Here is a 72,089-nt window from a genome sequence, read left to right on the forward strand (position 1 = left end):
TAAAATTCCTTCCTTTGTTTTTCTTTTTACAATAGAAGCATTCTTCTTTAGTCACGCAACCTCATCAAAAGTACTAGCTAATAATTTTTTTTGTTCAAAATTTGTATTATCTTATGAATATTTCATAAAAAGTAATTGGTTGCTTTTAACATAAACTGTATCTTGTTGTAATACGAAACTCATGTTGAAAAGATGACTTAAAAAATAGGGATTTATTTTTTCTCGATGTCGTATATTTATACAAGTATTCTTGTTCTTTTAATTAATATTTACCAATGCAAAAGTACAGGGGAATAGTAACAAAAAAATATACAAAATTTAAATTATCTAATTCTTATATTCGTTTAACTGTACCATTACGTAATTAATTACGTTTTATTCACTTCACTAACCGCGTTATAAAATTGAATATTAAGTTTTAAGAAATATTTTTTTATATTCAAATGACTTAACACTTAAAGATAAATATGAAAATAGAGAAAAATAAATGCGTTTAAAACTTTCAAATACATTACTGGAACATAATAGACATATAGAGGGTGCGCAGGATATTCATAGCGCAAATATAGTGTATTGTCTAATTAACCAAAACAGTACTCAAAATAGGACATATTTATTTAATAAAATCGCAATTTGCTTCCACAACTTCCTCTAAGCGGCTCCTGAACCGGCTGCAGACGTCGGTGATGTCCTCCCTGGGGATGTTCTTGAATACATCCATGATGGTCGTGATGAAAGACGCCTTGTTGTCATGAGGGGATGTCATGGAGGATTGATATCTAAGCTGCTAGGAAGTCAAACCTCCTTCTCGCAAAAGTTTGGAAAATTGACCTGGCACTAATCCTGGGTCTTGTTGGCAGTATGAGTATGGGCTCCATCTTATTACCATATGTATGGCCTACCAGCAGCTACACCCTCCATCCAGGGTTTCACCACGGGGTTCAGGACATCAATGTATGCAACTGATTTGATTTTGAGTCCTTGGGCAAACACATGGGGGCAAACGTCGCCCTCATTGCCGACCATCCCAAGAACCATCAACTAGGTGGGGAACTTCGTCTTTATGATGATGGGCACCTCCTTTGGTTCCTGGCAATACCAGCGGTTGTTTTTTCTGGCGACCTTTTGATATGGATTCAAATTCTTTTCATCTGAGTAAAAATCAAACTGGCAGAGAAGGGGTTTTTTTGAACCTGTTCAGGAGAGCCTTGGCCTTGTTCAACCTTCTCTCCTTGGTGTTCTGGTTCATGAACTGCCCTCGCGTAGTCTGTAGCTCCTGTGCCTCAGGTCCTCCTTCACAATGGGCCTAACGAGTCAGTTAGAGTAGCCCACCTCTCTAAACAACGCCATCATGCACAACCCTGGGTCGGAATCAACCATATTTTGTAACCTCTACCATGTCCTCCCTTTTGAAGTCGCTACAGCACTTGTGGGACTTCCTTTTTGACATCAAAGTCCTCATCCTTCCCCCCACTGACCAGAAAGTTGTGATAGAGCCTTTCCACCTTTTTTACAGTGGAGCTTGGAATATTGGGAAATTCTGCTTTTTCAACATTGGATCTTCCAGCGCTGATTCCGGAGACTATGTCTTCCCTTTGGGCCTCTGGGTTTTTACTTCAATAAGAAAACGAAGAGGATTTTTAAAGAGTCATATACAATTTTAAACCAATGAATAACTGTCTAACAAGTTATTAATATGAATGATATTTGTTCAAATTTTTACACAAACATAATATATACACAAATTCAATTCATTTGATCGTATAGTATTTCAACTTTAAATCGATGGCATCAATATAAAGAATATCAATTGGTGAGGCATCTTCTTAACCAACTAGTCCCTTTCTGCTTTTCATTATTCTTGCAACGTGAATACTTATAAACTCCTCTTTACTCACGTCATGATGTTTTAATATCTTGAATGATGAGTGTTATGAAATAAACAATTTTGATCAAGTATAGTTAACCTTAAAACCGTGGCACCTAAGGACTTTATCTCTTTTTTGATCTAATATAAATTATAGTACTCAAATCAACCTTTATGTTTATTATACTGTCGTAATATTAGGAACAAGTATCCAAACTTGCTTTTATGTTATCGTCACACATATTAAGTCATTTTACGTATATTATAATTGTTATTAGAATTTTATTTTTATTTTATTTCATAAAATTTGCATCAATCAAAAAATGTTCATAGAATGACACATCTTAAAATGCTTCATAATCATCCAAGGTTCTGCTCGTGCGTCTATTAATATTCAGGCGTTGTATCCGTGCTGTTTTTAACGTAATGTGTAAAGTTCAATTTTATTTTTGTTCCTAAGTGTATATACAATAAACTTTATTCATAGCGATCCAGTTTTGTCTAGATCGTGAAAATTGTCTCAATCCTTAGATACCCATAGTCAATTCTTCGAATAAGTTCTGTAAAGCAAAGCCATTCTTGGAGAAAAAGACTTCCAAATGGTAATTTGGAAGATATTTTAAATAATAATAATTGAAAAATCAAAAGATGAACTAATTTATATTTTAAAAAAATAGTTTATTATGTGGATGTTTTCAACTCTTTTAGTCCTAAATTTATATATATTATAAGACCTGTTTCGATGTTGGACTTATCACAACAGTATCATTACAAAATTTACTACTAATATGCATATTTGAACATATCGAGTATTATGAACTTGTCTTTCATCTTTATAAGTATCTATACTGATTATGATTTTTTTATTTCTACAAATCTTTCCTGCGAAAAAATAAAAAGAATGGTTCCACACCAATAATATAGCAGGGTGTTCATACTAAATAACAAGATTGTGAACAGAACGGAAAAATTGAGCGGTGTTCTATTTAATGTGCGTTCAATGAACGGAAATAATTATTTATTTTTTTGATGAATGTTGAACGCTAAAAATAAGATTTTAGCGTTACGCTCAAAAAATAGTCACCAAAAATTCAAGATATTAAAGTTAATACATTTTTTTAGTTTTTTAAAGACAAATAATTCAGAAACCTATTTTTGACAGTGCCTCGGAGGGATCTTTGGTTGTACTTTTTGAAGGCTCTTATCGACCTTAACTAAAACATATAAATTTGACAAGGTCAATAATTCTGAATTATGTGGGTGAGGCTCATCATATGGGCATGAATGTAAGCAAATGGGCACTAAAAATAATAAATTATTATTTTTATTTTATCTTGCGAGGACCACAGTATAGTCTTCCTAGAACATTTAGTCTCATTCTGTGTATTTGGACTTCACCCAGGGTAAGCCCACCTCTTTGACGACGTACTTCTACTTCTTAACCTGATTTACAGGCATTTCAGTAACCAATACAGGGGTATATCCTCTTTTCGTCTGATTTGCAGCCTAGTGGAGTCTAAGAACTAAAATTTCTCGACTGGTCCCCGTTCAGTTTTTCTTGTCTTGTTGTTCTGCTGGAGACAAATAAAATCGGCTATAATTTGCCTTTTGGCCTCTATATCAACTATGAATCAACAGATTTTTTGTCAGTAGAAGCTCATTTGAACGCAAACATTCAACAAATTATTATGTTAAAAAATATTGAAGCTTAGTCCTCAAATGCAGCTTCCCTGACACTATCAAAGAAGAAATCACGATTTCCTGTCGTACAGTGTATGTGATACTACTCTATGATTCGAACGTAGACCGGGACGGAAATAATAACCTACCGATGATCAAAGAAAAACAAAATTGAACGGAATACAAAAATAACGATACACTTAGCATCCTGTAATAAATACTACTTTAATGTAAATCCTTTAGGTTCAAAAAATCTAGGTCTGGACTGTACTTTGATAAAATTTAATCTAACTAAATCGATTTTCTATACGTTTAGTGATATATTTGGAAACTTTGGTTTAAACTGAACAAATAAAATGTCATTATAAAGTTTTTCTTTGCATTTAAATCAAGTAATTCCCTTATAATCATTTGATCTTTAACCCAACAATTGACATTATAAAAAGGTTACACATTGTTAAATGTCATCTACAACATATGCAAACTTATAAACGTTCTTTTCTAATATTTTTTTTTTTTTTTGAAGAATCATGATTTGAATTTAAACTCTTTTTCTAGCAATTTCTTTAACTGAATACAATACTCGTAAAAAATCACACTCGGACACATCAAAACTTAACACATCATACAAACATGAATTATTGACTATTTTGTTTGAATATATGTACTGATTTTAATAGTCAATGGCTTTTCAACAGTTATATTTGGATACAATCCGTAAACATTTTCAACTGTTCCCTTAGCCAAGGACGGTTTCAATACATTATATAAAACAATATCCTGCTTCGACTAAAAAGTATACTTGATGTCAAGTAAATTATTTGTAATAATTTGGAAAATAAAGAATACGTGTAAAATTGAGGCACATGGTCAGTGATTTATTATACAAGAAAGGATCAATGTAAAGAAAAACACTAATTATAGCCATTTGAAAAAGAAAAACGGAAGATGTGTAACTCTTTTTTTTCTTTCTGTTTTGTGTTCGTTATTTAATCATTTGGGTATGTGTTCACATCTCGCTTTAAAAGAAGAATTCTCTTTAATCTTTAGTATCAATTTATTTAAAAAATTCCTAATAAAATAAATATATATTAAGTTTAATATAATTTTTATATTTTCCATGTACTAAGGCTATTGTAAATGTGAGAGGTTCTCCTCTTTAGAGCAGTATCTCTAGTATCATATAACAAGCAGATGATGTATGCAAGGGTTCTAATTTAGTAATTTAGTTTGCTCCTTCCGTCTCTTTCCCTCGTAAAAAATGTCATATATATACAAAAAAATACGTTCTGCCAGTATTTGAAAATAAAAAGAACAAAAAATGAATCTGGTCGCCATGACAAGTTGAATAATGTTTGGGAGAAGAGCAGATTAGCTGTGACGACTTATTATTAAGTCAGCTGTAAGCACCCATGATACGAAGGAAATAAACACCCAGCCAACTCTGTATATAGGAAGGCCATATTGACTGGAATACTACGCTGTATCTAGTTCCGCAATTCTACTCCAATTTTTACGAATTCAAAAGACTTTTAATTCCGTAGGAACAAACCCTGATTGTTCCTAGTGTGTTGACAGTCTTAATTAGTGGGTCCAATTTAGTCTGAAGACCGGTCTTATTGTCCTTGTAAAACATTTTTTTGATTTTTAGAGCACAATTGGATGAAATTAATGAATAGTTGAAATATCAAAAATAACCCCAATGAAGTCACGAGGAATGGAAATTACCTTCTTTAAAGACAGATATATAGAAAAGATTTAACCGCAGTCCTCGGTCCTAATTAAGCACCTACACACTAATGTTTCTTACTTTTCATTTTCCATGGGTAATCCAACTTGCTATAACTTGATACTTGAATGTTCTCTCTTCAAAACATAAATGATAATAACTATAGCGTTATAAGATTAAAATATATGTTTTAATTAACAAATAAAAAAAGTTACGCCCGCTTTTTATAGAAATTTTGATACATCTCTAATCTCTAAACTTAGTGCAATTTGTATTGAGCATAAAAATATCTAAAATTTCTACGCATTGAGTGAGTATTGAATTTTGATAAAATTGTATGAACTGATTGCCAAAAAAAGTAGAATAATTCAAACGATACATGAAAAATAAAGAAACAATAAAAGACAAACTTCCATAGCGGATAGTCCATACAAATCTGAGCACTTGCTCATTCAATAATGAATGGAGGTGAGGTGATTAAAATTAATTAATATACTGATGTATTAAAGCATAAACAATTAGTTATAAAATTTAAAAAAAACTGGGTTCTCCAGCTTAGTTAGTTAAATATTTATGACTGCTTGCCATACATACATTAAAAAAATGTGCAGAAATATAAAGCAAAGAACATGACCACACAACGGGGCAGCAGATTTTAAACTCTAGTTTACATTGAAAGCTTCTCCAGAACCATTGTCTACGCCATAGGAAAGTCCAAAACGTTAAAAAGGAAGAAGGGCTTTCTCCAGAAGGTCAAACTGGACATAGAGGACCAAACCAAATAGCCCAGGTTGATTTCCTCCAGTCAATGAGTGTCTATCTATGAGATTTCAGGATTTTACACCAGTCTGTCAAGAGAGCTATGCCAAAAGAAGGTGGAAAGAACTTTGTGATGGTTGGAGACACCACTTTTGACACCAGCAATGGCAGAAATCCATCTCTTAGTTTGCATGAATTTTGTTAAGTTACTTTTGAATGAGTCTTTTGAGTACTTTTTCACACTTTTGGACACTCTACAGCCCTGATGTTAACCTCGACTAAAACTTTTGGGTACATGCCGAATGATAGTCCTGCAGTAAACAAACACTGAGGTCTTCAAATCTACTGGTAGCCACTGCTGGGATGCCATGACAGAGGACTACGTCTGCATCGGGTGCTAGTCCGCCTCTTAGAAATCATCAATGCCGCCAAGGATTAGAAAAGCTCCGACACACATCTAGTGATAATGAAATACTTTTATTGAAATACAATTGTTAATGAATAAATTATATCTTTTTGAAGTTTAAAAATTAAAGTTTTCAGATTTAAATAGATCACTCAATGAAACAAAAATTAGAGTTATTTTAAAAATATCTTGAAAATATTTTGTCAAAAGTGATTAAATTTTTTGACACTATTATCAGAATCATATTTTATAATACAATGCACATTTTGTAGTTATATCTTATATCATGTTTTATCCAAATGGAATGTTGCAACATTTCCCTGTCGTCTTTACAATGCAAAAAAGGTGTGTTTTTTTATATGTTTAATATATTCAAATGACAAAAATATACAAGTAGTTTTACCAGACTTAATAATGGATTTTTGAGTTAAAATTATCACCCATTAAAAAGAAAATAAGCACATAGGCAGGCATGAATAAGATACATTTATCACGTCAATTTAAAAGGAATATAAAAACTTTTTTTCCAAACAAATTATTCTTCATTAATAAAAAAGAAAAGAAAACGAAGTACTCATTTATTAATGGTGGTACTACGTCTAAAACCGAGTTTTTTTTTATTCATTTTGGGGTTAAATGATTATTTCTAGACAGATTAGGATCTGTATTTCCTTCTCAACCTCAAATTTAGAACTAGGATGTCTAAGCTTTTTTTAGTTATAGAACCTAAAATATTTAAATAGAGAACAGAGCCTAATTCATTAAATTTCATGAAAAGTAACATTTTTAAATAATATTATTGGATATATATTTGATTCCAATTTAGACCAAATATAAAGAAAGGCAAAAGCATAATTTTTCAAAGCCAAACTGTTAAAAAAAGGGCAATTTGGCAGCCCTTTTCAGGGACCTCCCCAAAATTATATATTATTATTATTTTGTTTAGGCTTGGTTATTCTAATTTTTTGACAAATTAAAATTTTTACTCAACTTCTTTTTTTACAAAATAAATCCTAAAATAAAATTTAATCTTTTTTTCGTAACTTTTTTTTTCCCCCCTTAAATAAATTTTTTCTAAAATTCTTTGATTTTGGGAGTACCTTATAGTATGTAAGTTGCGTGTTCTACTCCATTTGATGATTTTCTTTAACAATTTTACTAAAAACTAATACTTAAAATGAGGATGGTTAGTCGGCAAGAATGCAGGCCACGGGGTGGACATCCTTGTCTTAGACCCTTTACTAAAATTTAATTATTATTAAATTGTTGAACAATTTTGTTGTCTAAATAAATATACTGATTTCCTAAGATATCAGTTGTACAAATAAAATATAAATTAAGTGGGCTGTGAACTTGCAATAATTTCATCATGAGTCTGAGACCCAAGTCCGACATAAATTTCCAAATCCAGTCTCGAGTACAGCTTTAAATTCAAGACTCAAGTCTATCCATAATTTCTAGTGAGTGTCTGACTCTATCGAGTCACACACGATTATAAAAAACACAGCTGCTGAAAAAAACCAAAAAAACCTGAACTATTTAGCATTCAATTCAATGGGAATCGAAATAAACTTTCAGGAATAATACTAATATAATTTATGACTGTGTAATTGCACCAAATTGAGTCGAGTCTGAATCCAAGTCCTCAGAAAACATTACAAACCCATGGGTCCACGAGTCCGAGACGACAGCCCTTGTACAAATATGATATATGCAACATATTTAACTTCAAATGCGCACTCTCCTGTACAAGCTCAGATAAATAGAGAGCTGATTTTTCTTTTTTTTGATTAGATAGCTTGTTCAAACCTGCACCAGTTGTATAAAAATGGAATCATTTTACGAATTCATTGCCCTTAATATTTAAAAAAGGCACAGAGCCTTCCTTTGAAACACAGTGAGACGTTCGTTTGCCAGTAAAGTGGGAATTAGAGGCCTCTAAAGGTGATTTCCGTTTTAAAAATAATTCCACCATCTGCTGAACTGTTTAAGTATAATTAAAAATACTATTGATCCAAAACAGAGTAACAAAAAAACACATTAAAAAAAAAAGGCTAGGTTTTGAATTTAAGATAAAATTACAAGAGCAATACGTACATAGGTCATATGTATCAAGACAACATTGTGGAGTTCATCTCGTTACACTCTAGGAATCCAAACTCTCCGAATTTAAATGTAATGGATTGTTTGGTTTTGGGCGCGGTTGAACGGCATACCAACAGAAACTCCTGCAACTCAAAAAAACAAACTTATCTGTCGGATCAAGAAGGAATTTCTGGATTTTCCGATGGATCTAGTGGCGAAGGCCTGCTGGAGTTTTATATTTTTAATCTGACAACAGATTGGAATGAAAATTATGTTGGAAAAAAGAAAAAAAACCTGAATTTCAAAATAGACCAATCCAAATCAAATTTTTTTTAAGAGAAATCAAGATAAAAACTTTTTTCGGAATGATGTAGATATAATTTTTCTTTAAGATCGGTCCTGACCGAATACCTTTTAACAAACTTATTATCTTGCTCTACAAAAAATCATAACGGTATTAGACCAGCCTAGGATTCTCAGACCGAAACCCAACACTAATATTCACGTATTATAATATTGTAAGTAAAAATGATTATAAAGAAGAAATCTCAAGAAGCTCTTGAGGTAAAGGAGGAAAAATATAATACAAAAATGATTCAGTCGTGACCCTTTTTATTACCAACAGATGAAACCATGACAAAAAGTTTGAGAAATGTTAAATACACGATCCTTGTAGAAATTACAGAATATATGAAAAGTAAAATAAAAATGAATTAAAACCTGTCAGCAGTACTTTGAAATATTTTTTGATATGAAAACAAATATTTGTAAATTATAAACTTTTTTTATTATCTTATTTTTTTGTTAATATAATTATGCCTTCTCTAAGAATGACGTTTACGGTACATTATACCGTCTTGTGAAAAAGTTTCGAAACTTTAATGACCGAATTAAGCAACGATTTTTATATTTTTGAATATCTAAAATAATTTGAATATATAGTTTATTGTTAATGTCTTTCCTGCAAATTTTTTGGCTCGTACCAAAATTTGAACTTTTAAATTTCTCCTTGCAAAAAACATGAAAGTCTAAACGTGAGTCGAAGTGTTCTTTTTACCAAATAACGAAGGAAGGGTTTTCCGTCTGCAAGTATTTAAACTATACAAACTTTGTAAAAAAAAAAAAAAATTATATATTCTAAAAAAATAGAATCACAAGTATTCATCAAAGCGTACCATTTTTGAAATTCCCGTGATAATCCCTACTTATAGTAATGATTTTATGGATAATTGATCTTGAACATACCCGCTGGTGGCAGCATTAACGGCTTCCAAACAGCGGCTTAATTTGCTGCAAGAGTTTTTTGATAAAGGCCGCTGACACGGCAGGCCACATTTCGTTGACAGCATTCCTTAAGGGTTGTATTAAACAGCCGTCTTTCTCTACTTTCCGCTAGCTACTGTAATCTTTTTGGGCACAGAGGGATTCCCCAACAGCCTCTTTGATGTAACTTGATACAGTGGACCATTTCTTGGACAAAAATTCCTTTGGCTTCTCAGAGATTTTCGCCCTCATCCATGGGATCCGTTATACGGCAGATCAGATGTGGAAAAACAACGGCACATGGCTTGTAAGCTTTTAGCAAATATATATTTAAATAATTGAAACTAAATGAAATGACACATATATTGACATTATTTAGTACGGATGAATTGAAAATCTTGAAACACTATAGAAAATGTTTTATGATAATTGCTTCAACGTATTGAGCAGACTTTTCAATACTGATATAGGCGACTGATCAAAAACCTAAATCTTGACTCTATCCTAAGAATCAGCACAACTAACTTGGGCCCTAATTTTGTAAAGTTGTTTAATGATTGTAACTTAATCTACATGTCTCATGAATCCTAAAACTAATGGTACAGGTGAGTGTATTCGGTCCCGGTATTGGTTGTGCCTACAAATAGGGTATATATGATTGAAGGTTAATAAAAATATAAGATATTAACCTTTAATATTACACTGCGGACTGCTAGTATCAAAAATGACTCCACCTGTTTTAAAGCAATACAAAATAGTAAGTTTGCAATCCATATGATTTTTTGCATAAATAATATTAAAACCACACTAAAGCAATGGTTGTATAGCACCTCCTTTGTCGTACAATTTTATCTTATCTTCAACCACTACCCTTCCAATAAATGGGTATTTTATTAAGCATGTGATCATTACTTTAAAACACAATTTTAAAGCCATAGTCTTTTTAGTTATTCTATAACAATTTTTACAAGATAAATATTAATATCGGTCTTGAACTTGCAACTAAACTCTGCAGGTATGTGTCAAGCCAGGATGGGACCAACTATATATATTTATTTGACCCCCTTTACAAAAAAAAGTATTACCACATTTTATCTTGGGCTAGATACCCAACACTTAATTTATTGATTGGTAAGTCTTTTGGCCAACAGTAATCCCCTTCGGGTTATTTGGTATCCTAGCAAGGCTTAACAACTTCTTTTATTATCTTCAATATCAAAGACAGCACCGTTTGAGAAGTCTTTAGGGACAATCTTGTTGTTTATTCCGCTTCTTGTCTTCCTGGAGAGGCTTTGACCACTCTTAATGAACTTCTGACCTTATGAATAAGCTTAACATGGTAATTACCAATGCCCTCTACCTCCATTACAGATTGATGGGAGTGTAGAAGATCTTCAATAAGTTGTCTATTTGCTTCTGCTGTTATTATTTGTTGACGTATCGGAAACTGATAAATGAGAGGCTGATTATTTTCGAAACACCTTAATTTTTGACATCGATTGAAAGTAATAATGGATTTATAGAGCTTAAAAGGTACGGTATGATGTGCATTGATATAAAAGAATTACGCCAATGTCGATCCTCAATTTTACAGACTTTTTCAGACTGGTGATTACTTTATACTTATTTGGGATTCTTTAAATAATAAAACAAATAGAACAGTTTTTAAACTGCAACAACAAAAAAGTATAGTTACAGCCATGGTTGTTTAAAATATGAGAGGCTCCTACATATTTTGTAATCGCCTATAGGCATTTATTTTGAAAGATGGCGACTAGACGCCTTTCAATAGCACTAGATACCCTTGGGAAGTACTCATTTTTTTTATTTGAAGGGAATGAAAATAGAATTAAAAACCCAGAGCAGCAGTTCAAAATCTTATGGAGTATGAAAACAAACATGGAATTATAATCCCATGTGTGTTATGATTTTATTTTCTCCTTCTTTTTCTTAATATGGTGGTAGCCCTTTTTAAGAATGATGTTTATTGTATATTATGAAGTTGTGAAAACATAAACTCTTAATCCCTATGGTGAGGTTTTTTTCTCTTTTTGTATTAACATTTCAGTCAAGAAATGAGCAAAAAAAAAAAGAAGAAAAAATCATCATCATACACGTACATATAATCATATGTATTTTAAGGCTTAGTTTGATTCTAATTTAAATGAAGTTAATATGGGTTGGGGTTTTTAAAGCCATAATAGATTTAATATTGTTCACTGCATTAAAAAAAAAAACCGTTCTGACGCCTATTCGTACATATTAATGTAGCAAATTTTGTCTGTACGTAAATTTGAATATATGAAAACGAGTCAAAAAGAGCACTGTAATCGTAATCCATGATGTACTAGTTTGGGGCAGAAAAACGTGGATACTCGAGCCTTCTGGATTTCATTACCTCTGTTAGAATGTGGAATGAGATCTTGGTGTATTTTGACCATACTAAGTTGCCCTGCACGGCCTTTCTGATCGTCCTAGCAGCCACATAAAAGTGTTGGGGAGGCGATTCATCGATTTGATGTGTCCTCCTTGCTTTTCTTCTCCGCACTGGACAGGAGCTGTGGATCCTTTTTCAAATTGTGCTGCCTAGTTCTAGCTTTGCTGGAAAGGTCTTTTTCAATTCTTTATCTTGGCCATTTTGAAGACTAGGTTCCTGGAGAACTTCACAATGTCCATTATCCTGAGCTTTAGCATCTAGGAAATCTTATATGCACTGCCTTCTGGCATTTTGCACACGTATGATTACAAAATTACGAAATCTTTATACGAGTATGTTTATGGATACACCAGAATGTCAAAAAATAATCACTAAACTTTTTTATACTAATAAGAAAATTACCCTTAATTACCAGTCCACAAATTTCCTGCCGATGTGTGTATTTTTTAAACAAATTTTGATCCAAGAAATAACCATGTACAAAATATTGCAGGTGTGGTCTCATAGCATTGAATGTGTCCACAAAGTACTTGAATATAGTGCTCCCTGATGTAAATCATATGAATGTTTTGGAAAGTATACAAAAAAAACTGTTAGTTTGTGTTATTTTGTCTCTAATGTATATTATAATTCATGACCATTTTCAATTTATGTTAAGATTTGAATTGAATATAAAGTACTCATTAATCATCCCAACACTTTTTTTCCTCTCAAATATAATTAGAATTATTTTTGAATCTATTATCACCCATGAATATATAATTGAAAGAGTAAGGCCTCATTAATTTTATGCCGGTTTAACTCTGGACTCCATTACTACAGCTTTTTATAACTGTAGGTGAGCTACATTCAACTATACAAAATTAATACTTAGGAAAAGACAATCTATGATTGATCAATTAAAGTCAGAAAATGTATACTTACAGGATAAACTTAACTCTGAGGTAACAACAAGTGACCTATGTAAAATAAATTCTAATATCGGCCTACATATAAAGACGTACACAACATCAATTAGAATGTTGGTGTATCAGTGCATCATCAACAATGATCCAGCCATGAACTTTCCAATTTTGTTTAAATGGTTTTTGTCCTATGTTGATAACATCTATATACCAAGACGGAGTATTACAGAATTAATTCGTAGGGAGCTTGGCATTATTTCTAGTCTCCAAACTGCTGAATTCATATTAAATAATCCCAATGTTACGCTAGGATTTGATGTGACGACACAAGAAGACGTTCACATTAATTTAATTCATATTAACAGAGTCGAAAAATTACCTGGTGGAAGGGCTGAAGATTACGCTAGCATGCTTGGTCAACAGTAAATGAATTTTAAGAAATTTACTGTCTCTTTCATGAAACTACAACATATATAACACTTTAACGGATCGATGTCCTTCAAGCCATGCAGCCATTAGAGAAATAAATACAGATATGGGCATATCTTTGAATAGCTGCACTATAATTTACATCCACTGGAAACAATTACGTTTTCTATAAAGGCAACTTTGAAGAAATTGTAGAAGTTTGTAATAAAAGTATTAGGTACATCTTTTATGTCTACCAATCTAATATATATCATCAACAAATTGAGATACAAAAACGAAAAGGGTGACCCCATTAGATTCGTAATTTTATTGAATATAAATAAACTCCAAAAGTTATAGAGGGAATCGTCTTCATATTGTATTTGACATTGCTCGACAACTTTTAGACTATGAGGATAAATTTAGATTATTTTTTAGTAGAGAGACTTCTTGCGGAGGAGGAAGATATTCCATTTATGAATATTTTAATAACCCTACTTGTTAATCCCAACTTCATGTTCTAGATGTACTAGGCAAACCTCGGATGGGGAAATGGATGAAAAAATTTTACAACTCATATGACAATCAATTGAACTAAAATGATGCGATTCAAATATTTAAAGAAGTTGTCGAACGTTTGATAAAGAGTTTATTAGATCCCACATCGATTTCTAAATCATATAATGACTTCTTTGGAGAACCATTAGTTATGGAGAGCACCTTTCTTAAACTTCAAATAATTAAAGTTAATTCTACCTTCAATGATATGAAGAAAGCTTCCATTTCTTACACAATAGTTGTTTTAGGGAGGCAATATAAAAAGTATTTTGGATTAGACATTGATAACATATCTGAAAGATTAAAGGAAGAAATTATGTTGTAAGAGTGCCCAACATGGACGCCCAAAAACTTATTCGTATGTTTTCAGCAATAAAAACTAAATTTCTAAGTGCTACTATAGACTATATATAACATGTCGATTAAGAGCTTCAAAGAATGGTAATATACATTATTTAGAAAATCTGTAAACCCCACTTAGAGAAGAAATCTAAAAAAAAGTGTCAAATCGTCAAGACATTTTAGAAAAGAGGTTGGTAAGGAACTACTCAAGAGAAAGATTTTGAAGGAAACATCGAAGAAAGATAGTTTAAGGAAAGAAATATAATAAAAATTAAAAACAACATTTAATTATGTTAAAATATTTTAAAAGGAAAAATTATAGGAAAAATACATTTTTTGCATGCTATTTATGCATTGTAGATTCACAACTTGAAACCTTTAATTCCAAAGTGGAAGATTTCAATATAGAAAAATGTGTTATAATATTTCATATTAGTCTCAAATCGAAAATTACGAAACTGCAGAAGAAAGTGTAAAATGTTGATGAGCTGATGTTTTAGTTGGAGATTGAAATTTTTTTGGTTCAATTAATCTAACAATATTTTTATTATTATTATTTGCAAATAAATATTTAATAGTTATGAAATAAATTAGTATTTTCTTCTTTGTTAATAGAGATTATAACTGAATTAATAATGATTAAACAACATAAATGAGATATGAATATAGATTTCTTATTATTAATAAGTATGCCTCATGTTTATTATGATTTGTGACGTCATTTTCAAATTTGCAGTGCCAACTAGTCTTCAAATAGATACAACATACACAAATTGTTCATAAACAAAGAGAGATGATTACAATTACTCGGGACATATCCAAGCAATTAAGATAATTTTGATATCATTAAATTATACAGCTAAAATTACATAATTGATTTGTTATAAATAATACAAAATATGCTGTTTTGATTTTTTTTGAACATATCTATTTTAATGATTGAGAACGCCCACATTTTGTCCCGGTTTAACATTGTACGTTTAATTCTGGACTCTATTATTACAGCTCTTTATAGGTGTTAGGTATTTATTTAATATTTAAAAAAATAATTACTTTACGCGATTACACAAGTATCTATAGTTTGGGTTGTATACAATATGACAGGAAGGTGTAAGAATTTTATCATTCTATTTGGCAGTCTAACGAATGGTATTATTATTCTTGAATTCATGACAGGAAAACAATTAAATTATAAATATTAAAACACAAGTGCTTGTCCTTAAGGTTATGTTAAATCTAATTTACATACTTTGCCCAGTCCGGTCTTTGGACAAGCCAAATCAGTTTTTTTAAATTACTCCTTAAGAGTCACTGTAAACTGATTTGATTTGTTACTTTTTCTAATTTCGATTAAAGGTAGTGGGGATAAGTTTTTATATTCTATGAAAATTACAAATGCCGAAAGGAATTCTCCTACGTGGTCATCTTAAAATGACACATCTCGATCAAATTATGAAAGAAGGCAGAAACTCCTTACTTAGTCAATATATATACTAAGAATACATTTTTAGTCATTTTGCACAAGATAACTTTGATACACATTGTTTTACCGTATACAGAATATAACCAAGTTTTTTTTCTAAAATTGGTCTATGCATCAAAATAAGAGAAAAAAATTAGGAAAATCCGCGTATAACACGCATCCTTCTTTTGTACATTTTCAGAAAAGAAGGATCCATTTTTTTACGTTATTCGCTCTATTAGATCAATAAGTTAGCTATAAAAAAACTTTGCTAATATTTATTATTCGTTAGAATACTGTCTATCACAATTAAAAAGTGTAAAATAATGATTAATACTATATTTTAATCCTAATTGACAAAGTTAAGAACTTTTTTTCTTCTTTAAAACATTGAACGGAATGTGCTACCTAAAAATGACATCGTAGGGTAATTAAATTTTTCTATAGTTTATTTTCTGACTCTATGATAACTTTTTTGCACTATCCGTAATCAAATACGAAAAAAGTTGTATATCAAACTGATTCAAGTGCGGGTCCTTCGAACTATCAGTACTAGAACTGATTAAAAAAAGAAGAAGAAAGGTTGAGTGACGTGAAAAAGAGCAAAGTTGTATTCGTACTGATATGGAGGACTGAATATGACGGTATTGCAGTCTTCAGTCCTATATAAGAACTCTTAGCACACTACTTGAGCTCATAGAATGCAAATAATAATTCGGAGGAGCTCCTGGCGAGTTAAAAATGACAGTTCTTTTTGCACTAAGAGTAGACAGAAGATTATTTTTTGGAGTAAGACAACCAACCTTTCTCATAGTTGGACATAGGAAAAAACAACACCATTTTTTCCTTGAAAAAATGGTATTCCATTCCTTTTTAGGACCCATTTCAATCGTAACTCTCAAGGAAGAATTGAGGGTCGTCATTGGAGTAATTTCTGCCTTTGTATTTATAGAATACTGTGTATTTTCTTTTTGTTTCTTGCTACCAACATCTAAAAAGACCCAAAAGGTTTCTTAACCCACACCTACTATATTGTAAAGTCATGCCTAACCCTCGTTTCTTATACATTCTTCAAATTGTCTCAGGAGTTGTTACCACGTTGTTTTTCAATTTGTTATACAGGGAGCGGGTGTACAGGCCCTGGGTGTGGCAACAGGACTCAGCACCCTGCCATGTGTCCAAAATCTCCATGCAGTGGTTAACCGAGAACTGTTATGACGTCGTAACCAAGGATTTGTGGCCTCCTAACTCTCCCGACCTTAATCCTTTGGACTATTTTGTCTGGGGCTATGTCGAGAGACATACCAATAGACATCCCTATAGCACCAAGGCCAGCCTGATGGACTCCATCAAGGAGGTATTCGGCAACATGGACAATGAGATGGTCAGAAGAGCCTGCGGCCGGTTCAGAGGCCGTATTGAGACCGTTATTGATGCCAACGGTGATTATATCAAATGAATGGCTACTCTATACCTATATGCTCGTCATAGTTTTGATTTTCAATAAAAAAGTTAAAAAATGTATATTTTGTGTTGTTTTTTGTAGAAAAATATTTATGCGACAATTTGATCCCCGCTCCCTGTATTTTTACATATGAACAGTTCATATTTAGAACAACTCTATCTATTATAGTAACTACAAAATATGAATCAAATATTAAATTTCACTAAAAATAGCAAAGAGTGCATTGAAAAAGAAAAACACACATACAATAAAACAAATGTAATAATTCAGTTTAAACCATTACTTTTTGAAAAAAGAGTACACGACTAACTGATATATATTTTCTCTAATACTATAGACAGATATGATTAGATTTATTTACAAGAATACTTATCTAATGTTACCCATGAGACATGCTAATCTTTAATGTCCATTATAATATGCTCAATAATATATGTTACTAAAATTATGTTTCTTCACAAATACTACAAATAGAGGTTGCGCGATGATGGATTTCCTTTAGTTCCGTTATGATAAATAAACCCATTACAAAGAGAAAACTTGAAAATATGTTTATTTGTTTAATTATACCTATTAAAAGCTACACCGTAAAAATTCTTTATTACTTGGATTTTACTCAAATGTTGCCCTCAGAGAATAAAGTCATTTAAATTTTTCCTCATACTTGTATTCTTCATCATACATATATTATAATAACAATTAAGAAAATAAATGTTTATCTTATCATATAAAATAAAATAACCAAAATACAAAGTTCTATTTAAGTAATTAAAACATTTTTCACGATAATTTGCATCGTTGCCCCTTGATGTTTTTTTAACGTTTGATGGAAATTATATTTGCAGAATAATTTATAGAACAATGTGATTTGTTTATAACAACAATCAGAGTGAAAAAATATCTAGCATTTTTTGTACCAGCAATCTAAAAAGAAGTCTTCTTAATAACGTGTTGTATTTTAATTGATATTATTTGTCTATTTTAAATTCTTCTGTCATCGGTAATACGAAAATAAACGCGGAGGGAAAAGTACAAATGAAAGTCAATGATTTTTTCTATGATAGAGTGTAAAACATTACGAATGTTAGACCCACGAGGAAAATATACAAATAGGTATATTATTTATAATTTGATTTTGGAAATCAATTTACTAGACACGGTTGGTATTTTGTATCCCAGGGATTTTATATCTTGGAGAAGAGGAAAACGATTTGCCAGGATTTATTTGGTTATTTTATGAACTTGAGCTTAAGAGTGTTTCTTCTTCCTGTGTATTCAACATTCCGAAATGAATTTTAATAGAAAATAAATATAGAAAACTACGGCAGGATAATTTGAAAGGGAAATTCAATGTATTCTTTACTACACGGAGGAAGCTATTACTCTGAAGCATTGTATTCATGATTCTTCCAAAATATTTGTTAGAAATCATAAAAAAGTAGCTGATTACTTTGAAGAGAAGATGGAAATCTATTTTTGTGAAGTTTCACATCTGAAACAATTAATTGTTTTAGAATTTCGGATATAGTGGACGACAAAGCTTGCAATGACAAATACAACAGAAAATGGCCCAAGTCGAAGAATTAGAAGAATGAAATTAAACGAAACACAAAAAAAAGTTAAAAAGATAATTCATAATGATAAGGTTTTGAGGGCGCGATGGGTGGAGAAAGAATTCGTTGTCCTAAATATTATAAGAAGTCTACGACTCCTGTTTTTTCATCTAAAATAATATTGAACTGCATTACAAATAACTTTATGGCCAACAAAGCTCCTTGTCCTGATGGAATAGGAGAAAAAGTTTATTCTTTGTTTAAAGATGAGATTCTTCCGTATTTACGATGTATTGGTAAATTTATGGAAAGCTTTCTAGAGCAATCACATAGGAGTAGAATCGTAATATTTCAAAAATAAAAAATACTTTTTGGTCACTGTAGGCCGATAACAATGCTAAATAAGACATATCGAATTATATCTACTGTAATTGCCGATCAGATTCTGCTAACATAGAATAAGTAGATTTCTACACATCCGACTGCTTTACTAAGCCTTGAAAGGTGTCATATGTCCGTCAAAATATCCAAAGTGCGATCCATTCTGTAAAAAGTAGGAAAACATACGGTGGCCTAATCGCCGTTGTTTTTCGTCAGGCATTTCATACTGTAAACCATCACTACATTCACCATACTACGAAAAAATATATTCCCAAGCGTTTTTATAACCCTGTTTGATCTTTACTTTTTAACTATACCTCTAGCAATTAATATAGACTTAGAAAAAAGTAATCCAATAATGATTAATAGACGCTGTCGTCAAGGATGTCCAACTGTTCCTCTATTGTTTGTGATGGCCATAGAATAATTAGCCATAAAATGAAAGCTTAAGTCTACTGGCTGAGGTATTTTATTTGATGGAAATCCCCATATAATTGATCTTTACGCTGACATTGTCCAGTTGTGTATAGAATCCAGCTTATTATGAGGATTTAGGGTACTTTGTGTTTTTCCAAAAAAAATAAAAAGAAGTCTGGTTTGAAATTAATCAACGAAAATCAAGGGTTCTGAGATTAAGAGAATGGATCCAAGTCGTAAAATCAAAGCTTGTGGGTTACACTATCATAGGAAAAACTACTGTATTGGGCATTAAGTATAAAAGTCAAGGAGAATAAGATTGAAATTAGGTTACACTAAGCGCTTTAGTATACAAAATGATCTCTTTTCATCGAAGTTTGAACCTTTAGATGTGTATTGACTTTTATAACACATTTATAATTTATTTAGTCTTATACTAGGCATCAGCTCTACCATTATTGGTAGATTTGACAATCAAAGAGGATAGCAAATAGCTTCTGTGTCTCTTTCACAAGATTTATATTCCTGGCTCTTAAAAGACTTAAAAACATCCTGTTGATGAATTGATACTCCGTAGCCGAGTTTTACGAAAAATATATAGATTAAAATTTTAATTGAAATCTCCAATAAACTAGATCTTGAATAGAAATCGACTGTGTGTAATTATATTATGATGTAATGGGCTTCCATGGATGTCCATTGCTCATTGACGCTGACCTTCAATGAGTCCAAATTCGGGTGGCGGGTAGCACAGGCCTTCTTCTCAATTTGCCACCACACAGTGTAGTCAAGGGGACTCAAATCAGGTGATTGAGGTGGCTAAATGTTTTTTTTTGTGAAGGCCTCCTTCACCTCATCCACAGTGATTTTCCGTGGTCTGCCGGTCCGAACACACTCCTTCAGATCTTTTTCCTCCTTGAAACCTTGAACACAGTAGTCCTGGATAGTCCAGTGTCCTTGATTATCTCCTTGACATACCTACCAGCGCGGAGGAGAGTGGCAACCATATGACGTTTGGCCTCGTCATTCATCGTAAACGACTTTGTCTGATGCGAGTAAGAAAACAAAAACACAAAGTCATAGGATTTACCGAGTTACTTGCGCTGGAATTTTTATTTCCGGTCACGGACCCTCGAGATATAAGCGCTTAAAAATTAGTCCGCGTATTTATGCAACTACCGGTATATTCTTGGGTTATGCTCAGCTCTGATCAATTAAACTTTTTCTTTTTTTGGAGTCCATCTCTCAAACTTGGGCAGCTGTACAAAAAATTATGTGGCACGGGGATACTGCCTTTATTTCAACGTCAACAGTGGATATCGTGAGACAAAATGCACACAAAAGATATTTTTTCAAGGGTTTAGAAAATCTTAGGGACTTAGAAATAGAAGCAATACCTAATAATGTAATTACTGTTCATGACCTGAACCGTGCTACAAATTCTCTGTTAAATAAAGGAAAATATTGAGTGGTCCTTACAAAACCCTTAAGACATTACACGGGCATTTTACACATTACCCATTATATAAATATATATACTGTGTACATGTTGCGATTTTATGTAAGCAGATTGTAAATATTGCAGCCATTAAATAAGACGCAAAATTTTAAATATTAAATTTATGAAAAAAATGATAGAATAATTAGGATTGGATGGTTATATATTGAAGGAAAAATATTAGATATACATATATTGAATTTAGCTATTCTCATTTTGAATTTAATTGTTCCAATTTTGAGGCAAACTATTCCATTTTGAATTGGAAAGGGTTAGAGTTCTATGATTAAGAATTTATTTAGCAAGCGTCGGATTAAGAAACCTGACTATCTCATTTCCCATTCTTTGTTCCTGAATAATAACTAAGTTATCGTTATGAAGTGTTATATCAAAAACTAATGTTGGATCGGTCTAAAAAGAAGATTAAAAGACTGAATTCCTATCAATTCAGTCCTAATACAACTTTTCAGTCCCAGAACCAGCCCTTATTGATATTTTATGGAAAATAAAACAGCTGAAATCTCATAGTTACTACTAACTGAATACGTCATTTGAGTCGCTGAAGTTTCACCATAATTTATAAATACATCCAAAAACACAAGATACCTTAAGTTAAATTTAGGAGTTGTGTTACTAGAACGTATTACATTGCTATAATAGAAGAATTGGTATTTAGCATAAGGCCAAGGAGGGGAAAGTTCTCTAAGCATTTGATTTGATATTTGGGCTTAATTCTTTTGATTATGAATTATTATACAAATTTGCATATAAAAAGGTTGCTGAATGAATATTGGTTAAGTTCCGATTAGTTTAACATCTACTGGATTGAAATCACCGTCTTAAAAATCAAGCAAATACCGGATTAAGATTAAATTTTACTATTATTTTACAGGTATATCATTTGGCATAAATTATTTTATATAACTTATTATGAATAAAATTTTTTATTGTCCTGACCCTACATTAAAAATAATAATAATAATTTCTTCCATTTAACAGGTTTTATTTCTAAACAAGTTCCAGAAAATCACAATAAGTGGGGATCCCCAATAATATTTCATTTGTTTAATAATCATTTGTAACAACTAATTAGAGTAAATAAAGTCTTATATTACTAAAATTCCCAATTTAATCTTGTAGTGGAAGTACAGAGGTTATGTATTTTATAAATAATTGAGGGTTAACTTTTTTTTAATCATTAATACGCAATAAACAATCCCCTGAATATCCATGACTTTGCTTTATGTAATAGATTTCAACATTGGTCAAAATTTTATAAAGTTGATTTTGTATGAAATTAATATTAAGGTATTTTATATTTCATTTTTTCTTCCCAGTAAATTGCTTCTCAAACTGTTTAGAATTTTTACCAGATAGTTCAATATCAATATCTCAAGAAACCTCCATTAAGACGAAACAAAATATAAAATATCCAATAATTATTCTATTCATCAAGTTCCTCCAAGCAATGTCATGACTAAGTGATATATATTTTTGTAAAGGTGAGGATATTTATGCAACTTTTAGAGAACTAAGCCATAGCCAAATGGTATGTATATTTTACAATAAAGAAGTCATCATGTCAAGAAAGTCTATAGTTTATTCATGTAAGTACAATTGACACCTTTAAAGGTGTCTGTGGACTGGTAACCTAACTCATGTCTGTTATTAAAAGAAAAATTCAGATTGAGGCTTTTTCAAATTGATCAGTCTTCAAATGAATATATAGAAATAATTCCATGATCAATTATATCAATAATTAATTATTGATTATTCATTTGAATTGTTTATTTAACTATATGTAGTTTTAAAATTAATATGATTTTTTGTGAATAGTTCAATGGATAACCTATGGTTTGGAAACAAATATATATATATACTTATGTATTATAATTATTTGGTTTTAAGATTCAAAATTATGTTCTGAAATAAGCATATACTGTGAACTCAAACAGTAAATGTATAACTGAATTTTTTTGATTTAATTTTCATATTAAATTTTTCAATAAATGTTGAAAATATTGAATAAATTTAAATCATTAATAAATTTAAGTTTTATTTAAGGAACTAATTTATATTGAGAATTATTTAATTGAATGTGTAATTACAATTAAAATCAACCCGATTTTCTTATACATAAATTCAATTATGAGGTTTGTTGACATATATAACAATAAAATGTTCCGTCAATTTATAACTGAGAAATATCACATTTGTCTTAAATTATTTGAATTTGTGATATAATTAAATAAAACAATGTTTATAAATGTAAATTCTTGCATTATTTTTGTGTTGTTTAAAGGATATATTATTATAAAAAGTTCCGTATTTTATATTAGTTATTATGGTATACCGTTAATGTAAATGTAATGATTTTGGATAGGATCTATTGATCAACTTTCTAGCTGACCAATGAACAGGGCATGGAGTAAATAAATTTATTTGGTCCCTATTTCTTCTTTTCCATTGAAATCAAATATATCAAATGACTTTAACTTGAAAAGAATGATGAAGGATATTAGTTTGTAAAGAGGTAAGAAACTCCGACATTTTTTAAATATAATCCAGGTATCATAAAGTAATTAGTAATGAGTCAAATATCTCCTTGGACACTGGCTACACTATTATCAAAGCTCATGAATGCCCTTCCAAAAGCCTTACCCCGTGTGATTTTTAGTTGTGCTCAGAACTTAGAAGGAAGGTAAACGAACAGCCACTTAGCTCCATGAGATCCTTGTAGCTTTCTGTGAAGAGGAACATGTCCTACTTTAATAAGATCGATTTTTATGTTCCGTCTATCGTTGGTGAGTAATGGCAAGGTGGATGACATTGCATCATAAAAGAGCTAATTGTTCAATTTAAATTTCATATGCAATAAATTTGCTTTTTAAATGCCATCTACTATGAATATAAACTTACTTGAAAAAATTTCCCCAGTATTTCTGTTCACTCCTGTATATATTTTTTATATTTGAAACAGGTATTCCTGTCAGAAGTGTGTCCTTAAAACTGACCTAACTAATGGGCAATGCTTTACTCATCCATGAAATATAATATTGAAAGACAAATGTATGTCCATGCATTTTCGTAAATCCTGATACAGTGAAAATAATCTATTTTCATCTTACAAAATCACTTATTGACACACGCTTAGGGGGCGTGAACTCAAAAACTTACCTCCCCCCAAAAAAAAAAATTATATTATTATAATCAAAGAACTCAAATAACCCATTTGTTTACGCCTGATTGATTCACCATTCCCATTCTGCTTGTGTACATTCAACTAACTTTATATTGAAATTGTTTGAAAGGAATGGAGTTCAATAAATTGAAACAAAATAAATTTTATACATTTTCCGTGAATGTTCTGTTTCATAAAATTTTTGTATTTATTTATAAAAATGGATGGATTTCTTTGAATATTTTTACTTTTCATTGAAAATAGATTATAATATTCTTTCACTACATCAATTTTTGTTTCCTTTATTTGTTTGAATATCGAATCAAAGTTGTATTGTTGATTATGAATAAAATAATAACATTTCATATCAAGGATATCCGTCAGGTCCTTTTACGCATCTCTTCACATTTATAATAGCCAATAGCCCAGGACTAACTTTCCCTGATGTGCGTACTCTTCCAAAAGACTAGTAAGCTACACAATATTTTATTTTTTATTGTATCAACAAACAAAAGACTCACTATTTCAATGTCAGACATACAAAAATAGACAATAAATCAGGGAGTTCTCCTTAGTTTTCGCTTAAGTGCTTAAGAATACTCCATGATATAAAATTTATGTATATGTATATCCATAGTGTATGTAATTTCAAAATAATGATCAAACTAAAAGCATATGTGACGTCATAATCACGTAACACTTCAATTGTATTATACAAATTTGGCCTACGATGAAAATTTTCATCGGGTTTCAATAAAGTTTGATATGTCAAATCTTCATAGCGTCTTAGGTTATTGATTTTACCTTGTTTCGATAATTTTTCTGTTAAAGCCAAAGCCAACCATTTTTTTTTTTTTCAAACATTCTTTATTTGTTTTAAATATTATATGCAACATACATATATATAAATAAACCGGAGCAATTGCGTAAAAAATTACATAAATAAACATTATAGTTTATACTTAATGCTTCGGAGTAGAATTTCAACTAAATATCAACCTTTGAAAAACAATAGTAAACATGCATATTAAAAATTATGATAAATATTTGTTAAAAATTTTTAAAACCCTTTTTAAAATACTTCGATGATTCTGTGAAGTTGATGGAAGGTACCGGATTTCTTCCCTTGCAAAATTCTGTGTTTTTTATTTTTATTGTGAGAGAGACATAGCGGGCTGGAGCTCCCTTATACCTCTGAACTCATCCTCCCGAATAGGCTGATAGTTAGTTAGTCGGCTGGCAATGGGGGCTTTACAATTAATAATTGCAAAGTCTAGAGCCCTTGTTACCTCAGAAGTTCCACTCTTCTCCTTTGAAATTCCAAAAAACCCTTTAACATATTTTTCTTTCACATTTTGTCGCCCTTTAAGATTTCTAGATACAAAATATTTTAGGATATAGATATCAGGGCAGTCTACAAACGCATGAAGTGTGTTATTGAATATTTTTCCACAGTCCTTGCAGGGCCTAGTATATTTAATACAATCTGTGGAAATTTGTAACTGCACAGTAAACTTTTTATCATCATTTATTCCCCTCAGAGAAGATCCATTTTTTCTTTTCCAGCCCATAGGGAGTCTCAAACGCTTACTTTGGAGCTCCCAGAGTCCTTCAACACCTGCATCAAAGATTAGGTGGACCATCTTAACGTACCACGGGAATTGCATTGAATAATATTTTGAAGAAATAACAAGTGGAAATCTTATTCAACCATCGTTGAGCAATTCTTCCAAATTTTAAATTATGAACAGTTAAAAATCTCCTGGGATTGTGAGTTCTTCTAAAATTGAGAGGTCCTTTAAATTTCGAAAAACAAACTTTTTATGTATATTTTGCCGAATAATATCAATGGTTGAGTCAATTCAAATTCAGGGGTGAGCATCCGAATTATTGTCCAAGCTGAGCCCCAAACTGGAGAGATCAAAGATGTAATTTTGTTGGTCAGATTAGTCCCCATCATAAGCCAAATGTACAGTTCTCAGTTCGTTATACTTCTTCTCAATTCTACTACGGGATTTCTACAAACATTTCAACCATTTTCTTTTAATGAAATAACAAGTGACGTATACATGATTAAATTCAAAGGAATTAATTTTGACAAGCAATATACGAAGAAAAAAACTCACAAAGTTGGGATTCAAATGGTGGTCTGCAGTAAAACAGAATATTTATATAAGTACCTTGAGAAAAAAGAATATAATGAATATGGCCTTTGAGAAAGTGTTGTGCTTGGACTGTCTCAGAAGCTCAATAATTTCTACTACTGAACACTATATTTCGATAATTTCTCTAGTTCTCCTCAATTAGTTAATAATTTCCCCGAAAATGAATTATATTCCATTGGAACAATAAAAAAAGATAGGGGAAACATCACAATGTGAAAAAAGATAAGGGGATGTGCAGAGGCTAAATCGAACCTAAATATACAAATTATATAGTAACAGTTAAGTGGTTTAACAGTCGTAGAGTAGCTTTAATTAGCACGAATTTGAAACGCTACAATCAAGTTTAATCGGTTCTAAGAAGAGTAAATGGGAAAAATTCTGAATTAGTCGTCCTATTTCCATCCATTATAAAATATACTTTTTTGTGCAAAATTATTTATTCGTCTTTTTACCACTCTGAAAGGATAGGGAGACCGGTCTCCCAAAAATATCCCAAAACCAAGATATGCAATCCTTGCAAATAAAAAAAAAAAAATTTTATATCCCATTAAGTAAGAAATATCAAAAAGTTCGATAAGAATATTATAGGGAACATTATGGTTCCAAAAGGGTGAACACAATCCCCAAGTTAAAAGCTTTTAGATTACAGTTATGAAAATGAGTTTTATGATTAAAAAGTAATTTTACAGATTCTGGATCTCATTCATTTTTTATGGGGCTGTGCTGGCAAAAGGTAATAATTTCATCATATTTTTTCTGATTTTAATGCCAAATTCATGACATCATGTCCTATGAAAAAAATCGATGTAATCGAAGAAAGATAATTCTAACTTGATCATCCATCTCAAGAAATGTTCGATTTTGGATTCCGAATTCCACGAGGAACGGGAAGAGATCAATTCCTCCAAGGAATAATCCCAAACCTCATAAGGGAGTAGAATGGACTTCTTCCATAAGAATGAGATACCAGGATCCGAGCAGTAAAGCGATCCATTGACGATGTGTAGATAATTTTACTATTTCAAAATGGGATTAATTCAAAGATACAACATGGAAAAAAATCGTATCACCCCAGATATTTCCGATGACTGAGAGAAAAACTGAGATCAGTTTTGGAGTCTACGCTCAAAGATAAATTTCCTTGTTTGGATTGTGTGATTCATTGACATAAGAAGTATAAAAAAGAAAATTCGGATAGATATGTTTTATTTATTTATTTAAGTTGCTTGGGTATTCTTGTATGAAGTAAACTAATTTAAAAAAAATATTTTATTTGTAGGCTCAAAGATTTTTCTTTACACAAGGATTGATCTTATCCAGTGCACACAATTTATTTATTTTTTCAATTTTTCTAGGGTAAAATTTAAAGGAGAGGGTTTTTTAAGGACATTTGTTTACCAAACTCATCGAAAAATAGTATTCAGGAGAGCTTTTGTTCAATATGTGAGCTCTCGACTCTAATTATTGCCTCAATACGAGGGATAAAACACATACAGGCCTTGACTATGTAGTTGGTCCACTCCGTCTTGATGGAAGCCTCTATAGACTGGACATTTCTTTGAGGAGTAGCTCACATCTTCTACTCTAGACTCGCCAAGATAGAGTAGTCCATGGGTTTCGTGTCTGGATAGAAGAGTGGCCACATGTTGAGGTCCCAAAATTACAGATAGTTGTCTCTCAGGAAGGTTTGTGCCTTAGCGATGCAATGACATGGAGCTCGTCTTAAGTTAAAAAGAAAATAATTGTCGCAGAACCTTTCTCTGACCTAAAGTAGTACTTTCTTATCCAGAGGTTCGATGTAAGCATTTGTATTGAGCCACTCATTCCTCTCCGGAAAAATGAGAGGGCAGACTTGGCTTGTGCTGACCACAACGTCAAAGACAAAAGAGTTACAGGTGGATTTTTTGTTCTGAAAACATGTCTTTCTGAAGCTGAAACATTTATTTGAATCTTCTGTAGTTATGTAACAGATATTCTGCCTATTTAATGTGGCATCAACTTGAAAGGGTTTTTTTTATTGAAAAGAGCAAAACTTTCCTGTAATTACCGTTGGCCCAGAGAACATTTAGAATTTTCTTTGCTCTTTTTAATTGGCTCAACTTGCTGTGATCAGAGATTAGATGTTTTAGTGTCCTTCTCTATGATTTAGTAACAATATCATTCCAGATTGAAAATAATAGAATGTGTACCAATAAATAGGATCAACCCCCTAGACGTGTTTGTAACATTGATAAAGAGATCATAAATTGGTAAATTCATTTGAAATTAAAATTTGTATTAATTTTTTTTTTTATTACACAAATTTCCTTCTTTGTAATTATGCCATGATTTGTATTTCATATTATTAAACTTTGTGAGCGATATAATAATAATTTTAGGCCATTTTCCTTCTCTTTTTGGGGAAAAGTTTTGAGAAGGGCAAAAAAGATATACCTACATGTAACTTTTAAACTTTTTTTTTACCCATAAATTCATGTAAGAAGGTAAATACATAATAAAAAGTCACCTCCATCTGGACATAGGGCTTTTCGCAGCCTAAAGGCTAGTATTATTATACGTTGTAACTTATAAATGTACATATGGGAGGCCTTTCTATTTACAATAAGTGTATGTATATTGTACATATTTATGAGAATTGCGACATTTGGTGAATGATAATTTGATATTAATAGAAATGAGGTGTGATAAAGGAGTCCCTCGAGAGGGAAATGAAGAGCATATGTGTTATATTTTCCCCGTTCATGTATTGATTAATATTAGGTAGGACTATCATGATCATTATAACATGGACTATTGATTAGAAGTGTTCTGTATAAGGAGCATTTATTGAATTACATATACAGGGTGTGCAAGATATCTGTGTTGCAAAACTATTTTTATTTTTAAATTCAATTATCTTTCCAACCAGTTATAAAGTAAAAACACTATATTGATAACTTGATAGATTCTGGTTTATTTTATACAATAAAATTACCTCCGGCCTCAATTATAGTCTCTATAAGAGGACAAAAGCGCCAACAGGTTTTTGTCACTTGATCCTATACCAAACCCTGGAATTTCTTCTTTATCCAACAGATAAGTTCGTTTTTATTCTGCAGGGAATTTGTTGGTTTATTAATGGACCACCCCTTACACGCCTAAATCAAATAGATTCATATCAAACGAATTAAGAGGACAAAAATTTGTCAAAATAAAGTTATTAAAATTGTCTTAGAGCCATGTGGGACTCATTTTCAAGATGTGGCAGGGAGCTAATTCCAGCTTTCACATGTAATACCTCCCATTGACAACCAATTCCAACTTTTGGACTAATTGACCTGATGGATTTCCCTCGGTCCTCATTGACGATTTGCTTGATTCTAGCCTCGAATTCCAGCATCCAAGAATATGCCGAGTCCTGCAGCCACATAAAATACTTCCAATTGGTAACCATGTCAAACTTCTCGTGCAGTTGCTCTGATGCCCTTCCCGGGGTCCTTATTGACAATTTACTTAAATCTGGCCATGAGTTCTGGCATCCAAGAATAAGCCAAATCCGGGAGCCAAGTCCTGCTGCCACATGTAAGGCTTCCCATTGGAAACCATGGGTAACTTTTTGACTAATTGACCTGATGGATTTACCCAGGTTCTCTTTGACGATTTGCTGGATTGTGGACACTTCAACCTTAGTCCGCAATGTTTTTTCCTTTAAATCACCTTTAGAGTCATCAAATTCCCTCTTAACCTTGCGACAGAACGTCTCAATGAGTTCCAGACTTTGATAAATTGCCGCTTCCAGTGCGGATTCAATGGAGGCCTATGTGGCTTTTCCAAATATTTAGGACGACGAATTCGTTAACTGATTCAATTTTTTTCAAATGGTGCAATTAGAACAAGCTATCTAATACATGAACCAGTTATCTAATTGCATGTGTTGTCCGCCAATAGCATAGATGGCTTACGCACCCTGTACAAGGATCATTTATTGAATTACACATATATGATGCATTGATAATTTGCAGCAACATGGGATATTAACAAATGATAGATGAGAAGGATGCGTTCAACTCAACTAATCCTCATCTCGTGCCTCGAATACAAATATATTACAAATGTTTCCAGGAGACATTATGCACCTTATTAGGGATTATTATTATTAATATTTTTTTTGTTTCATATGTAAGATGATGTGTAATGCAATAACTATTAGATAATCTTTGATCTACACCCCTCTTAGACCCTCCTCTTAATCATGAAAAGTGATTGATTCCTTCTTCATCTTATCCTGATCATATGTACAAGGGGAAGTGCATGCATCTCTTTTTCAATGACCAAATATTAATTTATGAGATTCTTATTATATTCTTTGTGATCATCAAATATGTTTCTCTATTATACTCGTATAAATAAATGGGACACCTATTTCTGCCTATGGCGAAATAGAAGAGGTGGATCACTATTACTCTATACTTTTCAGAGGTGGGAGAAAGTCCTTGTATCGTCACTTTAAAGTTCTTGAATAATTTCATCAAGTCTACTTCAAGTTCCCTGAAAATAAAAGATTATTTAAATAGTACTTTATAAAATTGAAATTACTTATGAGTCAAAGTCGAGTTACAACTCGTAACTATCGAGTACTAGTCCATTCTAGAGTCTATGATTGTGTGATCAAGTCAAACTGCAAGTCCCAACTTCCTTGCTATGGACTCAAGTCCAATTTTTGAAGATTTGTGATATTACTTGATCTCCAAATTCAATACTTACAAAATGACTTAAACAAAATTTCTGACTCCCGAAATCACAAAACCATAGCTCTGATTCGGTATTTGACTTTATTACATTTTTTAACATAGTTTATAAAAAAATGATGACATTCTTTTCTTGGAGGTTCGAGGATTTGAACTGGACTTGATGTAAATAATCAAGGTCTCTTAAACAGACTCTAATATTTTTCTCCAGTCCAATCCAAGAGTTTGTATTTTTTCATGAAAGAATTGTATTTGATCAAAGAGACTCGATTTGGACTGGCAGTATAAGGACTTTTTTCCAACTTCAAAATAATGCTAAACATAGTTATGTTTATTTAATTACCAACATTTGGACCCATTCAAAGTAAATTCGTTTCAGTTTAAATCAATTGAAGAACAGTGACACTATTTTAAAAATAAAAATAAATAGTCCTGCCAAAAAAGTTTAACATATCATGTTCTGTGTTTTCTTTTCATTATCTAGAGTATGAACAGCCTTACATTCAATAAAAAGTATTCATCAAAATATAAATATTTACATGTTTTACTCCCTAATTTTTCCACTAATAAAGAGTATTTTAATATGAATACTATAAAAGATTAAAAACCAAAGATATGTGTCTAATCCTGCACAAATTTTTAACTCTCATAATAATAAAAAAATCACCTTTCAACCCCAGTGGGACACCCGTGTCGCGACAGTTTTAAACTGTCATAACTTTTGCATTTGTTCTCAAATCATTGCGAAATTTTCGACAATTCTTCCTTATAGTTGGCAAATATTAAATCCCTAATAAAAAATTTAATGTATCCATGCTTGAAAAACATATACTAGATTTAATGTTATTTTAAGGAATTCCCAAAAATACTTAGTTTGAAGACTTAGATAGGACAAATATCAAGTCCTATGATAAAATATTTGTTATAAGCTTTAAAGATCTACTATTACTCTTTTTGATAATTTAAAAATATCTTAAATGTAGTGAAAAGTAATGGGTGGACAAAGGAATGAAAATACGGGACACCAGTGTACCGTCGATGCCAAAGGGTTTTTAATAAGTTTGTTTTATAACTTATTAAAAGCTTACTTGAGCCAATATTCATGTGGTATAATAAGATATTTTTTCAATCTAAAATATGAAAGAAATCTTGAACAAGAATCGAAAAAAAATCGTAATGTATTAATTTACTTCAGACAGCCTTCTATTTTGTTGACATACTTGAGTCAACCATGGGTTTATTATTCCAATTTATGGAATGAAATAAGATATTCAAAAATATTCACCTTAGTTGTAAACCTTTATTTGATGTAAGATACTTAAATGGGCCGGATATGACCTTTCAAAAAGCAAATGCAAATTGTTCCTCCTTTTAAAAAGTGACTATTAATTGTGGGTACTATATACATAATTTGCAGTTCCTTCCAAAGGGTTGATCAGGACAATTTGTTGACATATATTGACGATAATTTGTCTATGAATACAGAAATCAATACTGGTTGCTTTTGTGTTGAAAGGTCAGACTGGTATTTGGTTATAAAATCACAAATACTATTTTTTTTTAAGGTGACTGACTCACAAAAATGTTATTAAGAGATTATTGAAACGAATTGAAACTCATTAAAATGTTCAAATGTTATTCATACCTAAGTTGAAAACTTATTTTGTATTGTACATTTGACTTCCAACAGGGTATTCAAACATCAGTGAGAGAGTCGTGAACATACGGAAACATAAAAGAACTGTTTTATTGACTTTGATGATGGGAGGGAGGGTTGTATATTGTACAATGCAGATCAATATGCTCCGAATTCCTGAATAGAACAATGATTTACTTCATGATCAAATACCATAAATTATTATTCCCTTACAAAAAAGGATATTGAGTCTGGATGTGACTTTATATAAATACATAGAAAGATCTAAATCTGTGTAAATCCCTCTAAAAAGAGAAAAGAAAAATGTTTCATTGTCTGATTCAAATACATACAAAAGGGACACTCGCGGTGGTCTATACATATGTGAATGGCGAAAAAAGGGGGTTGAATCCAAACGATAGAGATATATATATATACATATAATTACAACGAAGAAGTGATATTAAAGAATGAAACCTACTACTGTGAGTGACTAATCGAAGGAATTCTGTCGTCTTAAAGATATCTTTATAGACCGTATATGTGGTCCGTCAACTCAAAATCAAGATAGAATGATTTGCCTCCAAAATTGAGGGGAGGGGGATTACATTTTTACTCTGTGAGCAATTATCCTATTAAACCGTATGGGTGTGTTTCAAATTGTACTTGAATCAGGCAAAATCGATGGTGTAGACTCTTCATTGGCCCTTAAAAATGTGTATTCTAATTCCTCAGAAAAATTTGAATAAATAGCCTATAAAATGATAATAATAGACTTTTGGATATTGACACACAGCATATTGAGGGTTGAGTGCCAAATTGCCAAAACAGAAAAATTAAAAATATTAGCATTATTGCTTACATGTCATCTTAAAAGACTCGTCTGTCTAAAATGCAACACTGTTTCAAAATTACATAAATAAATGTATTCCAAAAAATATAGCCACTTTTTGCATGAATGACCATGTCAAGCCTGGTGCAGAGCTTTGAACATCTGTTCTTTAAAAAGTTCTGCTCTAAGTTGGCTCAAGCTATGATAATTGCGATATTCAGTTGGTCCTTTGTTGTGTATCGGAACATCTGAAATCTTACTCTTGAGGTGCCCAAATATACCTGAGTACAAACTTGCGATCTCTAGCTAAGGTACATGTCGAGAAAATGACACTTGAGTATGATTGACGAATTTCCATTCTTTCACTCCATGCAGATGGGTGCCTCCGGGATCCCCATCTATGCTGTCAGGAAGTCCAAAACATTGGAAAGGAAGAAGGGCTCTGTTAAAAAGGCCAAGCAGAACCCAAAGGAGTTAAAAACACTGCATAGACCTTTTCCTTCAATTCCATTAGAGCTTATACTAGAGATTTTGGGGTTTCACACCAGACTCTACATTTCGTTATACAAAAAGTGAAGTGGTAAAATTTAGGGAGTGATTGAGGCCCATGGAGGTCATAATGCTAATTAATATACAATTACCGTCTATTCTTATAAATATCCCGAAAAAATCGTCAAAATGCATGGATTTAGGAACTGGATGAGATCAAAGTGTGTTTCAGTTTTATGCTCGACTCTGTACAGTTTGCATTACTGAAATTTGAACATAAAAGGCTTAAAAAGGAGAGTCAAATAAGAGTTGCAAGTTGAAAATCTTTACAAAGGTTTAGTGATTTTATTTAGAAAAAATTTGAATTAGTTTTTTTTTTAAACTACCATACCGAGTGCTCCACCGAAACCTGAACACTTCTTAAATAAATAGTTAATGATGGTTGAATGATAAAAATACATTCATATTCTGACACTTGAACGTGATCGACTAATTTCCGTTACTGCAATACAAGCAGTTGGCGTTTCCATGCCCAAAGTCAACGTCATTAGCAAGTCCAAAATTTTGAAGAGGAAAACCCGCTCTGTCAAAATGGCCAAACTGGACCCAGAGGAGTTATAAAAAAACAACAAGGCAAATTATCTCATGTCTATGAGGGTCCATGCAAGAGATCAGCAAGTTTCATTAAGTATATGGAAATAGGCTTGTAAGCAGGGAGAGGCAACTTTTGACACAAGCAATGCAATAAATCAATTTCCTCTTTTACAGGACTCATTTGAATGAGTTTTTGGGAGTTATTTTCAATTTTCCGCCCTGATGCCCACACTTTGACTACAACCTGTCGTGCATGGTGAGGGAAAGGCCTGCAGTTCCGTCATTCAAACACCGAAGCCCTCAAAACCACTGTCAGCCAGAACTAGGACACCATAAGAGATGAATACATCCAGAACAGGTTCCAGGCTTCACGCCCCTGCCTAGAAACTATCACTGACGATAAGGGCAGTAACAGAGCTCAGACAAGTATATACTTATAGTATTAATTGTGTTGAAATTCTATGGTGAATTAATCAATTATATATTTAGAAGTTTAAAATCCAAAGTGTTTATATTCTAATCAACCATCTGATTTATGCCAATTTTTGGAGGGATGACCGTCTTCAAGCATGTGATAATTTACATATTTTAGTAATTCTTTTGTAATCTATTCTAAAATTCAATATTATGTGTGTTTCTTAGTACAGCCTGCTTACCAGACCGTGCAAAATTATTTACTCATGATGTAAATAAACTTTTTAAGAGGTTTTGTGGCTACCAATCTGATTGTTTCGTATTTTTACTGTTAAAATAAACAAAAATCCTTCCTGTGAGAGCGTAACAACTTCCACACGTGAGACCATGTCCAATCAGGAAACAAAGAAGATCGAAATTGCAGCCCTCCTCCGAGCGGGAGGGCATCATAATAACATTAAGGAACAGGTTGGGGCCTCGTTGAAGAGAATATACAACGTTTCCAAGCGCTTGGAGGCTGGGGGTGATCTCATGCATTCCCCTGGGGCTGGCAGGAAGCCCACTGTCTTGTCCATTGCCGACATGGCCAGAAAGATGGGAACCTCGAGATCAACTGTTTCAAGGGCATTGAAAAGGGCTGGAGGAAAGTCCCTGAGGCATACTGAACGCCCTCTGCTAACTGAACGTCAGCGAGAAGTCAGACTTGAGCTTGCAAAGAAAATCTTGCATGATATCAAGAGCTCATCTGGACGCATCATCATTATTTCAGATGAGAAAACTTTTACGGTCGATCCTGTTTTCAACAGGCAAAATGACCGTGTTGTGAGCTTTGGAGATGTGCAAGATAAGCACCGCTATGTGGCAACAACAAAGCACCCTGCTTCGGTGATGATGTTGGGCCTCGTGGCCTCCAACGGGAAGGCCATGCAGCCGGTATGGTTCCCCATTGGCTCAGATTAACAGAGGAGGATTATGTGAAGATTCTGGCGTTCAAGGTCCTTCCGTGGATCAAATCCATAGTCGGCAACTCTCCTTGGGTTTTTCAACAAGATGGAGTACCCGCCCACGCTTCCAAGAAAGCTCACGAGTGGCTCAAGGACAGCATGAACTTTTGGCTAAGGACTACTGACCCCCTCAGAGCCCAGATCTGAGCCCACTAGACTTCCCTATCTAGGCGCACGTGGAGACCAAGGCCTGCAAAAAACGACACAAGAACATAAATGCCTTAAAGGCTGCTGTCAACAAGGCCTGGGCCTCCATGGACGCCGATTACATCGAGCAAGTCTGTGGTAGCTTCAGACCTCGCCTGACTAGTGTCATTGAGTCTAATGGTGGCTACATTGATTAAATTTGATCACAAACTATTTTATTATTCTAAAAATATATGAATAAATTGTTTCTCAAGTCATTCAAATGTCATATTGTCCGCGATATGTTCTGAACAAAAATCGGTAAATAATTATGCACGGCCCAGTATATTCAATGCACCTTGGTGAAATTGAGCCAAATATAAAAGTTTTTCAACTGTCTCTGGTTTCTCTGGAAGAAATACTTTTCAAAAAGAGCAGTCAAAATCAATTTACACTATTATACAATTTATATATGCAAGACTATGTCGTTATGTTCCTAAAGGTTCACAATAAGAACTAAGGGATTTGTAAAGAAAACTGGGTCAAGCAACAAAGGAACTTGACGTATTTAAAATGAAAAATTGTCAAAACAATTTTTTCTAGATATATTTCATAATTTTTTTTTATTAAAAGGAGAAAAACTATATGCATATATATTTATACTATGTATATAAACCTTTTTATAAATAAATGTTAGACTGTTCCGATTTTGGTTTCAAAATTTTCTCCCCCTCCACAAAAAAATCTTCCTTATGGAAACAATCAAAAACAGATTTTGGCAAAATTTGAATTATTTGAGGCCAATTTAGGGGTGACATATGGCATTTCAATTTGAAAGAAGGTTTTTTTGTGTGTGTCAAATTAATATTAATGTGATCTGTACCACGTTAAAGATGCCCCAAGATGCCTCAAACATACCCAAAGTGAGTAATTTTGATCCAGTTTTGTATGAACGCTCATCAAAATGAAATTACACCATATTTACATATATTTGATCTTGAACAAGGGGAAAATTCAAGTTAGATATTTAAAAATGTATATAGTTTTTGACATTTTAATTGTACCGTTCAATTGATTTTAATATCAAAGATTAACCATTTATTGAAAGACCAATTACATTTTTATTTTTTTAATGATATGTGGAGTATAATATTTTCGTTGAATAGCAATGGTTTTTTTTATCATTTTTAGCTTGATTGATCATTAGTAGCAAAAATATGAACGGTAGTACTAATAGAAAAAAGAAACAAAGTTCGTAGAGCTATGTATGAAAAAAATTGTTGAAAAAGAGCGTGTGTGTTTTAGTAAAAGAAGTGAGTAACTTGATGAAAAATATGGTAGCTCTGAAGGTCGGACAAATTGATGGACACATAAATAATAATAGATTATTGTAATAAGTCAACTTCCATTAACTTGGAATATAATATTTTCACTCATAACGAATTTTTTTGTAGAATAAATTCCTATTTCATTTTCAGTGATATTTACTTTTTAATAAGAATTTAAATAATTTTCACAATATTCAATCTATGTCATTTTTTTTTTCTCGGCCTGGACACATCATCGCCTGCATCTTGCTCTGGGATAGCATGAGTTGGAGTTGTTTCATTGTTAAAGTTAGCCGACTTGAGTGTGGAGAATTTATTTATATAGAAATTTAAGTCTGCCGTTACATATATCCAATCCTCAGAACCTCCTATAGACGTAATATAGTTATTATTTGAAGAGGATGACACTGAAGAAGTAGTCCGTCTTTGATCATAGTCCACAGCCTGTTAAATGGAAACCCACAAGGAGTCAACAGTCTTATCTCCACCCTTATTGGACTCTTTCTTCAAGACGCTCCAGACATAGTGGTCTAAGGGTTCATATCTAGGGAACTAGGAGACCGCATTTTCATTGGCCATAAAGCTTCAAAAATGTATGGAGTGCAGGTCTTTGCTTTCCCTACGATCATGACTCCTGTTTGTTGGTGTATTTGACCCATCAAACTCCTTGAAAGCCTGTGCAAGGATCATATGCAGTTAGTGTGGTTAGTTTCGTAAACTCAATAATGCCATTGAGGTGGGTCTCACACAGATGTATACAAAAGGGTTCGTGGCAGTAGAATTTCTAGAATTTGGTATTGTTTCTTATACAGTATGGCCCGTTGCTTCTGATTAGTAAACTTTTACAAACATGGATCTGAGGTTTGACACGATATTGAGGTCCAAACTTGATCTGGATTTAAATATCCCACCCTGTAAACATCAATGTAACTTATTCAACAACTAGTACATGTTAAAGTTAATAATAACATACGCATATAAGATTCGAAGTGCCTTAATTGGTTTCTCTGTTGGAGAATTGAGGCATTGATTGAGAAAAAACAAAGACTAAGGCTGAGTCGAGGGCCCTGCATCATATTTAAACATATATAAATATGCCTTTAAATGCATATATTTTTAACATAAAAAAAACCACTTTTGTGCTATGTCCTTGTAACATGTAGATGACAAAACGAATTTAAGCACCACGCTAATGGAACTTTACTCACATCTGTATGTTAATATATTACCTGTTTGTTATTGATGTAAATATGAAAGCTATGTAAAAGCAAATCCATATTTCGTGGAGTTATTGAAGTACATTTTATTTTTTTAACTATTAATGTACAATCTGAGATTTGTATTAAAAGAAAAAATAATATAAAATATAGGGTGTTGAATCGCAAATAAAGTGTCATACTATAGCATTATCTCACATACGAGGAGCTTTTGAAAAGTCCATGAAAAATCCGAGAGAAAGCAATGCCGGCACGTATTTACTTATTATCATCTCTTGGAAGAACACACAACAGCTTTCAGTTAGATGGCCTATTTCTTTCTGTTTGGTATTTGTTTGAATCGAGGAATCGGCCCAAAAGATTATGGTGACTGTCTTTTGACTATATAAAAATGTTTATACATTATAATATATTTATTTTATTTATTCATGACCAATTTAGAACAAAATTTTAGTTCAAACTGTACACCAATTTTTTCGATCTTTTTTGTATTTCCATCTGTAGAGAGTGGTCCATTAAAATCAAAAATTTCAAATTTTAAACTTTAACAAAACATAATTTATTAATTAAGATTTGAATTTTAACAAAATTTATTCTATAAATAGATGTGTGTCTGAGCTCGCATAACCATTAATGTACCTTCCTTGTCGACAATAAGGGCTTCCAGATGACAGCAGAAGCCTTTGCATCCGCCATAGTCTTCGGTGGTAGGTTAAAACATCGACAGACAAAACTTCGACAGACAGATAAAATGACAAATGGACAAAACGTCCACCAATAGAACGTCGACAGAAAGATATTACATTTCAAAATATGAAAAACTGTTTCTACAACATTTCATTACAAACATTACAGGCTCAATATATATATACCCCACTACCCCTACATAAACTAATAGTAAGTAACACTCACAAACCCCTATTTATACCTCGAAATTTGGGGTTATTTCGGGTACTGCCGGGCATCAAAATGAGATGAAACCTGAAAAAGTCTCAAATTTTGGGGGCCCTTCGGGGTGTTAATGAAGGTGGGGTAAATTTAAATAGTGGCGTTGGGTTCAACCCATTTTAGGCTAGGCGGACTTTTTGAGGAGGGTACATATGGGTTGTGAGGGGATCTTTAACGGTGAGTTTCATCCCATTTTGGGACCAGGCCATACACAAAAACAGCCCAAACATTTGTGTGGAAGGGGGCACATGTAGGTTGTGAGGGGATTTTAATTGTTGGTTAAATAGTGTCGATGAGTTTCATTCCATTTTGGGCCAGGCCATACACGAGAACATTTCAAAAATTGGGGGGACATATGGGTTGTAAGGGGCTCTAAATGGTTGGCTAAATAGTGGCAGTGGGTTTCATACCATTTTAGGTCACGGTGTTGACTGAAAACACTTCCAAATTAGGGGCATGGGGAGTTTATATTGCTGCTGGCTTATGTTTCAGGTGGGAAATGTCTGAATGGTATATAAATCACAGCACCATTTGGAGTAGGCCTTCATTTTATATTCTACGGTCGACCTTCTGTTATTCGACGTTTTGTATGGTCGACGTTTCGTCGATTCAACATTTAATATATTCGACGTTTTGTCTGTTGATGTTTTGACCGTCTACATTTTGTCCGAGCATCGCTTCCCTTCGACATACACACAAAATTTATAGCCAAACGGGTTTTCATCAAGGCTGTAAATTACCAAAAGTGTAAAAAGAGAGTTCAAAATAATCCAAAAGACTCATTCAATAGAGTTTTGCAGCAGAGAAGATTCATTTTCTTTCATTGCAGGTGTTAAAAGTGCCCTCTCTACCCGTAAAATGTTCTTTCCACCCATTTGTTTGATAGCTGTCTTTACAGTCTGGTGTGAAACTCTGAAATCTCTGGCATTGACCTTCATAAACTGGAGGGTAATGGCCTGGGTTTTTTTCTTTAACTCATATGGGTCGATTTGGCGGATTGACAGAGCCCTTCTTCCTTTTCAAAATTTCAGATTTCCACCCTTAATCTACAAGCAAATCCAAAATTCTACCTAAAAAATAAACACGATTTGCATCAATAAGCATGCCCTATTATTTTGAATATGATTAACGTTTGCTCTAATATTTCTACTACGATGTAGAAGTTTTTATCCATGATACCTATTTCGTTCATCACGTAATTATACCAGGCGGTACAATGAAATCTGAAACTTACTAAATCAAAAATTAATTAAAGTGGAATGTTTTAAATTAAGTAATATTTCCATTTTGTAAAGCATAAGTACTTAGTTACAAAACAAAACAAATCTGAGCCGTCTGGCTAACGAGCAAGTCACTAACATAACACTTAAAAATTATTGATAAATTTACATTTGTTCACTCAAAGCGATTGGGCGTCTCGAGGACCACTGTATACGCCGTCAGTAGGCACGAAATGTTGGAAAGGAAGAAGGGTTCTTTCAAAAAAGCCAAACTGGACCCAAAGTCAGCCTCAAGTCAATGAGGCCCAATACAAGAGATCTAAAGAGTTAAAAAAAAGTGCGAGACTATTTGAAATTAGTTTTTTGAGTTCTTTTGAATTATTTTTACAATTTTGGCCCCCAAACGTTATCCAAACATGGAAGTCCTCACTCTCAGCCATCACCAAGCCGCTATGACAGAAGACTGCCATTATTGTAACTAAGAGTGGCTACATTCAGTATTAAGTGAACTCAGACACACATCTATTTATAGTATGTATTTCAAAGAAATTATATTAAAAAATTATATTGTTCTTCAAAAAATAATATTGTTCTTCAAAAAAATTTTTGAAGCTTAAAATTCAAAAAAATAATATCCTTTTGAAGTGTTCAGATTTGAATGTACCGCTTGGTATTTCTTTTTGATGTATGTTTATAAAAGTTTTCTGATTCAGATGTTAATGCATTTGATAACATCGAAACTCCTCTCGATGAAATCAATTTTGCTCATCCTGTAATTTTACTGTGATGATTCATTCCGCCCACAGATCAAGTTTTTAACCATTTTTGTTTAAAATTTAGTAAAAGGGCTACTAAGTAATTCAGAACCCCGATAAGGACCCAAATCCCCAATTTGCTGCAGTGCCTCTAAACAATTCATGTGCCACTACCATTCTTTTGAGTCTTTGTCATCTTTAATAAGTTTTTGTTTGTTTCAGCTCATTGTTCGTATTAAAAAAAATATATATAGTCGGTGGGTTCTGTGAAATCGAGAATACATTTTTGTATGAAACGATTACTATACCACAAATGATAATCTCTCATTGTTTTGATCCACTCTTACCAAAAAGTTAGATGAAATATTAAATAAGTCTCCATTCAAGAATCTCCTCTTAGAATTGTAAAAATTATCTTTTTCATATACACCTGATTATGAAAATATCAATTTGTCATTTGTCTATACGTCCTTTATCAAAGTTAAACATGAAGAAATATCGATACACATGTGAAACATGAATCATCCCTTTTTTTATTTAAAGTCGGATCAGTATCGACACTTTTTCAAGTCAGTCAGGGTCCTTACATCAATATGTACAGTATTAGAGTTTTTCTATTTCTGTTTACCTTACTTTATATTGTAACAGATGAAGCGGCCTCTGGCGGAGTGAGTAAGTAGCATAGCATATCTTGTAAAATACAATTTAAATAATTTTGCTTTTATATTTCATTTTCCAACTCCTGAAAAGAACTTAATTCCGTTGGTGGTAAGAGCATTAATATATCCAGGGTCTAAGACCAAAAACATATTTTTAAATTGGCTTTTATTATTTTTTAAGGGCCTACAAAAGCACCCAACATGATAAAAAAAACAATAGGTAAAAAATATATTTGATAGTTTTATAAATCATGATAATAGTAAATTTAATTACAGTTGGATTCAAAAAAACCAATAAAAAAGGCAAGTTACCTTTATTAATAGTAAACAAGAATAAAACTTTATGTTAAATATTTAACTTCAATAGTATTTGACTACTTTTTCAAGATTTTTAATTTGTGTTTCTTTGTTTCATTCCTAATTTGGTTTTATTCTTCAGATATACATATAAAAAAAACTCATCGACTTAAAAAAGGAGGTAAGTTGACGTTAATAAAATTAATTGCAATATAGAACTATATAGTTGTTTGAGGCAAAGAAAAAGGCTTTATAAAAAAGATTAACTGCTCAATTAGTTTTCAATTTATTTTAGAAAATATTATTCAAATCATACAATCAATAAAATCATCTTTTTTACCATCTAAGAGCCTAAAAAAGCAAACATAAATGCCAAGGGAATGACAGGTAAGCAATAAAAATTGGTCTAATGAGGGATCATAATAATTTTTTACATTACAAGTGGAAAAAAATATCTTTTATTAGGTAAGTTACCTTTATCTATAGAAGACAAAAATTATTTATGCTTAATACCTGATTATACAGGGTTGATCCTATCTAGTGGTACACATTTTATTATTTTCAATCTTTCTAGAGTAAAATTAAAACAAGAGGATTACAAAGGATATTTGTTCTACGAATATTATCTAAAAATACTGTTCGGCACAACTTTCATTCAATATGGGAGACCTCAGCTCTAACAAATGCACCAATAAAAGGCATTACACCCTTGCAGGCCTTGACAATAGAGCTAGACTCGAGCTTCGTCCACTCCTTCTTGATGGAATCCTTTAGAGATTGGAAATTCCTGTGAAGAATAGTACAAATCCTCTCCTGCAGATTCAACTAGACAGAGTAGTCCAAGGGGTTGGTTTTTGGAAAGTAGGACGGACACATTTTGAGGTCCCAAAAGTCTGGAAAGTGGTTTCCAGCCCTGGGTCATAGCGATGCATTGAGACAGAACCTTTTCTTGAGGGAAAACAAAGTTGTCCCCAAACTTTTATCTGGACCAAGATAACACTTTCGTATCATCTGCAATGAGGTTCTTCTTCCTCTTACAGAAGAACAGGAAGGCAGACTTTGCCCCTGCCAGTCGCTGTTCAGCTTATTATCAATTTTTGATCAGAAAAGAGAAAAACCTTGCCATAATTTTTGTTGGTCTTGAGAAAATTTAGAATCTTCATTTTTCTTTCCCAGCGTCTCAGCTTGGCCTGTTCAGAGAGGAGTTGTCTTGTACTCATCCTCCTTGATTTTGGACCAATGTCATTCTGCATTGAAAATAATATAATATGGTCCACTATATACGATCAACCCGGTATTCATAAAATAATATTTTTTTAAATCAAATCAAGTTTTAATTATTATCAATAAAAAATTTGATCTATTTGTAATTTGGTTTTGCTCCTCAGGTCCTAATTTTATTACCCCTCCAGCGGCCGGAAAAGAAGGTGAGTCGAAAAATTGTATAAATAACTTATAGTTGGGTTTAACCCTCCGCAAATATTACTTCATATCCCATTATAAAAGGTTATTGGGGACCTTATCCCCCTCAAAAAGAAAAAAACAAAAAATTATGTTCTCTGGAGATAATAATTTAGAAGATGTGGGCACCCACTAGTTGTTTGTTAGTCCGCTGAATCTATAGCTATTTTGACAAATTATATCCTTTTGATGCCCCAATCTAATATTATTATGATTAATTACCGTAATTTTGAGTCAATGCCAACTGTGTATCAAGAAATAAATACACTTTAGTGTTCATGAACTACGATGATCTCTAATAGAGGGTTAATTAATATTTTAAGGTTTAATTTTTTGTCTTCAAAATTAATTTAAAATAAAGTTCATTATAACTAACAAATATTATTATTTTCTTTTTCAGAAAACAAAATTATATCGTTTATTGAAGGTAATGCTAGTATGTTCTTATCCATAAAGGATTAGAACAAAACTAAACAACTGAATCATATCTATAGATAAATCAATTTGACAATTTTTTATAGTGAATAACAGTGATTGAGTACCCTTGGAAAAAGAAATGAAGTTGAAATTCAGAGAAATAAGTCTTTAATACTTTGTGTTTGATATTATATTTGTGTTTAACATATGTACGACAATAAATGATCAGATGAGTAAAATTTGTTCATGTTACTTTAATAAAATAAATTGTCTGATGACTGATAACTTTACTTATTCCTTCATACTATCAGTTTGGATGACGTTTAAGGACAGAAGTTGCTTTAGCTATTGACGGGGGCTATGCAAAATAGATTGGGTTTGACAAAATCCTACTTTGGGTAGGTTTATCAATAATAACTACTAAAAAGAAATAGCTGGATCAAGGGTTATTAAAAAAAAAAATCTATATTATCCAACGGCCTACTTTCATAAAACGTTTTATTAATCGAACAACGTTTTGTTAAACTTTAATAAGTTGTTCCCTTCTAATGACTTTATTTTTTTTTCCAAAGTGACCCTTAAAAATAGATTGTAAGTAGTGATGTGCCGTGAGCTGAATTTTGAAGCATGAGCATTAGACTTGTTCAAATTTTAATTCTTTTTTCAAACCTTATAATTTTTGACTTTTCCCCGTTTTCCAAGATTAGAAAAAAAAAAAACTTGTTATTTAGACTTTGGACCGGATCTATGCCTGCCGCATGGCCCTTGAAAGTTTAAAGTTAGTAGCTCTAATAAAGGGCATAAAAACGTAACTGATTGTATTCTTTTGACTATCGCTTGACAATGATTTTTTGTATATAATTGATTTATATATCAAACCAAAGCCAATAAACTGTGCTTCAATTTGTAAAAAAACGTTATTAATCTTTCATTTAATTATATGAAACCAAAGAATGTAAAAGGCTAAAATATTAGCATCATCTATGGGGATACAAATAATAACTCTTGATCGTTGAAGATAATGAATGATTTAGAGTTGAAGACAATTCCTCTTCATAATTGATCCGACATATTATCAGGATAGTATAAACTTTGAAATGGAAGAGTTTCCATGAAATATAGGATTGTATTGGAAACGAGGATTTAAGCTTAAGATAGGAGCAAACAAGACCCGATAATTTTACCCCATGATTGAACAGTTGATAATTTCTCAAGGTTCCATTAATTGAACTGAAGCGTCTTGGAGTGAGACTAAGAGAGTCTCCATACGATACTTAGCTACAGTTAGAATCTGAGTACCTTTATAAATTACCTTAATACGACTAAAGTAAGAGGATTGTTATTTTTCTAATTTATATAACGTGTGTCAGTTCCTAACTCTATTCATTTCATAAAATAATATGAGATCCTTCATCTCAAGGATTGCCAAATAATCAGGGATTCCCCTGGGTACCCATTAGGTACGCTGTATTTTGAATTTTATCTATCAAAGGGGTAAATATTCATAGTAGCATTTGCACTCGAATGTATAATTTCTTCTTTTATTTTCGGTGTGTCCAAAATTAAGAAATCTTTTTCGAATAACGTCCGAAATTAAACATTCTAATTTAAAACTTATCAGTATTTATAAATTTTGGAGATGTTTTGATTGAGTTTCATATGATTAATATTCCTCTTAATTCGAGGTTATAATGAGAATATTCTGCTATAAATATCTGACTAGCATATTTTTCAAAGTGTTTATTTAAAAAACATATATCAATTATAAAACAGAGTTTTTAGCGTTTCCTGCAAGAAATAATATTTATGAAAAGATTAAGGCGTAGAAAATGTTTTATTTTTGAAAAAGAGAGATTTTATAAGGACTTTGTAGATTCTCAATGGCTGTCTCAATGGCTGTAACTGCTAAAAAAAACTTATGTTCTACGTGGAAATGAAGTAACTCCGTTCATCAGAATGTTTTTCATCCAAAACCTTGCAAGAGTCCTCGATCCTCTATTCTTACAGACTTTGTGAGGGGAATATATGTGTCTAGTAGAAGTGAAGAGAAGGAAAGTTATCGCAAACTTATTTCAGATTATGGAAATCAGTCAAAGAAGGATTTATTCTATTTTGGATTGAGTACCATTTCTAAAACAAAATCTTTTTCTCTGCTTTTTGATCCTTGAAATCACTGATGAAAGTATGATTATTACTAAAATAAAATCCTCAACTAGAAGATTGATTGAGGAATATAAGATTACATTGAACGTCTGAAGGGTTTTAATTGAGGAATATAAGAATAAACTACCAAATTATTCAATTAACAATTACTGATTGTTAATGATATGATAAAACAAGAAAATTGAACATTTGTCTACTACAGGGTGGTAAATGGAAATATGATCACATCCTAATTCAATAATTAATGGAGGTTGAGTGATTGCAATAAATTCATTCTTCGATATATTAAAACATAAACAATTAGTTACACACAAATCAAAACATAGATATCTAGTTTACGTAGCAGTTGAGGAAATAACATGTGAACTTGATCTACTAATTTCCATTCACGCATTCCCAGAAATTGGGCGTCTCCAAAACCCCTGTCTACGCCGTCAGTAAGTCCTTAACGTTAGACAGGAAGAAGGTCTCTGCCAAAATGAACAAACTGGAGGTGGAGGAGATAAAGAAAACTGACAAGGCTAATCCCCTCAAATCCATGCTAGCTCCTGGAAAAGTTATTGAGGTTTCACATAAAACTGTATGGAGATATATAAAAAAAGTGGGTAAAAGAGTGTTGTAAGGATAGAAAGGCCATAAAACCCCTGTTGCAAGACACTTTTGAATGATTATTTTAAACACTATTTTAATGCCAAACCCCTCAAATACATCTTTTGGATGCTACATTGTTCGTCATCCAAACACCCAGGCCATGGAATTATTGCTTTCCTACCTGGAAGCAATAGCGCAGCTACTTTAATGATTATGAGAGCTCTGACTCACATATATTTAAAGTATATTAAAGTTTTTCTCGGATTTTTTTTTTTTTGTAAATGGACGTGAACTTTTTATCCTTTTTTCAAGAAAAAACTAATATTGGACATATGATTTTTGAATTTTGTTTCCTAAAAATTAAATTTTTTATAAGCACAGTGGGTTTATGAAAAAAACATTTCCCAAAAGAAATTTTTTTGGAAAAAAGCTAAGGGTATTGCAAATATTTTTCCAAAAAAATATATTTTTTTGGATTTTTTTTTAAGAAAATTTAATTTTTCAATTTTTTTTCAAGTTTTTTTTAATTTTTTTCAAAAATCTTCGAAAAACAAGCCCTCTATCCCAAAAATAAAAAGTATATATACTTCTGTCGAGACCTTTGAAGAATATGAAATTGTTCTAAAAGTTTTCATCACTTAGAAAATATGTATTATGTATGTAGAATATACAAATTTATATTATTTTTTTCTTTAAATAAATAAATGAAGTATAAAGTTTTACTTGAAAAATGTATAGAAAAATTTAAATTTGATTTATTTGTATATAGCCCCCCTTAAAAAGAAAATTGGTCGAAGAAAAAAAAGCTATATTTTCTATTCATTTTTGTAAAAAAAAAAATTCAAAGTATAACTTTCAAAGTATTTTGCCAGAGAAAAAAAATATCGTATTTTCCCACACTTTTTTTACTACAATATATTCTACAAATGGTCTTTGAAGAGCATTGTTCTTGGCCGAACAGTCTAAAAGACTATATTTTATCTATAAGAACAAAGTTACTCTGTACATAAGAATATTTCTCATCCATATATGTTCAAGAATCGTAGATCCTATTTTCTCAGGAACTTTGTTAGTTCATTTAGTGGAATATATGCGTTAAGACGTATTTCTGATTTTGGAACGCTTTTTTTTCGAAAGATTTATTCAATTATTGATTGTGTCTCATTTACAAACCAAAATCCTTTACTCTGCTTGTTGATTCCATATGTCACTGATAAAAGTATGATTGTGGTTAAAAAGTCATATTTTTCCCAGCAGAACGCGAATTGAGATTGCAATTATTAACTTTTACATGCAAATAATAGTCAACCATGTGAAAGAAAAGAAACGTTCTAATAAAAGTGACAATTTCTGTTAGTCAATGATATGATAAAATTAATCAATATGAATATTTGTATTTTTTATCCGGGGTTCAACAAAGAAATTTAATGCTTTCAGATATCCGGATTTTGTGGTCATATATAACGACAAAGTTGAACAATGCTTTTTTTTATATTCAATATGCACTTAAACTTTCCAGTAAGTTGCCTAAACATCGCAATGATGTTAAGAAAGATTTCAAGCATATTATGTTTTCTGAGGAAGAACGTAGATCGGCTATTTTGATGATTTTGGTGAGCACGGACCTAGATATTAGCAAAACTTAAATCTAAAAGAATTACATAAAGCTGATAAAAGAACTCCGACCCCTGCCACACCTCCAAAACGACTCAGAATTGGCTCAGGAGAACTACTACGTCTGGGTGTCTAATGATATTGGATCTGAATCCGAAGGATTATTTTGTCTGGAACTAATTTTAGTTTTCAGGGCCTTCATGTGGTTCTAGACCCAAATCTAGGGCTTGATTGAGGCCAAAAGAGACTACATTGAGTGAAATATATTTTTTTTAGTAATTGTATCGATTCCTAAGTTTTTTTCTATTTACTCAATCATCAAAAACAACAATTTTATCATGAATGAAAGTACGGAATAGTTCAGGTAAATCAAGACCACCATTGAATGCATCCTGATCAATAAGGAACGCATGTAGAGGCGTGTTCACCATTTCCCGAATCATTTGTTTGATACAATGCCTAAAGGATGGATTTGCAGAACTTGACCACGTCCGCTCTGTGAGAGTTTTTTCCAGTACTTGATGATTGAGGCCTTCAAGGAGTACATGCTGCTGTTTTAATGCGTGGAAGCGTTCCTTTCTAACCTTCCCTAACAGAACTAATCCATGGAATTCATATCGGAGATGTAAGAGGGCTAGATCTGGGGCTCTCAATATGGCACCTTCTCTGATTTCAACAATTTTTGGGTCCTACGGTCCTTGTGAGAAGGGTCAAGTATTGTTGACAAAGGAACTCGAAAATCTTTAGTCTTACATTTAATCTAAGTTATAACTTTGTAAGACAGGAGTTCACAGTAGCTGTTGGCGCCCAGCCTCTTTTTTGGCTGAAAGAAAATGGGGATATGACACTCCTGTTGCTCGCAATGAACCCAAGGGTCGTGATGTTGGCTGGAAACTTGGGGTTAAGGATGTAGTGGACATTACTTTGTCTGTGGGAAACCATCTGAGCTTTCGGTTGTTGTGGGATCTGTCGAATTAATTCGTCAATTAATTCTCATTCGAAGAAAAGATTGATTTCCATGGGACTTCAAATCATTCAGCAATTTTCTTCTGTGGGCAGCCGGGTGTACTTATTTTCCCTGTAAGGATATGTCTATTGTTGAAGCGGTCTAACTTCAACTTCAGGTGAGCATTAATTGCCCGGGAGACTGTTGTGCTTTTGGTAAAAATTCCAGGAGATGCCTTCACAGACCGTTTCAGGACAACAAAAAATCTGGGAGTACATTTTTTTTATCACTTCAGAACTTGTGGGAGTTTCTATTATAATCCAACTCCTCCTTCCAGCTGATGTACACGTCGTGGAATATGAGCATTTTCTAGAAAACCACTGTGTTCTGTCCTGCAACAGCCAATCCGATGATGGCGTTTGTCCGTCTCTCCTCTATCGTCAATACTTGTTTTGAATTAAAAGTTGTTCGACTAACTTAAAGCTAACCAAACTTTAAAATTAGACTAACCGAGTTGAAAGCTTTTCTAAGTGTTGAAGCTAAGTTAAAGTTGTTCTTGATTTATCTCAACAACCCTATTGATCGATCAAAAGTGCAGGATTTTTTGTTATACTCTTTAAATATAAATAAAAAGCCCTGGATTTGATTCATTCGAAAAGGAATGCAATTAAAAATGGGCTCTATCCCTTTTCCTTCCTTGGGGGTAAGCATGAGGATCAATAGTTTCCAACTGATGATGCAAGACATAAAAATTTTATCTCAATCACGTAGATCCACATATCAAAAATAAAACTTTTTTTTTTTATGAGAGAGAAAACTTATTTTTATTATCATACATACACTTTGTATTATTAACATATCAAAGTATCAAATTTACATATAATATGACACGTTGGGACCCTCCAAAAAATCACCTTGCCTGCTTTTATGTACAGGGGAACTCTTTACATTAAACTACAAATGATTGCTGATAAACATCGCTTGGAGACTCTGTTTTTTCATGGGTATACGTCTCTATTTCCTTCCTAGGTACATACAGGGTGAAGACTGAAATTTTTTTAAGCACAATTTAATACATAACTTATCTTAAGTCTCCCAGACGACATTAGGAAGTCATAAACAATAGACACGAAGAAGGCCCCGGTCAAAAAGATAACCAAGCTTGGATCAGTTAAAGAAAAAAAATCCAGGCCATTACCTCATGTCCATTTGGGCCTATGCAAGAGGTCATGGAGTTTAACACCAGAATGTCTAGAAAGCTTTACAAAAGTGGGCAGAAAGATCATTGTAAGGGTGGAGAGTCCACTTTTGAGACCCTCAATGAAAGAATGATATCTCCTCTGCAAAAAGAACTACTTTTGAACTCCTTTTTGACACTTTTGGACCTCTTAAACCCTTAATGCCACCCCTTTCGACTAAACTATTGGAGTACAAGAATAGGGGAAGACATGCAGTGTCCCCCCTCTAAAAACTACGGCCCTCAACGCCACTTTCAACCAGCACTGGGACCCCATGATAGAGGACTACCTCCGCAGCGGTTGACAGGATTTTCAAAACTGTCTGGACGCCATCATTGTCACTTAAGACACTTAAATTAATATTTAAAAGAGTTATAGTATTAATTTTGTTGAAATTATAATGTTAGTTAATAAATTATATATTGTTGAAGTTTAATATTCAAAGTATTCAAATTTTAATGAACCATTTAGTATTGCCATTTTATGGTGGCAATGACAGCTTAAAATAGCATCAGCATAACTCACAAGAGTTAATTTCACAACTTTTAATTTTAAATTGGCCACTGTATAGCCCAGATGCTAGTCCTATGCATTATTCTATTTTATGTCCGTAGATTGTTGAGATGAAGGCTTGTAGAGAACGTGTTGGAAGTGTGGAATCGAAAAAAAGGCAGCCTTGAATTGAAAATGATCCGGACTAAATTAATAAGTCCTACATCTCTTTTCGTAACAGAATTACTGTATTGATTATAAAACCTTATGGTTATTTATTAAATAGAGGAATAGCTGACCGTAAAGTTGATAGATTTGGAGAGTTTAAGCAGCACAATTAATTTACAAAACACGTGATTTTTATGAAATTAAGAAAAAAACATACAAAAAAAATGTGTGTGATAAATTTAAATTTTGTATGTATCTGTATTTATTTTCAAACTGTCCTGCTTTTAAAAGCAATAACTGTACAAACACGCTACCAAGCAGAATGGCAGGTCTTAATGATAAAGGCTATGTTTAAGGCGAACCACACTGTTATTACGGCAGTTTGAAGTGTCTCCAAATTTGAATTATAGCTGCAGCTGATTATTTTCTCCAATACACTCCAAACTGTAAAGTTCAGGGGTTTGATGCCCAGGTTGAAGGAGGGCCACATTGAGGCAGACCGTATGTTGGCCAATTGGTTGCGTCATAATTTTTGGTTATTTTAGGCTATATGAAGGTGTATTGGATTTTGAATGTTATTTGCAATCTGGATGGAGATACTAATGGTCTTTGCAGCTCCCTCAGTATTGAGAGTATTCTCAGTGGAGATTAGACACATCTTTTAGGTTATAGCTCTCACATTTTTGCACAAAGAGACAGTCTATAATTATATAACTTGTTCCTTTTTGTTTTGACGGTCGTTTTGTTGCGTAACAAAACCTCGTCCTCAAAAATAAGACTTCAAAATCGTAATTAAGTGCTACGACATCTTTAGGGTGCCCATTCTGTATCTATAATATGAAAAAATCCTTCCCGAGTAAAAATTCAGCTCCCACCCAGTACATATTTTTCATGTACGGTGGTACAAAACACGTTTAATTTTTAACTTGTAATAACATAATTCAACCTTCATTATATTAATAAAAAAATCTTGGGCAGTTCTTAGTTACTATTTGGACACACAGCGTTCAATTTAATATTTATTTTTTTTTTGATATATGAATGTACTATGTACCATCTAGGTATTTATCTAAATTATGATCGTGTCTAATAAAAGATTTCCTCATCATTTCTCCCAATCTTTATTCAAATAAATATATGCATGGTTGACAATAATATGACAATGAAAGAAGGAGTCATTATTTGTATTTGCTATGTGGAAATGTAACAATAAATAAAGTAATCACTGCATTTAAAAACATCCACGTCCCAAGCAAGGAACCCTCAAATGCTCCATTTGACGCAAAATATATTTTGCCATGTCTAGAGATATTTTCAGAAGCCATGTTTGACAAAATATATTTTGCCATGTCAAGAGATATTTTCACAAGTCAAATTTACACACGTTTCGCCTGTACCTTCTTGATCGACATCATCATCGAAGAATGAAGAGGCCGTAGCTTCATCCGTCAAATACCATAAATAATGACTAAGTTTCAGTCAGGCAGCTATTGATATTGTTTCGTCTATTTTTTCGTAAGCTTCCAATGATTTTAACAAGAATAATTCATTCAATGGTGCTTTGATTGTTAACATACATTGAAGACAAGGCATAACATATATATATAATAACGTTATTATATTGTCTTTATTTATTTTAACCGTGGAACTTAATAAAGATATTTTCAGAGTGTATAATTGCTTTGGCCAACCAAAGAGTTTAATACATGGCACCCAGATGTGTTTTTTCTTATTTTTGTCTCATTTTCTCCGCCTAAAAATATAATACAAAGTTTTATAAGCTCCCTGAAATCATCTCCCACAATTTTAAGACAATTTTAACTTTTTTTAATTATTTTCTCTAACTAATTGTATAATCAATTCTCATAACTTAATATATGTAGGTCACTGTGATAACATTCTTATAAATCTTCAATTTCCGAAACTGATAGCTTACCTTGTATTATTGACTATAAGGTGTCTATCTTTAAAGGAATCTATCTTTCTCCTTTAATTTTGTAAATATTGAAGGACAGACATATTTGGATTTGAAGTTATAATTTCAAAAATACTTTTCAAAATCCATTGATAAAGATAATGACGGGAAGGAAATGAAAATATTTTTTTCTTCAAATTTCGGCTCCAATAGCATAACAGTGCCATTAATACAACCAGTATCTGAAGCTGTGGTATCTCGGGAGAGAAATGGTACATTTTCTTTGAGTTGCCAGTCTAGTATTGATTTGCATATGTAAGTACACTTGGCAAACTTTCTTCTTTCATTTTGCAGTTATTCAAAGCAAACAGTTATTTTCCATCCCAAAGTAGAGGTACAAGATCTTGTATTTTGTCATTAGGCTAGATTTTGTAGTGCGTTTGCCCAATTTTTTCTTCGATCACTTTATATTATTTAGAGGAAAGACTTATTCATGAATATTCAACCACAATGAACCAATAGTTGCTTCTGGAATGAAGGCTGTATCTCTCATACTTAATTAACACCTATCTAATGCAGCTACTAATTTTGAAGTCATACAATATTTCTTCATTATTTTTGAGTTATTATTTCATGTAAAATAAGTTTGAACTTGTTTAGATATCAATCAGAAAAAAAAAACAGATTTTAAATGATCTTCTAGCTCCTTTTACGTAACTGCCTTCAAAGTTAAAATCAAACATGGTCGTTACATTGATCTAATCAGAAATTTAAAATATAATATGTCAAACCTCACTGTCTTCAAAATGTACAAAGACTTATTTAAATACTATTATGATGAATTAAAAAATATACTAGTTATAGATTCTGAAAGATAAACTCAACATCATCACTTTATATAGAGTAAGATGGAATGAATAAAGTTGAAACACGTTTTACTGAATTACTTAGATATACTTCAAAATAGACTAATCAAAGTTTTACACAACAGACATAAATCTATTTTCTAATAGTGAAACGAGTTAAAATGCATTTACTTTTTGTGTCATCTTCATTTGAATGTAAATGTACAGGGTGACCTTACGATCAAGTCATCGAATTAACTTTAAGCTCTTGTCGGTACCTATTATCGTTGTCTTAGAGATTTTTTTTTTCATATTTGAGTAGCTAAAGTTCAATAGAAAAAAAATGGAGGGTTATGCATTTAAAATTATTGAGGAAAAAAAGTTATGTTATATGTTATGGACACCCTAATATGCATAGGTGAATGGACCTATGTACATATGTCTATCTAGGCAAACATTACCTTTAACTATGCCATTTATTTGTGCTTATAAAATAGAAATTAAATTAATTTAAATATTTTTTTTTTAAATGCAGCAACATTTACTTCCACTCCGAACAGTTCGCTGTATGGCTGTATATATATTTATGATAAAATTGTCAAATTTTCAAAAAATCAAAAAGAAACTTTATGGCATTTTTTTCACCAGATATAACTAATGTTTTTAAAAATTTGCCACATACTCATGCATAGCTTTTATGCCTGCAACAATAACGTTAGATACAAAAACCCTCTTATTTAAATAGAACTTGTCTATTCTACTCCATTCTATATACTTAAATAACAAAAATATTAAATGTCCTTATTTATCTAAATGCAAAATATTCCTTTGTGCAAAATATACATTATATAAATAAAATGAAATCTCTTTCTCCATATTTATGAATGATTGATTTAAACACTTATTTTATATATAAACTAGACTAGATACTCGATAGACAACAAAATACCCCCTAAAATCTTTTTAAATATTAAAATATTTACATTTCTTTAGACTCTATGTCATTAGTCAAAAGTATAAATTGTTAAATATTTTTTTTACAACATTTCTTACCTTGACCTTTGGAGGTCTACAGCTAGGTAAATGGGACAAATAACGGGGGAAGGGGGGTACCCTTATTTTGTATAAGAAGTCCCGTTAACTTACCTACCAAATAAAACTATTCTGACCAATGTATTTTTTTTGCTTTTAGTCAACATCCTCCTCCAGATTTAATGGTATCTTACGAACTACTAACATATTTTTCCTATAAAATTGTACCAAAATTGGTATACAGCTATTTCCATAATCCTACTTATAAACAGACAAACAAACACATTGAGTTATAATAATAAAAAATTGCCTTTAACTTTTAAAAAAAAACGGTAGGGATTAAAATTCCAGAACATGTTTATTCTGCGAAATATTGGCAGTCCTGAGATCTACATTTATGGAAGTTTGTTCATCAGATTCTGAGAGTCAAATAAACGTGCGCATACAATGTTAACTCTTTGGCCTTCCATTCCATAGTCAGTGGCCAAAATAGAAAAGGATTTCCTCAGCATGGCCAGGCTTAGTGTTTATTTTGTTTAGGCTGTGGTTGAAGCTGATCTAATGGAACCTTGTGCCAGTTTAGCTGATCTCCTACAAAACATTCTTCAAATTTTCAGGGTTATCATGTTGATTTTTGGTTTTTTTCTTTTTATATGGTCCAAAATTAAAGCAATTTCCATCCCGACTTATCAAAACCTAGGCGAAAATAAAACCTCCGTTTAACTTCGATGACGGAAGTAATAAGTACACACTTTGAAGGCGGATAATCAAACTTTTGCACGCGATCAGGTTATATATAGACATATAAATATGATTATTTGTTTTCCAATATTTGAAGGAAAAAAAGTTATTTAAATATTGTCTTTTACTTATATTTTTATATACTTAGCTGCTAAGAAATAAGCTATATGCTTTTAAACTACTTCAAAAAATAAAAAATAAACTCCTCTTTTTGCAACTTTTTTTTTATTGACTAAAAACTTTTAAATTAAAAGGTTGAAGAAAACCATTTAAAATGTATATGCATTGAAACTAATAATTTTGAGTTAAAGTATAACATTACACCCATTAGTGGAAAAGATATTTTTGCACAATGATACAGCTAACATTTTCAATGCTAATGATTCTTTATTTGTTTACTCTAAAGTCAATTATTAAATATTATGTGTTTGGAATGGACAATCACAAAAATAACATAAAGCTTTACACTATGACTTTGATATGACTGGAATATCATACACCCCCGAATATTAAAAAAATCCTTCTAGTTCCATGATCGATAAAAATTTCAGTATGCTCCTAAAATATTTAGTTATGCTATATTGAATTATATATTTCTCTGAATGATGACTTGTTTAGGATTTATTCGTATATTTTTAGGATAGATATTTCAACTTTAAAGAAAATTTATCGGACAGTTGGAGTAAATTAAACAGTTAACTTAAATTGTGCAATTCCATCTGATCAATTATAGGAACATTTATAAAAAAAAGTTATAGCGTCAGTTTGTGACAATGGACGAAAATATGGATCAATCAATCCCCTCCAGAATCTAAACAATCATAATATTAGGATAGAGCAAATAAAAGGGTGAACCTGTCCTAATAGCCAAGACGCACAACAATTAGATAGTAAAGTTGATGGCTTTGGTATTTTGGAATGTACATAGTATAATATTCTTCGACTACCATCAAAAAGTGATACACCTTCAACAGTGAATATTATAAAGCGTTATTAGAGCCTTGAAGGACAAAACCACAGAAAAACAGTCCCGTTTGGAAAGAAAATATTCTATTTCTACAGGATAAAACTGCATGGATTGAACGTAGAATTGCTTTCATATCCACCTTACTCTTCAGATTTGGTTCGCAGACCAAAAAAGTTTGCCAGTAAGCAATTTTGCTCCCATGAAAAGGTTATCACTGAAACAGAGGACTATTTTGAGGCTAAAGATACAACGTTTTACAATGACTTTGTTGCTTTTGATGAAGATTTTATTGAGGAATTAAGTCAACATTGAGGGGAAAAAAATATTTTAATTGTTAAGCGTTTGACTTTGAAGCCGACATCTTGGATTGTCATAGTACTTGAACTAACACTTTTTCCCTATTTGGTTTAAGAAAAAAACTCTTTTCAGGGAAGTCATCATATAAGCTATGACACATCATTTTTTATAGTGACGATTAAAGATACAAATTCGAGTTTTTTGACAAATTTAGAGTTGTATTATAAATTAACCTCATATTCAAAAAAAAATAAAGATATAAAGTAAGCCAATATACAATGCCTTTTGGCAAAAAAACTCTCTGGTTGATTTATTAATAGTAGACGCCTGTGTTTCCCTTCCTTATATTTCATTAGAGACTAATTTATAACCTTAAAAAAAATAGGTAAAGAGAAATATTAGTAAATTTAACTTGGAATTTATGAGTCTTTGTTCTTTGGTAAAGGGCATCATTCATTGTTATCTTCATTATAAGTATAGTTATTATTTTTATCAGGAAGATGAAAAGAGAAAAGAAAGAATTGACTTAGGTGTGTGCACAAACATTAAAAATCTTTGGTACTAATGAAAAGGTTTTGTAATGACGTGTAGCTAATTGATATAAAATTATTCAATGTCATTGAAAAGATACGTTAAGTAGAAAATTAAGTACTTCCTTTGAGTTAATCAAATTGGTTGTATATGTCTGTATAATACATGATATCGAGGTAAACCCCTCAAGGAATTTTACACGAGATATCTCGTTTTCAATTTGGATGTTTTTTGTAGCAAATACAATATTTTGTCGGTTATGATGACTTTATTAATAGATTAACGATATTTATCCATGGATTTTTTTAAAGCGTGAGCAGAAAATTGGGAGAAAACATTTCAGCTCTCGTAATACTTACCAAATGTACACTTTTCGAAAGGACAATTTGCCATATCAGACATGTTGAGATAAGATCATTTCGGACATTTGACCCCAAAAAATGTAATATTTAGATATATGCATTTGCATTATTCAATTCTATAAAAAAAAGCTTTCATTTTTAGAAACAAATTAGGAAAAATAAAATGTGTTGTTTCTAAAATATTCGCACCTGCATTAATATAAAATAAATGTAATAGTCCGGTAACTGAGATATAGCATTTCCATTGTCAATAACTAAATTTTGGGAGAGTGGGGTAGTAATGAATCTGCTACGTATAAAGAATCATTGCGAGTTCGAAAACCAATGGATCTTGTATCAGTAAATGTATAAATGTTGGATACACCTTTAAAGCGATTATAGAACAATTTGCCGGAACATGATATGTATTATATTTTTTTAGGGAATTTCATATTACAATTCAATCTTAAATGATAGTATGATAAATACCTTCACCATCACGACCTATTAAATAATTAAAAAAATGAAGTTAGAACACACGCAACAATCGTTTTTCCTTTACTAATGTTTAAACTTAGTTTTTCATTACAAAAATGTCAACTCTACTTATTAGTTCAAAAAGGAGAATAAGCTTATTCGGTGAGTAAAAAATGTCTTATACTTTTAACTGGTACAAGTTTCAAAGAAGTTCCAACTTGTACAAGAATGAAATACAAGTTATTTTACGCCTAAACGGTATTTACAGATTATTCCACTTTAGAAACTTTCGTGTATAATAAGTATGGGTGTAACTGAAGCCTCAAATACTAAATATTCTTACCTCGTCTTCAATGATTAAACACTAGGTGTGCAAACATCAAAAACCAAACTCTAATACGAATAAAAAGTACAAATTACCCATTATAGAAGTTGAGATATTGATAAAACTGTATTGCAAATAATTAGGAGACATGGTCAAATAAAAAGGGCTTGCTCATTTTGATTATGAAGCCAATTCCCTTTTTTTTGTCATAATATATCAGGATAGGCTATTTGGAAGCTAACAAAAACCACAGCCTATATTAAAATCTACAAAGTTAAAATATGACCCTTCATACTGTTCACTCATAATAAAATTAATGAAAATCACTTTTTTCGAGTTGAATTCCATTAATTTTCTGAATATACATATATCCACATTTAATGACTGAAGAAACAGCTGTAAATAAACTTATTCGACACTTTATGTTATTATCTAATTTTTTTAAATGCAGTACGTTTGGATTGGATCAACTCTTAGAAAGAGTTACAGGCCCTCAAAAATTTCAGTTAGAAATTTGAACTGTATTCGAATAACATGCTATTATTTTGTGTATGATTAAGGATAATTAAGGAATATAATTTTAAAAATAATATTTTTCTGCAAAATAACAGTAATTAATGGACTTATATAACACGTAGCAACACTTATTTTTCAAACTATCATTTTAAATTAAAGTTAAAATATATAATCACATTTACCAATATATTATAAATAAATTTTCGACGAAATTTACATACAAATTGTCATTCTACAAAAAGGTTTGTGGTCAATTTTCATAGACCTGCAGTATATTTATAAATTTGCTGATACAAGATCTATAGATTTTCCAATTTGCGATTATTCTTCACTCGTAGCAAATTGATGACTCTTTCCTTTCCAAAAATATATGTGTCGACAGTTATATCTCAGGAATCAGGAGGGATATCATATTTATTTGATATTCTAAACAGGTGTAGTTATTTTACACAAATGAATGTTTGTTTCTCCAAGAAATTGACATGTTTTGAAAAATAGATCAATTCGTGAATGGGTTACAGTCATATAACTCAAGGCCGTAATCATGCTGGTCTCACAACAATTATTAAATTTATTTGGATTTTTTGGTGTGTCATTGGTTATCCTTAAAAGTATTCAGTATGAGTTTTTCTTACTCATGCAAGAGGTTAGGTTACCAATAAAATAAATTTCCCTTGGTCTTCATTTTCAGTTAGTTGTTCCGATGGAAAAAGAATATTATTCATCAAGTAGAAATCTCTTCATCATTGGTCTTGATCTTGATCGTTTTCTCCTTTCCTTGAGTTATTACCATTCAATTTTTTCTTCCCTTGAATATGACTGTCTGTAATTCTTAAATCAGGGCTTATATTTTCTGATTGACTTGACACCGTTGACCCTATTATTTCACCTTCCGTGATCCCTTATATTAACTAACTACTACACGGACAGACATAGGAAAAAGAGTTGCTCAAAATTTTCAATCGTGCAAAGCACTGAGAAATCAGTATGTATTTTAAATTGAAGTCATATTGAAAATTGTTATGCTATCACATAAAAACAAAAAAATCATGATGATATATTTGTTCAGGATTTGAATGAGGTCAAATATAGTTTCAATTGTAGATCACAAACATGTAAAAAGAAAAAGAAATTGTTACTCGTATAAGCATCAATTTAACTTATCAGTTTATTAAAATAGTATAAAATAGCAAAGTAAAATTTACCTGCAAAAACAAAATTCTATCAAAACTTGACGATAAAAGAAGTTAGAGTACAGTTCATACTCATAAAATATCTTTATTTTGATAAAGTCGAATTTTATAAACTCGATTTTATTTCATTGGAACTGAAGTTATCAAACCAATTTTTGGGATATTTTATTAACTACGATAAATTGGAACTACTTTAAACTTCATCAAGATCCATAATGTGGATATTCGGGGTTAAATCATACTAATATAAAAGGTTGCGTGAACAATACACTATAACTTCCACCACAATTGTCTTGACAACAAACAATAGTCATCATGGAACAAGCAAAGAGGAACGCCATCCTCGAATTGGCTTGCGCGGGACACAAGCCCTCTGCTATCTACAAGCTTCTTAACTGCCCCAAGACCACGGTGTATGTGGTCTTCAATGCCTGGGAGGTTGAGGAGAAGGTCTGCCGCAAGGCCCACAACATGAGAAGTGACCGAATCCGCACTTCCTTGAAGGCCTCCGGAAGTCCATCAAGGCTTGGCAGGGGACTTCCTTGTTCAGGTTGGCCAAGAACCGTGGAGCTAGCAAGCAGCTGGTCTCCAAGGCTGTAAATGAGGACCTCGGGTACAGGTCATACCGAATGGCAAAACAACACATCCTCACGGCATCCATGAAGGCCACCAGGCTCACCAACGGTAAGCGTCTCCTCAATGACCTGAAGAGCCATGGAGGAATAATCATCTTCTTCTCCGACGAGAAGAACTGGACGGTCGACAGAAGCTACAACGTCCAGAATGACAGGTGGATTGTCAAGGAGAGAAAAGGTCCTTGCGGTCTTCACCACAAAGTTCCCGGCCTCTGTGATGACCCTGGGTGTCATCTGAAGCACTGCTGAGTTGATGCCTCCTTTCTTCTTCAATCCCAAGGAAAGAGTTAACGCGATAAGGTACTGCGAAGTCATGGAGGAGTTCGTCATCCCTGGATGAAGGATACGGCCGCTGGGAGGGAGTTCATATTCCAACAAGACTCAGCACCCGCACACATCGCCATGAGGACCACTAACCTCTTCAACTCTCACGACATCACTTTCTGGGATCGCAACACCTGGCCCTCCAACTCACCCGACCTCAATCCGTGTGATTACTACTGGTAGGGAAGTTGGAGAGGGAGGTGTGCAAGGTCAGCCACAAGAGCATCGCGGCCCTGAAGGGCTCCATTACGAGGGAGTGGAATGCTGTCGATTCCGCGGAAGTCATCAGGGCATGCAAATCCTTTAGGGGCAGGATGGAGAAGATGGTGGCTGCTGAAGGAGAACATGTTGAATAAGTTTATTGCTTAATATTATGTATAACTTTTTAATATTAACAAATACACTCCAAATTCTATTTTTATCAAGCAGGTTGAATTTTAAGATATTTCCAATTTATATGTAAATAATTGTTAAAGAAAACTATAAATAAGTCTTTTTAATTAACAAAGCGATCTCTATATTTCAAATTTATTTTTATTAAATGATAAAAGTGTAATTAAACTTTTTAGCCTTTTTAACTTTTTATATGTCATCACAAAAAAAAAAAAAAAAATGTTTTAATTAGGTAAAAGTGCAGTTAATTATTTATTTACTTTTGAAGTTACTGTGGCATGTTTAGTAAAAAAAAAATCAAATTTAAGTCGTAAATATATTTATAGTTATAAACATTGTATCTACATAATGTGTCATTTTTTGTCGTTTCCATTATTTTTTTCTTGAAAATGTAGAAACACTGGCCCTTCAAAATATTCATAATCTTCACAAAATAAATGGACAACTAAATAACTAGCTGTCCATTTATTACTTCTCACCCTCTTATAGAAAATGTATTTTGTTAAATGATTCTTTAATTGGTCAGATGGAGGTTTTTCACATTGAATTGTATAAAATCTATAAACTTCCTCCTAAAAATTTTAATAATCAACAAAAATATGCTATGAAAAAATAATAGTTTACCGATTATCAAAATGATTTGACGTATACCTTGAATAAAATATATTTGATATTCTTCTTCACCTCTTGTAATATTTGATGATAAGTGTATGGAATCATCTTTCTATGTGTTTTAAACCTATCCTTGTAATGATGAAGAATATTTCCCCTATGCAATGATCGTTATTAAGGCTATAAGAGGACCGGTATTTCTAATTTGTTAATTAACCGCAGTTAAAATCTGACAGAACTTGAATTCGTTATGAACAAAGTTAAATCAACTAAGCGAATGATGAACTATTAAAGCTTTAGATAACTAAGTCTAAAAGATATGAATATTATAATCCAATGAAAGAAATTAATCATCGTTTTATATTTATCCTCCCAAGGTTTCGAAATTTCTATAAAAAAAATCCTCTCTCACAAAATGTCAATTGTCAATTTTTGAACAAATCTAGAGGAGTTTTATCTTTGGTCAGCTAGAGTGGCACTGATTAATCTAAGTAACCCTTATATTGTTTAAAAAAGTTCTACTTCTTTATTTCCTCTATAAGATGCCTACTTGAAACAAATAGCCTTAAATCTGCTGTTGAGTGCAGTTTGAATATAACTAAAAAACTACATGTTGGTTCGTTTTGACAATAATTAATTAATACTGTTACATGTTTATATTAAGGTATTATTCGACCTTAAAGTTGAATGAATGACCACCAATTTTCCACCCTGGTAATGGCTTACGTTTCTTTATCGTACGGTCTAATCATTTTTGTGTACTCACAGATATTTACTTGTTCCACATAATTGCACTTAAACAACACAAAATATATATAACTAAATCCAATTTATGAGAAACATAATGGATTTCTGTCTACCCCATCTAAAATATTTATTCAAAAATGTGGCAAATTCCAAGGTATAACGGCAGGTTTGAGCTAAATGAATCAGAATCAATGTCGATAATAACTGAACGACTCCTTTCTGCATTTTGATTATATCAAAATAAATTTGAAATAGAGTTTTTGTGTAACCCGTATTAATTCTTATACTAGTTTATATTTTTATAAAACTTTTACAGTTCTTATTATCTATTCACCTGAAATCCAGGATTAAGGCTAATGGTGACATATAAGGTGGAAAGTGTGTAAAAGAATGTAATTCCTGTAAAATAATTATTGGTAAAAATCTATGCTGAATTATGGAAAAAATAAAATTATGGAGCGTTAAAGTTTCATTCTATTAGTTATTACTATTGTTCCACTCTTTATCAATTTACTATTTGACAAAATATGTCTTTACTATACCTTAGAACATCTTTAGATACTTAAACCATTGTGTTTTTTTACTATTCGACCCCTAATAAGGGGTATAAATGCATATTTCCACTCTACTACACATCCGGAAATGGGAAATGCATCTTCACAGAGTAGGATTATGTTCAGGAAATGAGGACCTTGTGTATGGAAGAAAAGAAAAAACGATAATGAAACATTTACCAAGTAAAAGCACTCAAGGATGATTTTCTTTTTGTTTTTGGTTTTTTTCTGATTACTATTCTTGAGTGTATATGTATATATGAGTTTTCTTAATCATCCATCACCTTTGTCAAAAACACAAGTACTAAATCGAGCAGCAATTGGTTCATACTGTATCATAACTCCTTTTCGTAAAATAATGACCAAAGAAAGAAAAACTAGGTAAATAGCCTGGATAATATATAATATATTTTATTATCTTGGAAAATTTCGGAGTTCCATCATTATCCGTCGGATAAGTTTGTCTTTGGTCTTGCCAGGGATTTGGATGATTTTTATTTCGATCACGCCCAACACAAAATCATATCCATTGGATTGAGATCCGTCAAGTTTGGAGGCCATAAGTCTTACTAGATGAAGTCGTAAAAATTGTCTTCTAGCCATTTGAGACGTGATATTTTGGGAAGCTAAGTCCTGCTGCCATAGTAAATCCTCCCATTTGTAACCATGGCGATCCAGGGCTTCACCTTGGTCTCTAGTAAGATCCAGATAGTCATAAGTGTTGAACTTGAGGCATGACTTGGCCTTCTGATCTAACTACCATGACGTGTTGTCTCAAAATTTCCTCCTAATCTTGCAAACGAATGTTTCCCTGATCTCTATAGTTCAAGCAACTGGAATTAGGTCAATACCGGCACGGATTCCATGGAGTACTCCGTGCCTCTTCCAAATATTTGGGATCAATTGATTGCATTACTTTCTTACAGGTGGAAGTTTGAAGAGGATTTCTAACAAAAAATAAATCAGCAGCTCATGTTCTTGCCTTTGTGTAAGAGGGCTCACATATATGACGTCATAGATAGCTTGTGCAACTTGTATAATCATTAAACGTTTGTTCACAAATAAACCATGCTTCTTTTTAATAATGCAAAAGTATGTTAAATCCCCAACTCAAGAATAAAATGTTGTTCCTTACACAGCTATGATTCATGTGTAGTAGAACCATACAATTACAATTGCTACATAAGTGAAGGCACTTAAAAATGTAATTGAAGGAGCTTTCGAAGAGGGGGAAAAATATATATTCAAATCATGTAACAGAGTCATTTATTATAATTTTGTATGAAACAAAATATTATATATGTATGTACAAAATATATTTCAAGTAGAAAGCCTGAAGATAAATGTAAGTTGTTACCATTTTAAAATAAATCTTTATTTTTATTTTTTTGAAGAAAATATATTAATCATCGTATCAAAACTTTATTTAAAAAAAAAAAGAGGACGACAATTTGAAAATCTTTTTTATTTCTCGGGGAAACACTGTATCCATATATATATATATTTATATTATAAATCTTTATAAGCCTTTTGTAATACCATGGAAATGATGATGTTGTTGACAAGATAGAGGGATATAAAATTTGATGGTCTTTTTATCTATCATCTCTTTCTACTAATATTTATGTATTTTTGAATATAAACCTCACAAAATGTCTCTACCACAATTGGGTCTGACCTAATACATCCTCTATATATTCATATCTCAATTTGTACATACAAAATAAATACATAATTTTAAATAGGATATAAAAAGTCACAAAAAGTGTTATAAGTTCCCACTCATACGAAAATTTATATATATATTTTTGATGGCTTGTAAAGGGTAGTAATTTTAAACGGTGGCTATTTTCTCCGGCCTCATCCCGTCACCCTATAAACGGGGTTTAATACAAATATACACTAATGGAGAGTAATTTGAGAACAAATGACACTCTTCCTTGTGAGTATCTCGCTATTTTCCTTACAATAATATCTTTAGTAAACCAGAAACAAAAACATAGTTTACTTTTCTGTTATTATGGTAAAGTAAACACTCGATTTGTCCAAAAATTTAGTAAAAGTGTCAAGCAGGATGGTGAGGACCCACTAACGATGATTTCCTGAAAGTTGTCAAAATTGTTCAAAATCCTGCTTTGTTGAGGAAAATAAACAACAAAATTCATTGGTATCTGGGCCAATTGATCAATACCATCGCTGACAGCATCGACGGAGCGTTCCGTTCAACTTACTATCGTTCCATGAATGAAGACATACGGTACCACTGCTTCTCACGTCCCAAAATACATCTTCTAACACCTTTAACAGGGATAAAAGGGTCACTCGAACCAACGCATTCATGTCACAAAAACAAAAGCATCCCGTGAAAGATCTTGTTGGCTCTTTTCAGATTTGAAAAAATTCTATTAACAAAAAGCAACACGTAAGAAACAATAGATTGTTGGCAAAATGTCTTCATAATGTCCCTAGAATCATAGAGGCCAGGTACCCACATCAAGTCATTTTTTCTTGGCGTTGTTGGTAGCAAGGGTCAAGTTATGACGCCTTTCATTTTCAAGCATGGCCTGAAGGTTCAATACAATGTTCTACATCAGTGTTCTGCTCACAAAAGTCTTCCCCTGGATCAAAAGTATCATAAAAACCAATCTAGAACATGGCAGCACTCGATTTTATTTATTCTGCGAATGTGATGTACGTCCCACCGAGTAATTGGCCACCTAACTCGCCGAAAGGGAATCCTATAGACTATTTTGTCTAAGCCAATGTTAAATAGGATTTCAATGAAGGTCCCTCCAGCATCAAAAAATATGTTAGAGCTAGGATGTGTTTGACATTCTGGACTTTACTCAGTGGGACGATTCTGGGGACGTTGTGAACGTGTGATACGAGCTAACGGCAATTTGATTCATTGAATGTCATATTTATGCTATAATTTAGGGTGATAATTTTGGTAAGAGTAGAAAAGCGTGCAAGGAGAAGAGAAGAAATCCTTATGGCATCATTGATTAAATAATATACATTTTCTTTTATCAATCAAGAACATTATTATTCCCGCCTTTATTATTTAATATTAATATAATATTAGTTGGTGATAGTCGATAGAGAACTGAGTAAAATGCCTAAAATAACGTCTCCTTCTGTCTGGATTTCTGAAAATGGAAGCCTAGAAATTTGGAAAATAATTACTAGATGAGAAACAGATGATTTGTCGGATTTGTAATATAAATGTGCCTTTAGTCCCCTGTCTAGAATTACACGCCACTCATTATCCTCATCTCATATCAAGAGCATGGATATTCATCTAAAAAATCAAGTTAATGATGAGTACATCAAGTCAGACTTTAACTCTGATCTCAAAAAGATGCTTATTGCATGTATATAACCTTATCCATCGCTAATCATCTACATTCAAAAAATGTATGGAGAAATACACGGGTAAACCTATCCCTTCCGGAGGAACCATCATTAAATTAATGGAGGATGTTGGTACTGATTTCCTTTATAGAAATACATATAAAAATCTTTTGAGTCATCCACACAAAATGACCATCAAGTTATCAGTAAAAAGTATAAAAAATTTACTAATTTCGAAATGGAACTTTGAATTTTGTACTATCTACCAGTACGTATTCAATTTTTTTAAATATAACCCTAAAATACGATTCTATTTTAGCTAAATATATCAAGAATTATGATACACAACACATTCAATGGCAAAAACAACTGCTGAAATGGGCACAACAAAGGGGGTAGTAGCTTTGGATGGTTCGCAACTAGTTTGTCTGAGACTAGTTTCTTCACTTAAAGACTTGGGTATGATAATTAGGTTTTCCAATATTACATAATCAATAAATATTACTTTTTTTATCACTTAAGGCTTAGCTATGGTTGATAGGCTCCAAGAAATGGTGTTCAAATAACTCATAAAAGGCAAAAACAACTGCTTAAATGGTCACAACAACGGGGGTAATTACATTGGGTATAGCATTATAATTAGCAATTGTGTATACCCTTCATAATAATAGTATGTTGTTATATAAGCATAAATAACGGGGAAAATATATTTTTAGATACTCTTAATAAGAAGTAATATCCCCGGACATTACTGCATAATTAGCTTTTCCTCTAAATCTTTAAGATGGATTTATTTCTAACATTTTTTTTATTAGTATATTTATTGTCTAATTTTATGATTTTGACATTTACTTTAAAATCAATAATTATTTAGATCTCATCGGTAGAGATATATCTATCCTGTCCACAATTGTATATAGCAACTTTCACATGAAGAAGAGGGGTGATTATCTTTTTGATTAAACTCCACGTCTTGCTTGTGTTTTGCAACCTAAAGTTATGACATATTTAACTGGATTCCGGTGTCAGAACAAGAAAATATTATTTGGATCAGTCTATTATTTCAATATTCTGTATATATAAGTTATTGTTATTATTAGTTATATGATTCCAAATGTATGATGGTATATTTTTTAATATGTATATTATATTTAATTAAAGCCTTCTTTTTTAAACATGGAATTTCAAATATATCTCGAAATACTCTACTTTGTCGTTTCCTTAGCTATTATTCTGAGAATAAGGTTTATAATTAATTACAATTTCATGGAGTGTGATTATTTCAAATCTACTGTAGCGGATAAAAAACGTTTTAGTCAATTATACGTAGTATAATATGTATTTTTCCCTTCTCCTTGCACGCGTTTTCACTACAATATTATCAACTTTAGCTATAATGTTGATCTTTGTGAAATTTTAATAAAATCGGTTTGGAAATAAAGTCACAGCCGCATATTATGTTCTTTCTATACTAAAATCCTTTAAATTACAAACAAATACAAACATTATGAAATTTTAAAACTTTAAAATAAGCTTCAACTATAATATTTGAAGACACATAAAAAACATTAATAACTGTTTATTTCAAAAAATTACACAACGAGTTATAAGACTTATGATGATGTATATATCACAAATTATTATGGATCAAATTTAGAGTTATTAACACAGGATTTGGGTAAGCAAGATACTCAATAGAACTTGAATAACTTGATAAAACTTCTGTTTACCTTTATTCTCAACTAAAATTATACAGATTTTTGGTTTTAATGTAAAAGCCGTTGACTGCACTAATTGTAGATCCTATTGTTCGAGTAATGCTTTGGTCTCCGTTGACTTGGATTTGTGAATAAACCTTTTTAGTACCGTTTGGAATTAAAAACAAGTACAGATCAAATCTCCCAAAAACTATAAACCATGTTCGATATGCATTTTGAATAATAAATCCTTGAATGGATAAACTTTCCAGTCACTAACCAGGTCCGAATCCCATTGAGACGATTAAAATATGTTTTCTGGGTTTAATTTATTAAAATTTTATTCCGTAAGTTAGCGAATTAATTTGGAGACGTAAAAACAGAGTGTATCGTTTTTAGTTTAGGAAGGAAACATAAAATAGAATGGAATTGGGTTATTTTTCTAGGATATTTTAGTTTAAAAGATGTACGGGGTACACAATTATTTATCGAAAAGTTAAAAGGGTAAATGGTAAAAGAAAGGTTGAGAAATCCTGCTCTACAGAGTAGGAGAGCATGGACTGCTAATAAATGTTGATTTTCCTCATTAATATCAGAAAGGTTTAGTTTTTCTTTTCTGACATTATGGTTTATAAACAAATAAAAAAAATTTAGTCATCTTGTCATTAAGAGTGAGCAAAGTGTCCAATTGTAGTGCCTTTTTACATCTCCTACAAACTCAAGTTGAGGTGGCGATTATTATAAACATTCTGAAATGCTTCAGGAGCCTGGTTTTCAATGTGGCCAAAGTCAAGAATGATGGAAAAGGCCTCTCCAGGAAAGTAGCTAGTGAAGGCACAATTTAAAGAGGGATCTGGAGTTTTTGGCAATCTGGGAGAAGAAGATCGAGGAAGGCGCCAACAAATCGATGAATCATCTTTCCAACGACTTGTCCGGGGCTGCTAGGGTCGCTGTATGGAGGACAGGGAAAGGCCGCTTGGGATTGCTCTCATAAACAAGGACTCCACACAACATTCTGACTGATGTCATGAAGGCCAGGAGGCTCTAACGTTAAAGAGGGAAAAATATGTGACCCCTTCTTCGCCAAGCTTGAACCCACAGAAATTGGCTGGTCGGCAGTTGAGAGAGGGTACAGCGAACACGCTACATAATTATCGTCTTCCTTCGTTCGTTTTTCTTTATTAATTACCCCTTTTTATTATTATGACACGAGTATTTTACAGTACTCTGTATATAAAAGGTCAAACATGAACATAAATAAATATCAAGATCAAACTGATTACATTAAGATAAATTGGTTAACAATTGAAAGAATTCGCCCTCTAAAGCTTTGATATATCCATTTTCAACGTGAGAAAAAACATGAGAAGCGCCTGGTATAAAGGGTTCGGAAGCAAAATCTGGACTGAATGACGAATTTTAGAAAAATCTCAATAATTTTATTTTTTGATAGGGTGAGTCTGAAAGGGTGTACCAGAGCCTTTTGTGTAATTGGAATTGTTGTTCCCTTTCTTCACTGGAAATGGGAGGCAAGAAAGTTCAAGCGTAAACGGATTTCAGGAGTCCCCTAATATGAAGAGTTCAAGTGAAAAATGTAAAAATATCTTATTTAGATGTGACTAAAGAAATGTGTAGTGAATTCTTGCTTAGGAATAGTTTTGATTATATGAATTTAGTTACGTGAATGGTTGAATAGGGATATTTTTAAACTGGCTGCCACAATCACTTAAGTTATCGTTCGGATAAGCAAATACCAGCAGTATTGCTAGCGAACAAAACAGATAGATTTAAACTTTGGAGCCGCCTCTAATTTATGGAATATGTTTCCGTTCCAGATATCGGAACAATGAACAAAAAATTTCAATAATTAAAAACAATCCTCTAAATGAAGTTAAAAAAATGAATTAACTCGTCTTCACACCTACTACAAATTAGTGACACCGACTACAAGGAAAACCAAGAAAGCTTCACATGCCAATGTGGACGCACGGTAAACTGCGTGGGACAACTTGTCGGAAGCGTTTTTCATCAACTCCGGTAAGGCCTTACGGTGGCGTGTACAGACTATGATTGATTCTGAAGGTGATCATATTAAGTTACTAAGTTTGCAAAGGCATTGTGTACTGGTTTCGTGAAAATATTGTTTTTTATTATTAAAGTATTTTTTCAGGAACATCTTGAGTCACCGTTTGGATGCCCAACACTGTGCATAAATGGATTTGCAGATATGGCGGATCAGGTTTTATCATATGCAAGACATTTTTTTAAAATAAAAATAATTGAATCTTGTTTGTTTTTGTATAGGGATTATGAAATTTTCCCCGTTATAAATAAAAATTAATAAGGTTAGCTGTGCAATATAACCTCTATATCATTATCAAGGCTCGCTGCAAGAACTTTCAGAAGAGATTGAAGGCTGTTTGTGCACCTAATGATGACTTTATTAAGTCAAGAATATTTATTTGGTGTCGTATTTAAAATATAAAACATTAAAAACCTGGGATGTCGTTCATTGTGGATTATTAGAACTAATATATTTCAAGGAAGAATTTAATGATGATAAATAAAAACATGTTTATCTCGCTCAAAAAAATAACTTTATTTATTTTTATAATATCCTTGTTAAAGTTATGAAAATCTCTACAACTACTTAAAATATCTGACCGTTTTAATCCAATTAGTCTGAATATTTACTT

At 32.1% G+C, this 72,089-nt stretch overlaps 1 long non-coding RNA gene across 1 annotated transcript; it reads left to right on the forward strand.

Moving 5' to 3' along the window:
- The first annotated feature begins 42,412 nt into the window (after positions 1-42,412).
- Positions 42,413-42,804, forward strand: LOC121130571 (uncharacterized). The gene is made up of 3 exons (XR_005868754.2): positions 42,413-42,523; positions 42,602-42,619; positions 42,692-42,804. It is a non-coding gene; the product is annotated as an uncharacterized lncRNA (long non-coding RNA).
- The last annotated feature ends 29,285 nt before the right edge of the window (positions 42,805-72,089 follow it).

Source organism: Lepeophtheirus salmonis, chromosome Z, assembly GCF_016086655.4.
Source record: "Lepeophtheirus salmonis chromosome Z, UVic_Lsal_1.4, whole genome shotgun sequence".
Classification (NCBI taxonomy): domain Eukaryota; kingdom Metazoa; phylum Arthropoda; class Copepoda; order Siphonostomatoida; family Caligidae; genus Lepeophtheirus; species Lepeophtheirus salmonis.